The sequence below is a fragment of the Synchiropus splendidus genome, chromosome 4 (genome assembly GCF_027744825.2).
Source record: "Synchiropus splendidus isolate RoL2022-P1 chromosome 4, RoL_Sspl_1.0, whole genome shotgun sequence".
Lineage (NCBI taxonomy): Eukaryota > Metazoa > Chordata > Actinopteri > Syngnathiformes > Callionymidae > Synchiropus > Synchiropus splendidus.
Window position 1 is genome coordinate 1,507,324 of NC_071337.1, and position 70,078 is coordinate 1,577,401.

At 50.2% G+C, this 70,078-nt stretch overlaps 3 protein-coding genes across 11 annotated transcripts; 1 reads left to right on the forward strand and 2 right to left on the reverse strand.

Moving 5' to 3' along the window:
* Positions 1–7,398: 7,398 nt before the first annotated feature.
* LOC128758234 (uncharacterized) lies at positions 7,399–16,878 on the reverse strand. 2 transcript variants are annotated; one of them, XM_053864185.1, is made up of 4 exons: positions 11,433–16,878; positions 11,174–11,281; positions 10,128–10,603; positions 7,399–8,366 (listed from the first exon to the last, which is right to left on the reverse strand). In XM_053864185.1, exons 2-4 carry the CDS (start codon positions 11,179–11,181, stop codon positions 7,984–7,986), a joined length of 867 nt encoding a protein of 288 aa, XP_053720160.1. In that variant the 5' UTR covers positions 11,182–11,281; positions 11,433–16,878; the 3' UTR covers positions 7,399–7,983. The 2 variants fall into 2 exon arrangements, with proteins under 2 accessions (XP_053720160.1, XP_053720159.1); XM_053864184.1 differs by lacking the exons at positions 11,174–11,281; positions 11,433–16,878 and adding an exon at positions 10,731–11,139 and having other exon boundaries at positions 7,400–8,366.
* A 33-nt stretch (positions 16,879–16,911) lies between these two features.
* On the forward strand, positions 16,912–34,993 carry prrt4b (proline rich transmembrane protein 4b). 2 transcript variants are annotated; one of them, XM_053864175.1, is made up of 4 exons: positions 16,913–17,098; positions 22,228–23,116; positions 27,081–27,179; positions 32,661–34,993. In XM_053864175.1, exons 2-4 carry the CDS (start codon positions 22,273–22,275, stop codon positions 34,625–34,627), a joined length of 2,910 nt encoding a protein of 969 aa, XP_053720150.1. In that variant the 5' UTR covers positions 16,913–17,098; positions 22,228–22,272; the 3' UTR covers positions 34,628–34,993. The 2 variants fall into 2 exon arrangements, with proteins under 2 accessions (XP_053720151.1, XP_053720150.1); XM_053864176.1 differs by lacking the exon at positions 27,081–27,179 and having other exon boundaries at positions 16,912–17,098.
* Positions 32,828–56,785, reverse strand: impdh1b (IMP (inosine 5'-monophosphate) dehydrogenase 1b). 7 transcript variants are annotated; one of them, XM_053864177.1, is made up of 16 exons: positions 56,194–56,785; positions 49,120–49,218; positions 47,610–47,690; positions 43,841–43,889; positions 41,095–41,196; positions 40,951–41,025; positions 40,659–40,865; positions 40,506–40,593; positions 40,109–40,308; positions 38,704–38,794; positions 38,534–38,629; positions 38,094–38,237; positions 37,883–38,027; positions 37,680–37,823; positions 37,527–37,610; positions 32,828–36,201 (listed from the first exon to the last, which is right to left on the reverse strand). In XM_053864177.1, exons 1-16 carry the CDS (start codon positions 56,391–56,393, stop codon positions 36,180–36,182), a joined length of 1,827 nt encoding a protein of 608 aa, XP_053720152.1. In that variant the 5' UTR covers positions 56,394–56,785; the 3' UTR covers positions 32,828–36,179. The 7 variants fall into 7 exon arrangements, with proteins under 7 accessions (XP_053720152.1, XP_053720153.1, XP_053720156.1 ...); XM_053864178.1 differs by having other exon boundaries at positions 32,829–36,201; positions 47,610–47,687; XM_053864181.1 differs by lacking the exon at positions 56,194–56,785 and adding an exon at positions 50,602–50,769 and having other exon boundaries at positions 32,829–36,201; positions 47,610–47,687.
* Between the last annotated feature and the right edge of the window lie 13,293 nt (positions 56,786–70,078).

The window sequence follows — 70,078 nt, forward strand, 5'->3', positions numbered from 1 at the left end:
AAGCCAGTGTCAGTGAAGCCAGTGTCAGGGGAGTCAGTGTCAGTGAAGCAAGTGTCAGTGAAGCAAGTGTTGAGTCAGTAGGAGCCCAGTACCTGCAGTACATTAGGCGTTTACGACCTGCTGTGGTTGGTTGTTGTGTTTGTTTCTGGATAAATAATGTGTTCGTTATTAATGAGTTTTTCTTGCCAAACAAGTTAACAAACAATAAACTCATAAACACACACTAAAGTACTGAAAATGCGTACTGTTGGGTACCGATTACCTCGTACAGAGGGGGGCAATTAAACTTCCTAAAGGGCCACATTAGAAACAGACAGCAATGACTCCAAAACGTCATGGATAAATATGCAGAATATGTACTTAAGTAACAAGAACAAAATGAAATGTAATTAAGGATATTAAGAAGTGTAAATATGCCAGGAAAACTATTGAAATATTTGACTTTATGTGCACTTCAATATTTTATCTATTCCATGTTGATATATGGAATAGACTTTCAAGATAAAAAAACGAAATTTATTTCCAAATGTATTTTCAGTTTTCCTTCGATGTATTTGGAGGAACAAGAAAAACACTAAAAATGGCCAATGAAAAGAAGAAAATTTTAGTCATAAGACAAAAAACATGCCATGTTTATTTCTGAGGTGGTGGTGGTGACTAAAAGAGAAAGAACAAAAAAAAGGCGAAAAAATTAGGACATATTATTTATGATTTATTTATTGACGTCAAACGTGCCACGAAAATACAGGCATCGGGCCGCATATGGCCCCCGGGCAGCACTTTGCCCAGGTCTGACCGCGTACTAGCAAACATCAAAAGACCCCCTCGCCCCTGACTCTCCTGGTCGGCCAGCAGACCAGCAGACCACCTCCGCAGGAGAGACCTCAGGAGCGCCCCCTACCATCCACACTGGATCCAGGAGTAACTTCATCGATAATGTGGCGAATATTAGAGTTCCAAGACCACCAACCCAAGACCACGCCCCCCACCCTGCTCCGCAGGACACAGGACCCATGATACTGCTTTCTGGTAAAGTCCACATGTAAACACACTCTCAGTCCCTGGTGGAGGTCCGTCATGACTTCATGTCTCAGCTGACTTCAGGCTGACCCCTCGTGTTAGAGTCAGTCCAACGTGAACCCGTCGCTGCTGCCATTTTGATGTTGCTTCCTGCATTGCTTCCAAGCAACTGTGTGCACATGCGCCGCTCACCGCGTCGCTGTTCCAGGGCAGCGTGTTGTGCTCAGTGGTGGCTCGCCTGAGGTCACACTGGCAGCAGAATCGTTTCCCTCACGCACGTTGGACCTCCTGCAGGGGTGTCCGAACCGGTCCAGTCCACAGCTTCACCAGTCTGAACCCTGGGGCGCCCTGTCTCAGCTGACACCTGACTGGCTAACCTCTGTGCACTTGCCACCTGCACCTGCACCGCCCCGGCCCTCTGAGGACCAGCCTGGTCCTGTCTGACCCTGCCCGGAGAGGGAGGCGGAACCGAGCCGCGAGATGTGAAAAATCTCAGACAGAAGTCCAGAGTCCTGCATGGCCGACACTGAGACAAGACCTCAGAAGTGTGGTGCTGAATCTGGTCCTGAGATCCAGTGCCAGTCTCCGGGACTAGCAAGACCGGGTCGCAGCAGAAGAGCACAGACTAGTGACCCGCCAGACACAAACCACTGCGCGGACTCGATACCTCACTGTCTCAGCCCGACCAGTCCTGCTCTGGGTCCCACCTGGCCCAGATCATGGGTGCGGGGATTGAACCGCCAACCTCCCGGCAGCCCCTCATGCTGATATCCACGGTCACCAGTCCGCTGAGACCGGGTTTTCAGTTGCAGCAGGAAGGCGTCCCAGAACCGAGCTCTTACCGAGGCTAGCAACATCTCCTCGGTCTCCACCTCACTGGGAGGAAGAACCAGGACCACGTACGGCTCAGAGGCTCAGACCTCTCAGCAGCAGGTGAGGAACATGTTCCAGCATTGGGGAGTCCCCGGGTCAAACCCGGCCGTGTTTGGCTGAGGGACCACAGCAAAGCCACCTTCAGACCAAGGCGTGTGGAGGACTGTCTCGCGGCATCAATTATGGGGCCACGTGACGCTGGGTTCCCGAGCTGCGGAGCGAAGGATGTCCCCGACTGGCTTCCCTGCTGTGGGCACCCTGCACCTGCCGCCCTCTTTCATCCGAGGAGGAGAGGAGGTCTGTGGAGCCATCAGCCGCCTGGGCTCCACGCTGCAGATCATCCGTGGTGATAGAGCTCAACTCTGGCTCCGGCGGAGGAGTGGAAACGTCAAGTGGAAATCAAAGTGTTGCTGGTATTATAGCGGGCTTTAAAGATGATGGACTAATAGTGGAAGAAAATAAAATCAGCCCCAGCTCCCCTCTCCCCCCCCCCCCCCCCACCCTTACCCCACCCCCACGCCTGGGGTTTGAATTAATGCGTTTCTATTTTTGGCTCTCCCGTGTTTCCAGGGGAAACCTAATGACGCAATGACGTCAATGCAGGTCACCAGCGATAGAAGAAGCAGACTGGAGGAATTGGAGGAGCTTCCATCTCGGCGTCTTGACTCCCTGCTTTTTGCTTTCCTGTCCAGCCCGCGCTGACTGGGTTTTTCCCGCGATGAAGATTTAGCCTTTTACTTGTTTGTTTGTTTGTTTTTTTCGTAGAGAATGGAGTGTCGCTGCGCCTGACGTCTGGGAAGAGAGGGAGAAAAGGAGGAGGGGGGTGGAGGAGAGGAGGGAGCCTCGCTCGCTCGCTGCTGCTGCATATCAATGGGAGCCGGTGAAATTCCCAGGGATTATTGGAGGGAAAAATCAGGACCGGGAAAGCGACGCTCGCGACGGGTGAGTCTTGTCTCTTCACTTGTGTTCTCCTGCTCCGGTCGAGTCCGGCAGCGGTGTCACAGAACCATTGAGAAATCCGGCGGCGGCGGCGGCGGCTCTGACGCGGCGGCTGCGGGATCCCGCCGCAGAACCCGCGGCGCCTCGGAGCGCAGCGAGCGGCGCCGGACTCGCGGCAAATGTGCAACAGATCCTTCCGAGTTTGACGAGGACGGATCTGCTGCAGGTGTGTGCGTGCGTGCCTGCGATCGCGCGCGCGAAAAGTAGCGTTCTCCCAGCCCGAGCGCGCGCCGACACTCGACGGGCTTTCGATGCGATATTGCAACAAGTGCGATATCGCATCGTGGCTCCCGGAACCCCCCTCGCCCCCCCTCGGGCTCCTCCACAGATGCTGGGACTCAGTGTCGCGTGTCAGTTTCGGGAGCCCGCGCGGTACAGGGCGTTCACCGTCAGCACCGCGGACAGCTCCCTCAGGCCGGTGGCCCCCTCCCCGGTCCCTCCACTGACTGGAGCCCCAGTCCGCCATAAGATGGTTCCAGCACAGTCTAATTACGGGCCCCACATCGATGGGACACCCCTCCGACCCCCCTCCAGCTCTCCCCCACCACCACCACCACGACGCCTCACATGACGCATGAACGATGGTCCAGTCCAGATGCCTGTTGCAGCGGGGCCCTTCAGTCCCCACCTGACCCGAGCCGTGCACAGGCCCCTCTGGCTGGAACATTATGACCGGCCTTGTTTTGCGGCTGACGCCACCCGACTTCAGGTGTCGGAGCGTGAAGCAGGTGGTGAGTCCGGTGTGGGACAGATCATTCCAGGAGGTGGAGGGTCCTTCATGAGAGCCTCAGTCACATACGTCACCCAGAACCAGCCGCCTCTTCAGAGGCGCCTCTAGATGTTTACGCTTCTCCTTCATGGACGTCTGTGTGTGTACCTGGTTCAGCTAAACTTGTGGGGACTGATTGTTGGAAACACACCTCCTTGTGAGGACATTTTGCTTCATTCGGACATTTAACCGGACCCTGGCAGGTTGAGCCTCAAATGGAGGGTTAAAACTTCAGTTTCAGTTCGGTTCAGTGGGTGAGTTGTGTTGGCGGCTCAGGTTTAGGGAAAGGGTCACTGAGAGGTCCCCACAAGGATAGCAGGACAAACGGGTGTCCATTCCTTGACAGTGAACACAACTGCATTTTCTTCCTGTCAAACATATGAAAATGAGAGTTTCTTTTATTGACACACGACAGCAAAAATATCCATCTCAATGATCAATATCTTCCTTTCCCTCTTTCCCCCCAACAATATTACGAAGAAATCACGTCAATAACATTGCAATAAAAAATAAATGGATCAATTAAGATAAGGAAAAAACAGTCAGAAACAGTCTCACACACACACAAAATTCTTGAGTGTTTACTTTTTATTGAATACTCAATAGAGCGACAGCCGTGTGAGCGTCACTCATGACATTTGAGGACGATATAAATATGAGGTTGCAATAACAAGGACTTCGTCCCTGCGCTGCCTTGTTTCAAGACACTGCACGCTCAGTTCCACCTGGTGTAGATGCTTCCGTGCAGCGTGTGTGAAGCCTACACTGATCTGCTCTCATGGATGTGGCTTTGACATACAATCACTGAATCTCTGGGACCGTTCTCACTCGTGTCTCATGTTCAAACACAACTTTACCATGTTTCGTGGCACCACTCTGACTTGAAACGCAGGGCTGCAGAGGCTCCGCCCCTCCTGCCGTCCTCCTCGCTGCAGCCTGGACTCGGGCTGGATCCTTCCTTCACGTCCTTCCTTCCTCTAACACGCTTGTTGTCGTCCCACCACAGGCCCCAGGACGCGGCCCCCGCCGAGCCTCCTCCACATCTGTCCCTCACGGGTCTTTTTGCGGTCTGGGCTTGCTGTTCCTTAGACAGTAGCCAGGAAGCCCTTACCCCAAAAAGTATCTGCGCTGGACTCTGGCGCCAGAATTGGACCTGCAGCAGCCGAACCTGGAGTCAGGTCAGAGAGCGGCCGCTGAGGCGAGCGACTCCAGGTGGAACCCGAGTCACAGTTCACCTCTTTTATTAGCTGGTCAAGTCAGAACGCAGAGTTTTTTTTATCATTTTCATGCTATGGATTTTCATATATGTCATCTGTCCTTTTTTTTCTGGACCAAAACATGTAATAAAACATACTTTCATGCAGATTTCATTTTTTTAAAAAGGGTTTTTGAATCCATGATCAACAAATAGATAATTTGAAACTTGTAGGGAGGAGCAACAGTCTCATTTCTCTCTGGGTTTCTAGTGTTAAAAGTCATTTTAGTATGACATTAAGTGACGAAATGAAAATGTGGGCAGTTAACCATTGTTAAATTCCAGCAGTATTCATTTCAGTTTTGGGCTTTTTGAGCGAATCATTTGAAACGATGTGTAAGAAACAAGCGGAGGACGGAGCAACAGTCACATTTCTCTCTGGGTTTCTAGTGTTAAAAGTCGTTTAAGTGTTAAATTGAGTGACTGAATGTGAAGTGTTGCTAAACTGTTGAATTGCAGCAGAGTCGCTTCATTTTTGGGCTTTTGAATTGAATAAATTGAAACATTTCGAAGGTGAAATGTCTGTGGCGCGTGACGGAAGCTGGCGAGTCAGTCATGTGACCATGACTCACCAGCCTGGCGAGTCTGACTCCAGCGGCGCTCAGGTGAGAGGCTCTGGGACCTGTGTGGACCCTCAGGTTGACCAGGGCGTGTTGCGTTCCTGGGCTCGTGCGCCGAGTTGCTGCAGGCGGGTTGATACCGCCGGCAGGTGAAACCGTAACGGTCCCGGCAAATATTAGCACGAAGCTCCAGATGCTCCGCGCCGCTCTTCTCCCTCCAGTCGTGGAATAAACTGTGGAGAACAGCTGCCTTCCTCTTGTGTTCCTTTGATGCCAGAACCTTCCGTTCCAGCCCCCAGTCTGAAGCTAGCGCTGGGCTAGCATTAGCATCTGCTAACCACGCTGAAGTGCTAAATGAAGCTTCATAAATGAAACATTTCAAATGTAATTCTTCATCTTGTGAGTCTTTAGTTTTCAACCATTCATCAGTTCACATCATAAATCAGCACATATTGATCCCCACCTGTTGTGTCACTGTGATAAAGTCGGGTCAGGTCGCGGAGGCAGCGTTCGGAGCAAAGAAGCCCAAACTTCCTGATCCGCACAAACCTCCTCCAGCTCTTCCCGGGGGATCCCGAGGCATTCCCAGGCCAGAGCGGAGACATAATCACACATAACTGAATCCTTTGAGGACCACTCCTGGCCATCACCCTTTCCCCAGCCTAAACCTCAACCTCCAAAACACATGGCTCACCTGAACCAGGACTCTGGACCAGACTGGAACCCAGTTATTTGCAAGTTTGAACCCTCAGATTGAGGCTTGTGGGGACCAGTTGAAACCCTCACTACGCATAATGTCCTCACAAGGAGGTGTGTTTCCAAGAATCGGTCCCCACAAGTACAGCTACACCAGGGCACACACACACAGGGCTGAGGTCCACTTCCCTCCGGCCAAACGCCACTTGCAACAACATTAACAAGAGCGCTGGAAAGTTTCCGGTCCTTCCTCCTATTCACATCGTATTTATATTGGGTTTCTACAGGCACGTGAAATGTCCAGGAGAAATCAGAAATATTGTGAATTATTGTCTCTTATTGACCGGAGGTGGAAACCTATCACGAGGTCAAAGGTCATCGAAGATGCTTCAAGAAATCCAAGTGATAAAACGAGACGTTCGGCAGCCGTTCTTCGGGTGAACAGCGCCCTCAAGAGGGTCCACGGTGAGTAACACAGCCCCGTCACACGCGCCTCTCCGGTCCAAACCAAACAGACAGAACACGTGACGGTGTTGAACGGAGAGAGCACGAGTGGGACCATGTTGAATTCCTTGCTCGCATGTTTCGCTCAGAGCCGGACCTGAAGTGGGATCTGAACCGGAGCCTGCGACAGAGACTGCAACTCAACACTGACGTGTATTTGCGTTAGAAGTCACCTGGGGCTGTGTAGGGTTCGGGAGGTCGCACCTCTTCTTGATCCAGAAAGAGAACATCAGAAAGATGGACGGATCCCAGGGTTCAGTTCTGCCTCTGTCTGATGGTTTCACACGGGGTCTGAACCCAACATGCCTTCATGCCAGGCAGACGGCTCCCAGCAGCTGGTCTGAACCAGGCCATGACTCCCGACTGAGACTCTGAAGTGAGGAGCCTCTGTGGAGATGTTCTCCACTCCTCAGTTCCCATGATGGTCCTCATTTCTCCAAGAGGAGTTAGCTGGTGCTTCAGTGCTTCAGGTCTTCACCTGAGCGACAGCAGCTCCAGAGGAAGATGATGGACATCAACGTTCAGATCCAGGGCCAGAGGTTGGAGAAGCTCCTTGATGGAGATGTTTCCTGTCACAGGAGAGAGGAAGCCATGAGCCTCTCCCTCACAGTCACCAACACACTTGCTCCTCTCTCAGGAACATGGAGAGCCGCAGGGAAGAGGTGGCTCCATCAGGTCTGTCAGTGCAGTGACAGAGGTGTTTCATCCATCCCATGATCCCGTGTGGCTTCAGGGGTCCTGCTGAGGTCATGAAGTGTTGTGTGACTAAACCTCGAACATGGCAGCTACAGCAACACAAGAAAGCAGATCTAAAATCTTCTGCCTGTTTCGGGTCTGTGGGAGGAAACTGGAGTTCCCACGCCTCACCACACCGTGGATCAAAACGATCACAGGATGATGGTGGATCACATCCTTTTCATTTCCAAGGTGCTGATCAGGATCGGAATGAAAGAGCGAAACACATCAAAGGAAACATTTCAATAGCGTCTGGTCGCGTCGTATGAGGGACAAAAGAAAAGGATCATTTCATACAATAAAAGTCACTGAATAAATGCTGAACATCCGAGTCATCCCCCCGTGGTTTTCTGTGTATTCACACATTTAATTCCTCTTTCATGCCTGTATTTTTACATTTATTCATTCACCGTTTCAATATTTTTCTTGTTTTTTTATGTTAATCATGATTTGCTCTTTGTCCCTCAGAGAGTCGGACCTTCACCTCCTCTCACTCTTGTGCAACACGTGCGTCAGAAGACTGAATTGTAACCCAGCAGGAGCCAGAGACGGGCGCGAGCGTCCCGCTCCTCTCAGGCTCGGCTGGCGGCGGCGGCGGCGGCGGCGGGGGGCGGGGGCAGCGGCAGCGAGTCCAGGAAGGCGTCCAGGGTGCAGCGGTACTCCTCTGGGTGGCTCCTCATGTGCGCGGCGTGGACCGACTCCTTCCACTTGTGCGTCCTGACGCTGACGCCGCGCGCTCGCCAGCGGTCGGCGATGCGCTCCACCACCGCCGCGTCACACAGCGCGTCGTCCTCGCTGAGGAGGAAGAGCGCCGGCGCCGTGATGGGGTTGTTGTTGAACACCTGGATGCTGCGCTGGTACAGGTCCGCCGTGCGGCTGCGGAAGAGCCGGAAGTAGAGCAGCGCCGTGTTCTTCACCAGGCGCTCCAGGCGCGGCACCAGCGTCTTCCCCAGGCCTGGGACACAGCGGCGGGAGGGAGGGAGAATCACTACTGTGCACAGTCTACACATGCTCCCCAAAACACCATGTACGGACGACAGAGGAAGTGGGGGGAAAGCTTTAATCTAATCAAATAAATAAAACTAAAATAAACTAATGAATAACACTGAAATAAACTAATGAATACAATTAAAATAAACGACTAAAAGTAAAATGAACAAGTGAATAAAACTAAAATAAACAAATGAATAAAAGTAAAATGAACAAATGAATAAAAGAAAAAAGTAATGAATAAATAAAAAAGAATTGAATAAAACTAAAATAAACAGATGTATAAATAAACAAGTGAATAAACAAATGAATAAAACTAAAATAAACAGATGCATAAATAAACAAGTGAATAAAATTAAAATAAACAAATAAATGAATAAATAAACTAATTAATAAAACGAAAATAAACAGATTAATTAATTAATTAATTAAAAATAAACAAGTGAATAAAACAAAAATAAAAAGAATAAAACTAAAATAAACAAATGAATAAAAGTAAAATGAACAAATGAATAAAAGTAAAAAACTAATGAATAAATAAAAAGAAATGAATAAACAAAAAACAAGTGAATAAACAAATGAATAAAACGAAAATAAACAGATTAAAAATTAACACGTGCATACAATTAAAATAAACAAATGAATAAAACTAAAATAAACAAATGAATAAAACTAAAATAAACAAATGAATAAAACTAAAATAAACAAATGAATAAATTAATTAATTAATTAAAAATAAACAAGTGAATAAAACAAAAATAAAAAATTAATAAAACTAAAATAAACAAATGAATAAATAAATAAACAAATAAAAATAAACAAGTGAAAAAACAAAAATTAACAAATGAATAAAACTAAAATAAAAAATGAATAAAACTAAAATAAACAAATGAATAAATTAAAAAAAAAACAAATAAACAGGGAAAAAAGGCAGAAGTTGAGGTTGGCCATCAGGTGGCGCTGTGTGCACCACGATGTGTCACTTTAAAGCGCCGCAGTGTGCGTTTCAGTGACGGTGGAGGAGCTGAGCCACAAGAGGTGGCAGGGATGGCAGTCGGTATCAGCATGGACCAGAGCCAGTGCTGTAACAACAGGATGAGACACGTCCGATCCGATCTAAAGGCCCAAACATCCTCCAGTTGTCTGCGTGACGTGCAGTCGTGTCTCCCTGATTTTACACACCAGGTGTTTGTTTACTTGCACTTTAGTTGATGCCGTTTTCCTGAAGCCAAAGCAGCAGAGCACAGCTTCAGTGCTGCGGTGTCTACAGGTGGTGCAGTTATGAAGCAGTTCCTCCACCCACGGGAAGGAAACGTTTGGCCCTCAGACACACCCAAACGTCAGCATGGCAGGGATCAGGAGACAGGTAGGTCACAGAGGTCACAGCACCTGGACGTCACAAGGTGCCGAGGGCTCCTTCCTTCCCTGGGTCACATGACCAACCCTCCAGCCAACTGCCAGGGCAGGTCCCTGAGCCTGGACCTGAGAGTGGAGCGCCTCGTGAGCCCAGCAGGGTCGGACCTCCTGCCGCTCTTCAGGCCGCTGCTAATAATAGCAGACTTTCCCACCACCTCAGTTGTTCCTTCTCTCCTTCTATTTCTGTTGCACAGTTGTTGGAAATCAAAAGACGTGAAGCGGTGCCAGGGTCATGTGACTGGACACCAGGAACCCGATCTACCAGCAGCTCACCTTCAGCCATCAAGTATTTACGGGGGGCGGAGCTCACCTGTGGCCATGTGCTCCAGCGTGCCGGCCACCAGGCTGTCGTAGATGTGACCCACCACCGTGTGGGGCAGCTGGGACTGGGGCCGCCGCGCCGCCTGGCTCAGGACCTGCGTGAAGGTGTAGCCCCCGATGGAGGAGGCGTAGACCAGGAGCGGCCTGCCCGAGAACTGGGGCTCCTCCAGCACCTGCAGCACCTGGGAGCCGTACTCCAGGCCCCAGAGGGGCCACAGGAAGTGCAGGGCGCTGCTCTGGACCAGCAGGACGTCCATGCCGCGCTGCAGGTAGCGCTCCGTGTACTTGGACACGGCGGAGGGCTGCGCCCCCAGCCAGGCCAGGAACAGGAGCAGGGGCCGGGGAGGGTCCGGGGAGGGGCTGCAGGGGGGCCCCGGGGGGGCATAGTAGCAGGTGATGCCCTTGCGGATCCTGCGGCTCCGGTACCGGCTCTGCTGCGCGGGAGCCCCGTCAGAGGTGAAGAACCTGCACGCACCAAAGATCAGGTTAGACGACCCGCAGGCTCCTGACGTCACGGCGCCAGCACGCGCGAGCCCGCACCGCGCCGCATCCCTCTGACCCACTTTCTTCCGCTCGAGAGAGTCGCTCTCACCCGGCGCACAGCGGCAGGTTCCCCATGGCGCGGGTCCAGCTCCGGGAGAGGCGGCTCCAGAACCGGGTCCAGGATCGGGCGCAGGACGAATTCCGCCGGCTCGAGGTTTCTATGGAGGGCTCGTGACGTCACGGAGCTGCGCGCGCAGCCTCTCCTGCGTGCGTGTGACGTGGTACCGACCAACGCGCTTCAGGTTTGATGCGTATGAAAAATGCTTTCTAACACGTGTATTCATTTCATCCGTGCTTAAAATTAAAAAGGAACCATTGAAACGTATTTCTTTTTTATTAAATGTCGCTAAATTTAGCTCGATTTTTAATGATAAAAAAATTGCATTTTCCAGACTCAGAATCCGCTTCACGTCCGTGAGGATCGCACCAACTGGGAAAGAGCTTTGGAACACGGCGCCATGTTGAATATATACATTGTGTAAACCGGCTCACCTCAGCATGTTCAGCCGTCCTTCCCCAGGCAAGTGGTCACGTGTCACGCACCGTCGCCTCGCGCAGCTCCGGCCGGTGACTTTGATGCTTGGTTCTCCCTCAAACACACTGTCGATCAAAGGTCAAAGGTTAGATCAAAGTCCAGCGCTGCTTTTCACCTGTATTACATGGATATATTTCTGAGTCATGAATAACAGTGATCGAAACTACTGCGGCAAACATTTGCGTCCAGAGTCGCGCAGGACTGTAGGTGTAATACCGTGAGCGTCCATCAGATGGCGGCAGATCCACGGAAGACAGCGCCTGGACTGGATCCTGTCATGGTCAATGGGAGCAGAAATCAGGTCACGATTCATGGCAGTGTATCGCACCGGCGGAAAGCAAAGAGGGGACGGAGGAGCTGTGACTCTCCTGAAGTCTATGACCATCTCCACTGTCTTCTGGGCGTTGAGCTCCAGGTTGTTGTGACTGCACCAGGACACCAGCCGCTCCACCTCCCTCCTGTAAGATGAGCCCCATGATGGTGGTGTCGTCCGCAAACTTGATCAGCTTCACGGACTCGTGGCTGGAGGTGCACAGCCCTGAGGAGACCCGATGTTGAGGGTCCGAGACAGTCGTCCCCAGCCGCACACGCTGACTCCGGCTGGTCAGGAAGTCTGTCAGCCACCTGCAGAGGGAGTCAGGCACGTCCAGCTGGCCAAGCTTGTCTAGTTTATTGTCGGTGTTTATTCCATTTTAACGACAGATAATAAGGCAGTAATTACACTGCAGGCCTCGGAGCTCCACCCAGCCACCCTCGTTATTACGCTCTGAATTTGTTATGACAAACGTTCTATTCATGTCATTGCGTGAGACCCAGTGACGTAGTGTGTTTGAACCATTCCAAAGCTAACGTCCACTGATATCCAGGATCCATCATCTCCTCCTCACGGGTGACCTGACTGACTCTTGGACCCCCTCCACCCCGCCCTGGAGAAGAGACAAACTCTGAGAAGAGGACAGACCTCATGCTTGGACGCAGCCTTTTGTCCGGCAGGGGGCGCCGCTCTGCTCTTCCTGAGCATCTTTCTGCTTCTCTTTCTTTTCTTTTGTTCCTTGACTTCCATTTATGTCTTTCTTTGGACCGACATTTTCCCCAGGAGCCACCCGGCCTTCCGCCCCACGTTGTTTCCCTGAGGCCTCTGTTGTCGGAGAGAAGGATGGTGGGAGGGTGAGGAGGAGCTGGTGAAGGGCAGGGGGCAGAGAGGGGGCCCTTCCAGCCTCCTCCGACAGACGTCACGGAACAGCCACTGATGGTGTCGCCAAGCGAGGTCCTGTGACTCCACAGGTCCGACTCCATGTGATGAGGAACTCCTTCTGCTCTCTCACTCTGGATCTCTTAATCTGCCCTCATTTCCATAATCCCGCCAGATTACCTGGCCACCACTGTTATTGACCCCTGCTCCTCACCTTGACCTTGTCTGGACCCACAGCCATGAGACATTTCTCACCCGGGGGTGGAACCTCTGGAGCCTCCTGGAGCCCTGGTTTCTACCCTGCTCTTCAGGTCTGTCCTGCCCCAGACACTGGCTTCTCCTCACGGAGCATCGGACTCCACAGCCGCGGGACGTTCCTCCCCGGTTTCTACTGAGTCCCACCTGGTCTGAACGCTCAACAAGGTTGAAACATCAGGTGTGTGACATGACGCGTCAGCGTGAACTGTTTCATTTGCTGGTGTCAGTGTTGCAGGCAGCAGAGGCGTAGTCCTCACTGGTATAGTGGAGAAGACAAAGGTCATGCCGGGACGCTGGCGTTTGCCCAGCAGGGGGCGCCGCTCTGCTCTTCCTGAGCGTGTCTCTACCTTTCCTTCTTTTCTTTTGTCCCTAGACTTCCATTTATATCTTTCTTTGGACCGACATTTTCTCCAGAAGCCGTATGAAGACAATGTTTCTGTTTTTGTCCGACAGCACTTCAAACGCACTTGAATGACGGAATGATTGTCCATTGATGGACTCTATTGTTTGAGTTTCCAGCCACAGTTTGACTTTCTCTGACCTCCACAATCCACCATTGTCCCTGACAACGCACACACACGGTTGTCTTCCTGGCTTAGTGAGGACCTCCCCTGGCCGTCACCCTTTCCCCGGCCTCTCCCCCTGAACCTAACCCACCAAAACACATGGCTCAACTTCACCTTTAGTCTGAACCAGACTGGAACCCAGTGAGAATCACCCAGCTATTTTGTAGTTTTCACCCTCAAACTGAGGCTTGAGAAAGTGAGGACCTCTCCCCACTCTGCTGTTTAAAAACTTGCACAGGCTCTCTGAAAGATAAAAGTACAAGAACACACACGTGCATGTTTGTCTCTCCATCCTTGTGAGGACCTCCCCTGTCCATCACCCTTTCCCCCTAAACCTGACCCTCCAAAACACATGGCTCACCTGAACCAGCACTCTGAACCAGACTGGAACCCTGAAGTTCGAACCCTCAAATTAAGGCTTAAACCTTGTGGGGTTCAGCCAAATGTTCCCCACAAGGAACATATGGTCCTCACAAGGAAGGTGTTTTGTCAAGAATTGGTCCCCCATAAAGTAGGTTAAACAAGCCTTAAACCCTGCGCAAACACACACTTGAATCTCTATCCTTGTGGGGACCTCCCCTGGCCATCACCCTTTCCCCAGCCTCTGCCCCTGAACCTGACCCTCCAAAGCTCATCTGAACCAGGACTCTGAACCAAACCCAGTCATTTTTTGTGTAATGTGTGTCAGTTATTTTGTGGGTTTGATCCTCAAATTGAGGCTTAACCTTGTGGGGTCCAGCCAAATGTCCTTACAAGAATTGGTCCCCACAAGTATAGTGAAGCGAGGTCACACCCACTGGCGAACATTTGTGCTTTATTCCGGCTATTTTCTGACATGAGGTCACAGGTGAGCCTCAGGGAATATTCCAGCACGAAGGTGGTGTGAGAACTCTGACTGAGGAGAGCTCGCCCGACAATGGCGCGACTCTCTTGTGGGGACACTTGGAGAGCCAAGTCGGACGCGAGAGCCGCCGACTCTCCAGAGAGGAGGAGGGCGGAGCTCGTGTGTGAGAACGGTGTGAGGGAGGTCACATCTGGGAAAGTGCTCAGGGAGGCGCCAGCGCTTCACAGGACCAGACGCGCACGCTGATCCAAGACGCCCTGCAGGCCACACGCCGCCCGGCCTCCAGCAGGTGAAGGGCAGTCAAGGTCAGAGTTGTTATTCCTGCTGGGGAAGGGGCTTCATCATTCTCTCCTCAGGAAATGAGGTTTCCTTGGGCGCGGAGCGACGCCATGATTCCTGTGTTCAGGGAAGTACCTGGGGATGGGGATGACGGGGGTCGGCTGGATGTTCTGCCAAGCTGAGCTCCAGAGAACTGGACCTGCGTGACTGACAGTGTGGACTGTGTCAGAGGTGAGTTCAGCTCGGAGCATGCTGACTGTTGTCGTTGCTCTAGTCCAGCAGTTTCCAACCTTTTTCAAGCCACGACACCTTGGTTCATTGGAGAAACCCCGGGTCACACCACCACAGGAACCTGGGCCAACGTGCACTTGTGCTTCAAGTCCTGTAGAAAATCCCTACTCATGGGTGAAACACTATTTTTTATGTTGCCAGGCAGAAACACATTGCATTTGTTTCACATGTGTCCAGAAAGGGGCGGCAATATGGCAAAATATATCATGATTTATTGATGTATTGACTGACTTTAAATAGCTGTTTGGCTTGGATCACTTCTCTTTTGCATGATGTGACTAGTTTCCAGACAAATCCTTGGCTTCTTTGCCTGAACTTGCTTCATAACAACAATGATTCTTTCTCTCTTTCTCCTCATTCCTTTAAAAGTCATCTTTCCTGGACCAGACACAACATGACGCCACATTTAAGGAAGAGAAAGGGATGTGGGACTGGAGTCGACAGAAGCCTCAGCAGAAAAGCATCGGGTCAGCAGGACGGCATGAAGGTTCTGAGCCTCGGGCACCGGGTCGTTCAGGTCCAAGCAGCAGAGGAGGACATAAACCACACAGCTGCTCTGGGAAACAGACCTCATTCCTGGCTGTAACAGTGGACAGATCTGCAGCTCGGCTGAGCTGGAGGCCCATAGTGTACTGCAGCAATCTCATTACAGTTCCAATGGGCTTCACTGTCGCTTCATCCCTGGAGGCTCCACCTGAAAACCTTCATCTGTCCAACTGTCCCCAGCACGAGTCCTCCCTCCGTCCACCCCTGAAACCTTGGTCTGAAAACCTTCACTGTCTCGTGTCGCAGTGGAGCCCTAGGAAGGAAGACCTTGGCCCTCACGCTCTCTCTCTCTCTGTCTGTCTGTTCTGGATACTGAAACGCAACATCCTCTTCTGCAAATGTAAAAAACATTTTTATTCCCTGACCTTTGTGTCCACATCTCAGCAAAGCTATGGATACGATTCTCCGGACCACGAGTCGTCCTCCATGACACCAGTGATGGGCAGTAGGTGGCGCTCCTGGTGTAAAACTGATGCAAACGGAGCAGGTGTTTGGTGAGGCTTCGTGATGGACAGGTCAGGTTAGAGATGTGTCGCAGGAGCAGGAACTGGAGAGCAGCCAGGTGGTCACTTTTCCCGCAGGAGATCACTCAGCCCCCACGGATATTTGAGCCAAACAAACTTTGTCCTGAGACAAACTCTGCATCGTGAAAAGCCCCTGGGTCACCACAACTCTGTGTTTGGAAGAAGACCGCAGCATCATTTAGCACTCTGAAAACAGTGTTAGAAAGAGCTGAGCCAAAGGACAAAGCTCTGATGAAGCTCTGGTTACTGAGCCGGAGAACAGGGTCCCTGGCGCGAGTGGGTGGAACTGGTTTGGAGTCTAAACTCAGACTCTTCTCCATTCATAGCATCTTCTGAGAGTAACCAGTCTGGACTCGGTGGCTGGCGAGCTGGTCCACAAGCCGGATGTTTGTTCTCGGTGTTGTGTAGAAACCAGGACAGTGGATGGTCTTTTTGGAACTTCTTTATATGCGTATCAAAAACAGCGACGCATGGTCAGGAGCAGGAGTGCTGTGCACCATCAGTCACAATCTCAATAACACAATGCAAATATTTAATCAATTCCGTGCCTAATGTCACACTTTGCGGGTAGACAACCTTACCTCTGGTGACCTCGTGTCGGCGAATGACAGGGGGTCGACCAACACTTGTGTAGTCCTTGCTAGAGGGCGCTAACTCCCGACCGACACCGACCATGTGCAGCGTGATGTGGTGCAAGTGGAATATACCACGTAGTATCTGTTACATGAGGACACCTCCTGGGTGCAGTATGGGTGGGAGGAGGCCCTGGGTCGGACCCAGAACATGCTCTCTTGGTTGGCCTGGAAACACCTCAGGATCTGGGGAGGGAAGTCTGGGCCTCTTGGCTCTGGCTGCTGCCCCCGCGACTGGGACGCACCGTGATCAGGAGTGACTCTGGTGAACATGGAAGAAGGTGCTGAGGAACTCAGTGGGAGAGTCGAAGGTCAGATGGAGCTGAGCTCATCTGCGGGGGAATGGTCAGCACCAGGGACCCGGGCAGCTGTTGACTTTTCCTCAGACGCACATGTTTGCGGGATGTTTTCAGTCGAGAGCGCGCGCGTCATCTGCGCAGTTCCGCTGCGGCGCGGCGCGGCGCTATTCAACAATTCGCTCATGGTGGTGTGACTACATGTGTGTGCGTGAGTGTGAGAGAGAGCGAGGGAGGTGGAGGGGAGGAGCGAGCGAGGGAGGGAGGGAGGGAGGAGAGGACTCCGCTGGAATCAGCCCCGGCCGCGCGCCTCACTCGCGCAGCGGCTGCTGGACGCGGAGCCTCCGTCACCTGTCGGTGAGCCTGACGTCTTGGTTCCTCTGCCAGAGCGGGTCGCTGCTCTGGAGTCCGACTGCCATCAGAAGGACGTGTCTTCATCTGCGACAACTTCCCGGTAAGTGTGCGGGATCGCGCCTTTCCACCGCGTGTTGCGTGACGCCGCGAGTGGAAGGACGCTCGGCTCCTCCGCGCGGCGCAAAACGGTGGCGTCCAGAAGGTGCGCAGATCCCGGGGAGTAGCTCGACATGTTGGGCGGGGAGTGTTGCGAGGTCCGGAGGCGGGGGTGAGACTCGAGTGTCCAGGGAGATGGCCCGAGTCAAGCCTCAGATTAGAAGCACAGGGACGTAATCTGCTCTCTGTGTGGCGCACGGCAGGTTCCTGCTGCCCGCTCACACTGGACCGAGGAGCCAGTGGTGGTCAGCGACGACCTGACCCAGTCAAGGATTTGGATGATGTTGTGGACTCCGTCCTGAGCTGTTGTGCTGGACCTTCTCTGGTTGTTTGTCTCACTCACTCATCTGTGCGTCGTCCAGTACCAGATCCATCCTGGGACCGGCAGTGACACGGTCAGGAAGTCCTTACAATCTGACCAGGACACGACACGGAACATGAGGATCAAGCTCTAGAAGCATCTGAGGGACGTTGAGCCCAGTCCAGGTCTTGTGCAGGACAGCACGGCCTTCTGCTGAACATCTGAGGTCCGCGCCCTCTTGACTAACTGGAGGATCATTTTAGCGTGAAGAAAGTCAAATCCATACATCTGGGAACAGAAGCCTGGTCTTTGCTCCATACAACTGTTTTCCCATCAGCTTCCAGACCAGAACCCTGTGGTGCTCCATGCTCCTGATCTAGACATGTTATTGAGGCAGCTTTCTCTTTGTCTGTCTCTCCATCACTCCGTCTGTCTGTCCATCTATCTATGTCTCTCTGTCTGTCTGTCGATCATCCATCCACCCATCCGTCCATCGCACTGAAACAGTGTGTGGTCGGTCTGTGTATGGCAGCAGTGAAGCTCCTTTAACAGCTTCACAGTGGCTCTGGCCATTAAGCTCCTCTCGATCTCCCATAAAGCCCCTCAAATGTGCAGCTTTCTGCAGAGCTCATCTGCCTTGGCTTGGTGTTGGCGGTCGGATGGCAGCGGCCCAGTATTGACATCTCTGTTGTTGCATTAGAGTCAGCCGAGGTGAGCTGAAAATCGAAGCCACCAGCCGACACGTTGGTGCCGCGGCACGCGGGAAAAGCCACTGCCGAGCAGGTCTGGAGGGATGGATGGATGTGAGGGGAGGCCCCGGAGCTTCTCTGGTTCGTGTTGTGTGGAGTGGAAGAGCCTTTAAATCTCTCTGCCAGGAAGTGGCGCGGCCACTGGAAAGAGAGTGACTCAGCCTCGCCGTCAGTCCTCTCCACTCACTCTCAGCTCTCAACAGACTCTGGATGAGAACATTAAAGTCCATGTCTCAGGGAGGAGGTTCGGCTCAGACCAGTGGGTTTGGATCCGATGAAGCTCCTGAGCCTCTGGATCCCTCCTGGATGGAGGTCCTGCCTCACTTCAGTGGAGAAGATAGGGACGTGTGACGTGAACAGATTTGTCCGGCTGCAAACAAAAGCTGGTCCGTCTGACGTGCAATGATTGTCAGATGTTGTCCATGTTGGGGGTTCACAGTTCCCGGGGTTCTTCTGTCTTCATCCTCCAGTGTGCCCCAGTAATCCCCTCTCTAAGTGGCAGCTCTGAAAACTCCCCTGAAGGCCGACACTAGTCCGAGACTCTTCCTCTGGTGGGACTGGTTCTGTCTCCTGAGGAGTCCACCATCTCTCCTCCATCACAGGAGATTACGACCATGTGACAATACGTGACGCCTTCGGCGCAACCATGGAGCGTTGTCACTCTCGTGGCTTCAGTGGTACTGGGCTCGACAGAGTGGAAAAACCCCAATGCATCATGGGCTCTCTGCCATGTCCGATTGTTCCGTCGACTTCGTTGGAAAAACAGTGGTTTGCAATTAGTCCCGTGATAAAAGTGGGCAAAAAGCCACCGAAGCTGGGACGTGGTGAACAGCCTGGATAGCCGCCGCCCCAGCGTCATCTCTCGACACGGTCGGTGGGTTCACGTCACTTTAGACTGGAACGTTTGAATGAACTGGCTTCATGAGCAGCGCTCAGGAATGGCGCTGGCGTTAGCTAAGCTAGCTGGGCAGACAAGCTAACGTAAAGTCGCTCCTCAGAAAGTCATTTGGAGTTTATTGAATGTTTATTGACATCCCAAATCATGTGTCTTCAGGGTGTGTGCAGGGTTCCCGCCACACGTAAACTCACACGACTAGCGGCTTAAACCAGAGCCGCAACACTTCAGAACAATAGTCTCCTTGTAAAGATGAAATCTCACGTGAGCAAATGTAGTGAAACAAACGGGAAACAACGTAAACGCATCAGGGAGGTGGAGATGAATATGGTGGTTTTCACCGTGTAAAAATCCCAAAAGAAACTTGGTAATGAGTGAAGTCTGCTGCTCGCGGAACTCGCTCACGGTGGCTGGACATGTGAAGAGTCGGAGAAGAGCGTGAGAACCTCCTTGCTTCTCTGTGGAATCGCTTCTCGCTTGGCTGCGTTGCGCTCCTCTTCCCGTCTAAAACAGACCTGTTGAGGCTCAGGCCGCTAGGCAGAGGCTGAGGTGCATCACCTCCCCTCGATCACAGGAGATTTATTTTGACTCTATGGAGTGTTTGAATCCCAAATTCCATCAAAGTACACGTGCTATTCCACATCCAAGACAAAGGCGACCTTCTTCGCTCTGAGCTGACGTCATACGGATCAGTCCATCAATTCCTCCGTGTTTCCCGAGGCAGCGAGACTCTGGACGTGGGTCCACTTTGTCCCGGTGTGGTTCATCGACGCGACTCCTTCTTTGGTCACTTCTGATAGCGCAGCGTTCAGCAGCGAATGTCAAGTCTGGTGGCTGTAAACTGACTGTGAAGTCATGTGACCTTTGCTGCGTTGGCTATTACAGTGGCATTCCTCAGCTGCCAGTCACCTGGGGGCCCTTGGATGCCCTCACCGGGGCCCTAGTGACTGGCTGCTCTGAAGTCGGAGGCTGAAAAAGCGCTTCACTTTTAAACCTGTGGGAGCCGTGAGACTTCACACAACAGTCAGTGACGCGGAGGCCTGTCAGGAGAGGGTCAAACTGACGGATCACAAGTGAAATAGAGGCATTTTGTGTTCATGTTTTGCATCAACAAGTTGTGCGTTTGCCCTGAGTGGTGTGTTAACACCTGTGAAATGTGAGCTGCTCTGAGGGAGTCAATAATAAATGCCTCCTCTGGTCTAAATATTTGATCAGCTCCGTGTCCGAGCCGCCGCTGAGACACGAAGAACACGAGCGTCCAGACTGAACCGAAGACGCTGAAACACGTCATGAAGTGGACTGAGAACACTCCTGCGGCACAAGTGTGTGTAGGTGTGTGTGTGTTGGTGGGCGAGTGGGTTCTTCTCGCTCAGAGGAGTCAGGTTGGGAGTCATCTACCATCTTATCTCAGCAGCAGAAGCGCGTCCCTGTGTGGGATGGTGCGAGCTCAAACACCAGCTGGGAAACATGGCCGCCGCCGTGGCCTCAACGTGATGAGGAAGGAGTGTGTGGGAGGCCGGGCCCCTTCAGCGGTCAGTCTTCAGCTCGTGCAGGAGAGGAAAGATTAGCTCCTGGTTTGGTCCCCGGATCGGCCCGGGAATGCTGATGAAGCGATGGAGGCGGCGGGAGGAAGATGTCCTTGACCACGGGAAACTTGACTCGTGTCTCACACAAACACAACATGGGCTCTGGGGAACCAACACATTTGGGAGTGAGGGGAGGGGAGGGGAGGGGAGGGGAGGGAGGAGCCCCACCCCAGGTTGTTGTTCTCGCTGGGGAAATTCTTTCAGAGCCCCAGTCTCTTCACTGAGGCAACTGGGCCTCTCAGCCCTCACACCACACCCATGGAGACGTGGGGAGGACCCTATTATTCGCCCTGTCACAGAAGCTCACCCTCCCCTCGGCTGCTCTCTGCTGGGTCGGCCAGTGGAGCGACCCAGCGTGGGCAGTGACCACCGGGTCGGACAGGACGCGCCACAAATGACTGGGCGTCTGTAATGGCTGGAGCGGCTGATGTGAGCTGTGGTCAGTGACGTAGCGCCACCTTCAGCAACACAGGCCGCAGACTCCAAACCACAAACAGTGGGATAGACAGAACATCGCCCCCTGGAGGAGGAACGTCTGTCACAGGTGGAGAACAAGTTGCTTCAAAGAAGACAGCAGGGGGCGGGGCTAAAGTGAGTGGAGCGCGGCGGATCAGAGCACCATAATAGCGGCTCTTTATCTCCTGTGGAATTATACGGAAGCAAGAAGAGACTTGCCGTCACTGGGTCGGAGGCAGCGTTGTAGGAGGCGCTGGTCGCTGAGGCCCTGAGATATCTGGCCACTGGAGGACGGAGAGTTGCCACCGTTCTTCTGTCTTCTTCCTGTCTCACTATCGGGGAGCAACACTGCCCCCCCCCCATGGTCTCCACTGGTACTGCACCGTTTGGCCCGTATCTGTAAGGTTTGTGGAAACATGTCGAAATACGGAGGAAATGAAGAAACATGGACAAGAGTTTCCGTCCAGATCTGGATGGAACGTTGAGCATAAATGGGCCTGCGATGTAAAGCTCCGCCCCAATATGTCGCAGGCTATTGTACATGTAAATTGCCTTTATCGCACTGATGCGAAGGCACCGTTGCGACAGCTGCAGCAGGGAGAACTGTTGTGTCACATCTCATATTTCAGTGAAACATTCAGCGAATGTGGATCTGGAGTTGAGGAGCAGGTGACTGGGACTCATCTGGATCACCATCCATGTGAAGGACTCGTTTGTGATGATGGGAATTTGCGACACATTTCTTGCAGCATGTTTTGCCGCGCGGCTAAAGCTAACTAGTGCTTGTAGCTACAAGATGCTGCGGGACGTTTTAGCACTTGGACCTTGTCCGGATCCATGTGTTGTGGATCCATGCCTCAGCAGATGAGTGTTGTGGGGGCGAGACAGTAGCTGTTTCTACAGTCTCTTTTGAGACGGCTCAAAAGAGCTGAGCCGTCTCTTTTGGCTCAGCTCACCTTGAAGAGCCAAAATGACTTCTCAGATTTTTGGGAGTGAGTGAATGTTGTTGTTCACATGGCTGACGTCACGTGATCAGGTCCGGGTGCTGTGTTTCTGGACGTGACTCTGATCTTCCTTGTCTCTCAGGGTGTTTTGTGGGACGTCACCTCAGAGAAGCACAGACAACATGTGATGGACTGGCTGGACAGGCACCTCAGCATGCTCCCCCCTCAGCGCCTCCTGCTTCTCTGCCTCTGGTGCCTGCTGGTGGCCGACCGGCCGGCTGTCGGGGACGAGGAGGCGCTGTGGGGACCCACCTCGACCCCCAGACCCAGCGACAGCAAGGCTGGCTCCTACTGGTGGACCAAGCTCCCCTCCCTGCCCTCGCTGCCCTCGCTGCCGTTCCGGGTGCCGTTCCTCGGGTCCGGAGGAAAGACTGTGAGCAAAGAGGAGGCTGCTGTGACGGAAGCCACCGATCACCTGCTGGAGGACTCGGGCTCAGGGGACATTTTGGACTCCACACAACCCTCCACAGCTTCTTCTCCGGAGAGTCCAGCCAGCGTGACAGCGATGAGAAGAGAATCTACAGCGACGTCGTGGGATTCTCTGCACGGCAGCGAGGCAGACACACACAATGCCACTCTTGTTTCCAGCGTCCCCACGAGAAGCTTTGTCACAACCCGTTTGTTGAGCCCAGACTCCGCCAGGGTGGGACCTCTGGAAGCCAGTTCTGCACACAGCAACACAGCGGTGGGCGCGACGCAGGCCGCCAGGCAGAGAAGTGTGGCCACCACAGCCGCCGCTCTGACCCCAGGGACCTCGACACCAACTGACCCGGGAGCACCCGCCCCCGCCGACCCGTCCTCAACAACCGTCCACACAACCCCCCCTGTCCGGGAGATCCATGGCGACCCCTCAACTTCGGAGCGTGGGTTTTCCGAGGCCGGGTCAGAACCAGCGGAGGAACGATGGATGACCACGACCATCGATCTGAGGATGGGATCGACTGGGAGTCAGGGCGTCCCCATTGTTGGAGGTAAGCAAAGCTCAGCCGCTGAGCCGCTGGTGTCAATAGATGAGATCAATCACTGGCTGACAGGCGCAGAATAGGCCGTCCAACACTGCGGCTGTGATCGATGACCAGTGGCCGAGAGTCGTGCCGCCCCGACTCACCAGCGCGGTACAGCTAGCGATGATACCCACACAATGATGGCGCCGCCCATCTAACAGGTTCGGTCAGGAAGACCGTTCATCCACATCAGGGGGGTCTCCAGTCCGTTCTGGGGCCCTGGAGCACCCAACATGAGCCAGTAAAGTCACCTCACTGTCGTATAAACACATGACACGACTGAACAACAGAGCTGCAGCACCCCGTTAATGCCTCGACCCCCCCCTTCCTCCTCCTCTCTCCATTGAAATCACCGGCTGAATCTGATGGTTTGGAAAAGCCATCTACTCAATAAGAACTGGGCTTTTCTTCCATGATACTGGTCCACTAGACCAGTGATTCTTAACCTTAGGGCGGGGCCCATGCTTAGGCTGCGAGCGCCCCCTAGAGGACCGCTAGAGGTTTTTTGGTTTCACACCTCTGAGACGCTCAGTTGAACCCATGAGCCACGTATGGTGGCAGCTGCTCATCTGTGAGAGTGACCAACTATGGAGAAGTTCTTGGAAAGAAACAATGATGAAGAAAGTGGTGGCGCCCCCTACAGGAAACACTGTTCACCTGTTGGAGCAGTTTCGAAAATACATTAGAACATTTTATGGTGATACTTTCATTTAGAATGTACTTATATCTTCTTTGGAGTTTAAATAAAATATATTGTTTTTATTTTGTGATATTTAGACATGGTTATTATTATTATTATTTTATTCGGAATTTTATTCCGTTTTTCCAATTTTCTCAACAGTTTACATCAAGTGTATTTTTTTCTTTTTTTTCTTTCATAAATGTGATGAACTTGACTTGCACCTGCTTCAGCTGCTGGTTGGACTTTTCCATGACAAATATCTTTGCGATGGTCACATGGTTTCATGTCATTTCACAAGGTTCTGGTTTGTTTACGTGTCAGTAGATTAAATATGGCAATTGATCACAAATGAAATCAAGAGCCATGAATTAGTGCTGTTCCTTGAATGGGCCCCGGGGCCACTTGTTCTGGGAAATGTGAGCCCTGAGATCAGAAAGGTTCAGAGCCCCTGCTCGAGTTGTCACAGGAACTCGAGCAGCAGCGAGGGATGAGAAACCCCTGATCCTCCCGCCACACGGAGCTGCAGTGGCAGCCCAGATCGACAGGCAACGTTTGCAATACAAGCCGCTCAGACCACATTCAGGGAAGTAAACTGTCACGTTTCGAAAGCACCAGACGAGTCAGACGTGTGCGTCGACCCGTTCAGGCCACACGTCGACTGGTCGCCAGCCGCAGCCCCACGTTACACAGTAACATCGGGAATTCTAACTAAACTAAACAAGTGACGGAGACCTCGGGCTCGGACTGGGAGCCACGTGCTGTTGGCCCGAGAAGCAGAACCAGAACAGGAAGTAGCCAATGGAACCGAAAGCCACCAGAAGGTGCAAGCACTGCAGCGCCACACACAGACCTGGGCTGTGTACTACACTGAACTACACAAATACATGTGTGTGTGATGAGTCTAGCGACCGGATCCACAATACCAGCGTGTCCACGGCGACGACGTCAGCGTTTCACCAGCAAGATAATGGTGGCGCCGCAGTAGCGACGGCCCTCCTCCACCCCCCGCTCCGTCCGCGTGCTAGCAACGCTAGAGAGGAGCCTCCTCCTCCAGGTACACACTCACTCATCACGTGAGGTCAAAGGTCCTCTGAGGAAACGATGCGGCGATGACTCATCTCAGGGACGTGTTTCCCCACAGTGATGTGTCTGGCAACTTTATCCGAGCCTATAAATAATTCCTACCACGGTCTCTCTCTGGCAAAGTGCCCTTGAGCAAGTCAATGACGGCGGCAGCTACGAAGCAGAAAATGCTAATGTGAATGAGTCCAGGTCACATAAGAATGTAGAGTGAAGTGCAGCAGGGAGAGCAGGCCTAGTGAAGCTGCTCACCAGGGCTAGTGTTGGCTGTGCTCTGCCCTCAGACCTCACTTTCTTGGGCCAACCTGGATCGCGGCTTGTTCTTGTCCGACATCAGTCACACTGCAGCGGCTGTTGTGTCTCGGCTGCTCTTCAAATGAAGGGTCTCCGGCTGTGTGTGGGGGGATGGACGGGGGGCTCCGTATCAGTATTCCGAGCGCACACTCAGCAGAACCAGCGGCGCTCCTCCGGGACCGTCCGCTCACCAGTCGCACTCTTCACGGACCCTGAACACATCGTCTCAATCCCCGCCTCCCGCCGACACCGCCATCCTCGCACACGAGCCAGAGTGATGGCATCATGGAGGAGGAGACAGCCTCCCTGCTGAAGAACGCTCGGGAGCTCTGTCACTCCTCCCTGCTGAAGAACAAAGGCGACTTGATACCACAGTAGAAACACCCGTTATTCCAGACTCAGCTGTGTTGGGGTCGAACAAGGTGAGCCACTTCACGGCCGGCGCTGTGTCCTTGGAGCGCCAGCCTCACGTGTCCCTGGATGCCCTTCTGAGGTCCAGGAGGCAGGAAAAGCTGTGCCACATGAACATGCAGAATCACTCGTGTCAGACTCTGAAGTGCAAACAGGAAGACACTGGCTGTTTTGGAGCTGCTGACAAGGCTCACTTACGCTCACGTTACATAGGAAACAGTAGCGCTTTGATGTTGCCCTCACTTCCGCGCCTTCTGTACGTTGCTGTCCCCCTATATATCCAGCAGGGGGAGCAGCCCAGAGTCAGAGCTCCAAAGCCACATGGCTTTGACTGTGGAGTCAGTGTTGATCCTGTAGCTCTGGCACAACAGAGGAAACGGAGGCAGCGTTGTAGGAGGCGCTGGTCGCTGAGGCCCTGAGATATCTGGCCACTGGAGGACGGAGAGTTGCCACCATTCTTCTGTCTTCTTCCTGTCTCACTAGAGCGAGGTGTCGGGGAGCTACACTGCCCCCCATGGTCTCCACTGGTACTGCTCCGTTTGGTCTGTATCTGTCAGCTAAGTGTAGAAACATGAAGGAAATAAACGCAGAAGTTTCCGTCCGGATCCTTGTGGAGTGTTGAGGATACGTGAGCCTTCAGAGGTGTAGACTGGGCCTGTGCTTGGATTTTGCAGCTGTTCTCTTATATTTCTCTTCCAGTAATAAAGAAACTTCATTTGTAGCAACAGATGAAACATTGTAGGATGAGGCCACAAACAGAAAAACTAAAACTCTCCGCTCAACTACAACTTGTTAAAGCTCTTCATTCTTTTCATATGTGAGGGCTACGTCTTGTCACTGAAAATATATTGAAAGAAAATGGATTTTGATTTATTATTTTACATTATATTTCCATGTTTTTTAACTGTGAATGTCTTTATTTCTTTTGTTTTTCTCGGCTGCTTCAGATATTTCTGATTTATTTTTCATTCGTTCTTTGGGCTGGGCAGCCCTCACACAAGTCACAGTGTCATGGGGCCCCTGAGGAAACGTAGTGGCCCTCACCAGCAGAGACACCCCCTCCCACCAGAGGGTGTATTTTGGAGAGCTTTCACTCTAGCTGCGGCCCTGTTGTCACCGATCCTCCTGGCCACCCTGCCTGCACTCTCCTCCTCACCTCCCTCCGTCTCTGCTCAACACACAGCTTTTATGAGCCAGGGTTTTCCCTCCGGAGCGTCTCTGAGGAGCGAGGACCTGTATTGTGAGCGATGTGCCGGGGCAGAGCGAACCGTCACGCACCCAAGCGTCGCTCTATTTGGAGCACGCCGGACGCGGCCGGGGCGACGCGCATGACTGGCTCCAGGAAGTGGGTGATGTGTCTGACAGAAGTGGGCGAGGCTTCTCGCAGAGACGACGCGGTTTTCCATCCGCTTCGGAACCCAGTGTGTCTGATGAGACGACTCAGAGGTGAAATTGTCTTCGCAGAGTTGCCACAGGATGAGGACGAGGAGGAGGAGGAGGAGGAGGAGGGGGTTGCCATAGCAGCAGACTCCAGGACGACAGCTGCACCAGGACACAGCTCAGGTGAGGCCACGGTTCTAGCTGCTGATCCTCCACTCTCTGCGGCACGTCGGGCCCCCGGGTGGCGCAGGCGCTCAGATCAATACAGGATGTGTTCGAGGCTAATGGCTGCTCCACATTACGGCAGACACGAGCAGCTGTAACCCACATTACGCCGCCCGGAATAGAGGCCGTCATTTTCATAAATAGACGTGTGAATCGTGTGGCCCCCGGAGGAGCGCTGCAGAGGGCGTGTGCCACTCCTGCTCTGCGGTGCGTTCAAGTGCCCTCGCTGTGGTGGAAACGTGCTTTCATGAAGGTGTCGCCAGGGGACTGTTTTCAGTTTGTATTGGGGGGTGAGGACCTTCTTCTTCTTTTTCTTCTTCTTCTTCTTTCTCTGTGGGCTTCTCTCTTCAGAGGTGGATCATCTTCCTCCATCTCCCCCTGTCCTCTGCTTCCTCTTCTCTCAAACCTACAAACCTCATGTCCTCCTTCACCAGCTCCATCCATCTCCTCTGTGGCCTTCCTCTCCACCTTCTGCCTGCCAGTTCCAACCTGCTCCTGCTCCTGCTCCTCCTTCCGACCGATCAGATCACTCTGCATGATTACGTCCAACCTCCTGAAGCGGCGAGCGACGTTCCCAACCGACACATGCTACAGTGTGGCGGCCTCTCACTGCCACCCGGAAACATTTTTTTTTAATACAAGACAAAAACAAATATGTTCAGATTCAAAAAATAAATAATAATATAATTTATAATGAAAAAACATCCCCTCATTTTTTTTCATTTCTAAAATGTATTTACACATTCTAAACATTATTTCCTTTCAGAGTCATTTTTCCTTTCATATTCAACTTTTAAAATATGATTTGATGTTTTTTCATAACTGCGTGGCAGAGATTTACCTCCCTACATCAGACAGTTGGAACCCACAGCTCTAAATACAGGAGGACGGAGGGCAGAGAGAACTCATGCTCTTCCCATGATGCACTGCAGCATGTGACGCAGCCATTACTGATCAAACGTTAATCCCGGTTTAACCCTGAAGCACTGAGGTGGTGAGGAGCGCTGGCCAGAAATGACCTGTTGCCGCGTCATCGACACGGCGGTGTCATGGACTCCTCCGTGACCATAAGTGGGTCACTCAGAGGGAGAGAGCTGTGTGGGGGAGGAGGGGTGGGGCGGGTGGTGCGATGGAGGGTTTGTTGTCGGCTCACCCTCACTTGAAAGGTCGCCACCTCCAGGCGACCTTGAGTCACACTTTGATCCGGCCAGTCCGTGTGGCCCCGGCGCGTCCGATCCGGCGTTTATCGACGGGCAGCCAAAACGTGGCGCTAAATCCACACTTAGTCACGTTTTCTGCTCGACCTGCTTCACTGCAGGGAGCACAGCGCCACTGGCCCAGAAAGTGCCTCTGGTGTGGCGCCGCGCTGGAGCCCCAGTTTCTGCCGCGGCCTCCGCTCCGCTTCTAATGCGCCACGTTTCACTTCGGAACACCAGTCAACTACAGCAGGGGCTCTGAACCCTGCTGATCTCAGGGGCCGTTTCAAGCAGTGGAACTGATGCATTATTGCGAGTACTGATTCCATTTCACAAACCTTGTGAAATGACATGAAACCATGAGATCAGCACAAAGATATTTGTCATGCAAAAGTCCAACCTGCAGCAGAAGCAGCTGCGAGTCATCGTCATCAAATTTACTGAAGAAAAAAATACAAAAAAATTGGAAAAACTGAAGGTCATGAATAAAATTCTGAATAAAATAAATATAATAAAATGTCTAAATATCGTAAAATATTTTCTTTTCCATAAATAAACCCAAAAGAAGGTATAAGTCCAGTGTAAATAAAAGTATCACCATAAAACGTCCTAATTCATTTTCAAAACTGCTCCAACAGGTGAACAGTAGGGGGCGCCACCACTTTCTTCATCATTGTTTCTTTCCAAGAACTTCTCCATAGTTGGTCACTGTCACAGACGTGCAGCTGTCAGGTCAGTTCACTGACTCCCTACTGCCACCATACGTGGCTCAGGGGTTCAAACTGAGCGTTTCAGAGGTGTGAAACAAAAAACTTCTGGCTGCCCTCTAGGGGGCGCTCGCGGGTTCAGATTCACTGAAGTCGGGGCAGAAACGTGCTGCGGCTGCCAGTGGAGCTGCCTGGAAGAAAGTCAGTGGGATCATCATTGGAAGCCCAGACCTCAACGTGCTCCTTGTTCTGGGGGCTTCACCGAGTCTCTCACGGACGACCTGGCTCTTGACCTTCACCCGCAGTTCATGGTGTTAGTTGACCTTTCAAATCAACATGTCATTTTCAAGATTCCGTATGAGAAGATTTGTTATTATTATGTTATTATGATTATCAAGGATGAAACAACTCTGGACGTTGACGGTCCGATGAACGCTTCATAACTTCAGGATTCACAGACAGAATGGGGCCAAACATCTCCTTGAAAGCAGCGTGTACAACCATACAAGACGTCCTCTCCTCATGCCACGTATGTCAGAGCCTGAAAGTACTTCACGTGCTGTACGCAACACGGTACATTTACACAGTTTGAGCTTTAAAGGAATGAGATAGAATCTGCCAGAGTCATGGCTGCAGCCCCGGACAGTCATGTGATGACATCATCCACGATCCCGCCCCTCGTATGTGAGGGGCCCGAGCCCATCTGCTGCTTCCCCCGGGAGGAACACGGCGCTCCAGCGATCGTAGACCAACACAGTCTGATGCTGCAGCCTCTGGAGTTCGTGCTGGAGTCCGACTGATTCCTGAGGATTGTCCTGAAGGTGGCTCTGAAGAGCCCTTCTCAACTCTCCAGGATCTCGCTCTCACTCCTGAGGCGTCACACGGCGCCGCAGCAGTCGGTCGTCTGTGGCGATGCCTTCAAGTGAAGCGCAGCATGGAAGACAAAGAGCTCCAGACCTTCTCTTTGACCTGCCGGGTCCCATCATTGACTTGTCTGAAGGTTTGGTTGGTGCTACTTGGAGCTTCTTCTGGGCCCTCACTGCTGAACCAGACTCCTCCCACACGACCCTCTTGAACCGGAGAGGCGCGGCGATTTAAGGGGCGTGTCCCCAGTCACACGGCGGGTGCTGAAGGGAAATCATAAACAAAGAGTCCGTTTGGGCTCCAGAACTGGGTGTGATGGGAAATTCTGCTCCGGAAATCAAGGTCTTTTGGACGCCCAGGGAACCGTGGTCCCACCCTGGAGAGCGGTCACGTGACTCCTGCTGTCCCCCCAGCCGTCAAGACGTGTGTTTGCTCTGTTGGAGCTGAGGTGTCCGGCTCCTGTGGAGCTGAAGCATCGGCCTGGTTCTCGCCTGCCATCAAACCAGTGGGCTCCCATATGAGGCTCTGAACTCCGACAGGTACGGAGGCTCCAGATCACACCATCGCACCAGCCAGCAGAAACGCTGAGGCTCCAGCACCGACAGGTCCAGTCGTCTGACGCCATCACTATTAACTGGTTTGGAAACTGGTGGCGCAATACAGAAGGAACTAGCTCTGAGGTCGGAGCTGAGCACACACACACACACCCATGTTTGTCTTCCTATGTTAGTGAGGACTGTCACTGACATACATTAGCACCCCTCTTTCCCCAGCCTCTCCCCCTCAACCTAACCATCCAAAACACATGGCTCACCTGAGCCAGGTCTCTGGACCAGACTCGAACCCAGTTACTTGGAAGTTCGAACCCTCAAATTGAGGCTTAACCTTGTGGGGTCCAGCAAAACGGTCTGCACACAAGGTTTATGTTCCCCACAAGTGAGGATCAACCAGACACACACGGGGAGCGCAGCAGTCACAAAATAATTTGGGACTTGGCGAGGCGGGCGGAAACCATGAGACACTTTCCTCCTATATTTTCTCTCATGTTCTGCAGCTGAGAACCACTGCAGCATTCACTCTTGTTTTAACTCCCATGTTTCGTGGAGTCCAAGTCAAGTGTCGCAGGAGAGGCCAAGGTTTGGGGCAGATTTGCTGAAGGGTGTGTGCCGTGCCCATCACATGACCACGTCAGTGAAACCACCAAAACAAGCTCCCGATGGTTTGCCAGCTGGCCGCATGTGTCCGGGCTGTCACCTTCTGATGATGTCACGAGGTGGAGGGGATTTTTTACATACATTTTCACTGTTAAATGCATGTTTTCTGATACTAGAAACATTTCTATCTTCCAAAAGATGAACCTTGTGAGTGAATCTGACCTGGAAACTGACTGGGCAGGCGCCTGTTGATGACATCACACACGTGCTGTATTTCCTTTAGGCTTGTTAAACTTGAATTAACGTTTTGAAAACAGCTTGAATCCTAAATGAAACCTGTCCATCCACAAAGAGGCGATGCTCCGGCACCCTGTGTGCAGGCTGGCGCGTGTTGATGACATCACACAGTTCAGTGTGTTTGTGTTTACATGCCGCCTCCCAGATCCCTCGGACGTTGGAAGTCGGAGCTGGGAATGGCGTCCCAAGCGCGTGGCTCGTGTGGATGGAAGACACTTCCTCTTGCAACTAGAAAATACCTATTCACTCTGTGTGGTTCTTTCATTGACTCACAACCTCCTGCATACTTTCAGGGAAGCCATCTTGGATTGCCTACTCTGTGTGTGGTGACAATTCTCTGACTCTCTAACTTGGTTAGGTATTTCATCCTGAATCAACAACCTCAAAATGCAGTGAGAACCCCAGACGCTAGTATGTAAAGACCAGTTCAGTCATTCTTCCTGGAGCAACATCATCTTAGCGCACGGTGTGATGTCATCAATAGGCGACATATTTCATCAGGCGTTGCAAAGGTTGCTGTCAAAACCCTCATTTAATAATCCGCCCTGAAGCGGCTTCATCGGGAGGTGGCGGCGCAGACACTTCACCGACCCTTGAATGCACCACTGCTCCTGCTGAGGGGAGTCACATGACTTCAGCATCATCTGTGACGGACTTGTAAGGACCTGGCGATGTGGAATTGGCAGGTGGCACCTGTGAACGGTTTTGATCAACTGTGTTGCTCATGGGCGACTAACGGAGGTCAGGAGTCAGAAAAAAAGAAGCATTAAATCCGAACGTTCTGACCCCTGTTGTCATGAGAGAGGCCTGTAGGTGTCGTGTTTGTGTGGGGACACACAGAAATGTGGCGCCGAGGGCAGTTTCTGACGCTAACATTGCACACAGTTCCCTTCAGAAGACGCTCAAGACGCCGTGTAAAAACGCTGAGGAGGAGACTGCAGACTGCTCATCTCCAAATCCCACGTATCCAGTGCTGTTAGTCAAGATCAGATTAGGACATTTGGCTGGAGCTTAAGTGTCCAGTCGCCTGCTGTCGTCCAACAGTTTAAGGTACTTAGCTCCAGCAACCCCTGCTTTGACTCCGCACACGTGACGGGCGGATACCGCGGAGCTGGTCCCAGTCGAACAGAGGCTTCTGTTTTCCTCGAACGACCTTTTGTGGCTCCACAGTGAACCTGCGCCTGTTTCCTGATTGAGTTTGACAGAGTCTGTCTCTTTCAGGATCCAGCGAGGAGGACCTGGACCCGTCCACGGACGACTGGGAGTCGACCACGCGAGACAGCGCTGCCACCTTCCTCCCGGACTGCAACCAGGAGCGCTCCGGCGTCTGCAACATCTCCGAGGCGTGGGGCTCGACCGCCACCCCCCGGGAGCCCAGGCCCACGCAGAACTCCAGCGTCGCCAACCAGTCCAGCAGCCCGTTTCTGATCCCGGCGCCGCTCATGCTGGTGCCGCTGCACGCCGACTGGAACCGCGCCATGGCGGCCTGGGGTCTGGCCTGGCAGGCGCACGTCTACGGCGCCGGCTGCCTCTTCGTGCTGCTGACCCTCGCCTCGGCGCTCAACCTGCTCTGCCTGCCGCTGCGCTGCCCCTCTGGCTGCGGATACTTTGCGCTGGTGAGCCTCTTCCTGCTCGCCGCGGGCTTCACCAGGTCCTTCTCCCTGCTGTACGACGCCTACGGCCACCAGGAGCGGCTGGCCTCCACGGAGGCCTCCCTCATGCTCCACGAGGCTCCGTTCCCTTGCCTGACGGCGGCCTTCGGCCTGGTCTTCCTCCTGCTCTCCATGCGCTCCAGGATGCAGCTGTCCTACTCTGCTTTCCAGAGGCCCTGCTTCCTGGCCTGCCTGGTGCTCCTGCACTTCGCCGCCGCCTTCGGTCCGGCCACCTTGCTCAAGTTCTACCAGCAGAGGCCTCCTCTGTGCCTCTTCCTGTCGCTGGTGGCGCGCGGCGCCTTCGTAACCCTGGCCACCTTCCTATCCCTGGCGTACTTTGTGTTCTACATCTACGTCCGAGCAGACTCCAAGCACATCTACCACCTGAACAACACTTCGCCGACGCCCACCGAGAGGTACAACCGCTGCCCCTTCGCAGAGAGCCGGCACTGGGAGCGAGCGGCGGCGACCGTCTGTCTGTCGGCGCTGTTCTGCCTGGCCTGCGCCGGGCTGCAGATGTACGCCATGCTCAACGCCATGGGTGTGGCCGGCGGAGAGGAGGTCTTCCACCCGTGGCCCTGGTGGGCCTTCCAGCTCAGCTGCAGACTGGGCGAGCTGGGTCTGAGCGTCACCTTGGCGCTGGTGGTGGCGCAGCCCGTCTACTGCTCCGACCACCTGCCCTCAGCTGGCAGCTGTTGGAGCGAACTCTTGGCGTCCAAGTCCCCCATTCTGCCCGGGAGCTACCAGTGGAGCCTCAGCAACCAGGAGAAGCTGGCTATCGTGGACACGGCGGGGCTGGGAGAGAGTGAGAGCCTGCCTCTCTACACCCTCATGGACGAGCGTCTGGCCGGCAGCATGAACGGGCTGGAGCTGCTCTATCACAGCAACCGCGCTCTGGCCTACAGAGACCTGGACCCGGACCTCCAGGGCTCAGACAAGCACAGCAATGGAAGGCTGGAGATGCCGTCGGGCGGGTCTTCCTTCACCAGCGACTCCACCACCGACCTGCGGCCGCCGTCGCCCATCAACCTGCGGCGCAGCATCGACGAGGCGCTCTTCGGCGAAGCCCTTTTCCCCATGAGCCTCTTCAGCCCTCCGAGTCTCTACGACGGCATGTCCAACTACGATTCGCTTCCCATCAAAGGCCATTGTGATCCCGCTGACCCCGGGCTCTTTCGGACCGCCTCCTGCATCCAGTTCAACAGTGAGGTCCAGGCTAAGCCACAGGGCGGCGGAGCCACGACATCGCCGTCCTCGTCCAGCAGCTCGTCTCCGGAGCGATGGCGGAGCAGCTCGTCCACCTGCTCCCTCTACAGGACCTCCATCGGAGGCTCCTCGCTGGCGCTGGGCCACAGCCCCGAGAGGGCAGCGGGGGACCCTGGCGGCCCCCAGAGGCAGTACCAGACGCTGGGCGCGGCCTCGCAGGAAAGCCTGGACCTGTCGTCCCAGGCCGACCGGTCGGTGCACGAGGAGTTCATCAGCGTGTGCCGACAGATCGACGCCGTGAGCGTCAGCAGCGAGACCATTGACCTCTGACACTTTGATGCTAGTTGGGCAGGAAGCTACAGAAAAGCTCCTCGCGTCACGGCAGCACCTGCGTCCGCGGTTGTTCACTAGTCCTCCACTCTCTCACATGAACACACGGACGCCATGTTGAGCAGCGACTGTGAAGCTGAATGTTTAAAAAGTGCCAAGATTGTATTTTTTACCTGTGAGAGACAAAGCGTGTACAAATGTTTCTATGACAGACTGTTGCACTTCAACTACTACTGACGTCACACGCCATGACCAAGCTTTCTGTGATGACGCAACAGCGCCCTCTGCTGGCCCTATCAACCCGGAAATATTTATTTCTTCACGCTCACGCTGCACCACGCCGTTTTAAAACTCAATAAATGGAATTGAAGGAATCCAGTCTTTATTTCTGGTATTTATTTTAACAGCAAAAGCAGTTTTCCTGTAAACATAATTTGACGTCTGAAAAAAGCAAGATTGACTTTTTAAAAGAACAAAGAGGTTGATAAACGATGCACCAAAAACTGATGTTGACGTAACAAAAGACGAGATGCTGGACTCGAGCGTTGACATGTGTATTCTCTCCAAATCACTGGTCCATCATCCCAAACGCTCCGTGCATTCAAACCAAATTCACCTGTCCAACCGCACCTGTGCTGGTTTGAATGTTTTAGAAGATGAGATTCACTTAACAGAGCAAAAAAAAAGAAGCACAGAAATGTGCTTTGTAATTTAGTGTTTTTGGGGAGTGAAACTTGGATTTCACGCGTCTAGAGGGAGGTTTCCGATGGGGTGGAGGTGGAGTCATGGCACTTTAGTTCTCAGTGGTTTTCTAATTCAACATTCAGCCAGAACGGCTGGCCGCCTCCCACATGGCCTCTGGCAACATGACACGGATGAGACGGCTGGCTGGAGGTGACACCCGCCGACGACGGGCCGCTTGCGTTTACAAAAAGTACTTCTGGGAGAAGGTATAAATACACTTGGCAGTACGCGGTCACAATAAAGCAGGATATAAATACAAGTCTCCTCTCGGTGAAAAAAGGACATGCATATCAAAAAGCCTTCACGCTCCGGTCAAAGCTGCCCCTACAAACCAGATTGAACAAAGTGTGGGGATTCAAGTGTTTCCATGGTGGACAGAAAGAGTGGCGCCAATCACGGAGGGGAGGGGGGGAAGCTCGAGCGCTGTTAAGAGGAAGCTGGTATCAAAAGTGGAATCTGAACCGAAGCCAGTCTGCGGTCTGTGCAGCAACTTAAAAAACATTCCAACAAAATAGATTTATATATAGAACGTTGTCCTTTGAGAATATCAGGACTGAGCTCTCGCACGCGTTTCATCCACCGACACACAGAAATAACGGCCGTACACTCGAGATACACTGATCGTTTCGGGAAAAGACCCTGACGTCCCGCCTCATGAGTTCAAAGCCTCGGCTGGAAGGAGAGGTACGTGGAACGGGCTCCGCTCAGACGAGGAGCAACGGAGGACGACGGGGGGCAGAGGGGTCTGGGAGGTGACGTGAGGTCGTGTTCAGCACATTTGGTCACTGGTACCGAGGACGTGTCGGGTTCAGTAGAGCCGCTTCTCGTAGCTGCACAGGTGGAGAGAACAAGGGCTTGTTACCAGGACGCCAGAGGGAACCTACTGGGTTTTGTCATCAATCTCAGTTATACTTAGCTGAAGCTATCAAACATGGCTGTCTGGCTGGAAAAAGGTTAGAGCGGGCAGAGGCCTCAAAGGACTACAAAAATGGAGGCTGCAGGTTCACAACAATCCCACAATCCTCTGGAAGTCTGTAGCAGCTTGAGTCACCAAAATGTGATTCACAGAAGCTTTAACCAAGTTGAGAATGAGACTGAAGCGGAAACCAACTCAGTCTTTGCAGCACAGCGCGATGCAAACAAAGCAGCAGCACAGTGAAGAAGTCCATCTGGGGTCTGTGGGCTCAGAGGTGGAGATGCTCCACATCAGTGATGAGCAACCCTCTAAAGCCATGGCAAACTTTGTTAGAGGAGAAAAATCCAGAAGCCCCACATTAAATGCAGCTGCTGACGCTCAGCTGGATTTGCAAAAACGAGTTGCAGAAAATGTATTTGTTTGAAAGGGGTGGAGGATTGAGGCTCAATATATCAGCATTTATTTACATTAAATAAGTGTTTTGGTTTGATCATGTCTCTTCCACATGATTCTATTCTGGTTTGGAGAGTTTCCAGACAACATTCTTTGCTTCAGCTTCATCACAACGATTCTTCCTCCCTTCACTTATATTTGGTTCTGCATTTAGTTTTTAGCCAACTTTTAAAGAACGGAGCAAACTGTGCCAGTCTACCAGTGTCAAAGTTTTGAAATGTCACGTTAGCCGTTAGCTCTGCGGTGCAGACAGTCTTTGGCGTCACAAGCAACACTCCCTGTGACGCCTGTGGTGAAGGTGTGTGGTCACGTGAGAGGAGCGTCAGCTTTAGAAACAGCTGGAGGCTGAGCATTTGACCAGTTTCTTCACTGCAAGTGTGAAGGAGAGGAGCAGTGCACGCACCACTGCGAGTGATGAATGAATCATCATCAAGCGCATCAGCATAGATCTATAGTGTATACAAAAAAGAATGTGACCAGATCGACGTGATCTGCTCACGGCACGATCTAATTGTTCATGATGGTCTCTGGACCAATGGGGTAAAACTGGATCACTTCACACGGCACATCTGTCCGTCTCACTAGAGTGCGGCGCCACACAGTTGAACATGCTCGGTGCGAGTGACGTCCAGAGGTTCTGAACTGGGCAAGTGTAAAACCACCCCTCCTTCACTTCCATGTCTCATCATGATAGTAGAGAACTCAAAACCTCGAGGGCTGGCGCTACATCAAGAGCAGCCTGAAGGAAGCCCTGAGTTACAGAGGAGGAGCGAGCCGGTTACTCACGAGTGGAGTCCGTGAACCCCTCCCTCCACCTGCGCGGACATGGTGCGCTTCTCGAACTTCAGCTCTCCAGAGTACATCATCGACCTGTGGCAGAAGAGCGGGTGGGTCACACCAGCCTTAAAAACAGGTCCAAGTAAGGAGCGTCCCACTCACCGCAGCACAGACAGACTCCTGGCTCCGATGTCTTGGCAGCCATGTTGGATCCCGGCGATCAGATAGGGTACGAACTTCTGGATGGAGCCCTTGTCCTGCACGGAGCCTGACACGCCCTGAGCCACCTTCACCTTGTCGCCCTCGCTGTGGGAGACTCGGTGTGACTCTCTGAGCAGGCGACACCACGTGGGGCGACCACTCACCTGAAGTAGCGTTTCTGGCTGCTGGTGCTCTTCTCCATGGCGTCCAGGGAACCCATGCCGCGGTACTTCTTCAGCCGCACGCCGTCCGAGAAGAAGTACTCTCCGGGAGCCTCTGTGGTGGCGGCGAGCAGGGAGCCCATCATGACTGTGGAAGGACACAAGCTCAGCCTCTCACTTGCTCACTGGGACCTGCCAATCACGGCCCGCTCACCGGTCGACGCCCCCAAGGACAGCGCCTTCACCACGTGGCCGACGGTCTGGATGCCGCCGTCGGCGATCACCGGCACCCCGAAGCGGCGGGCGTACTCGGCCACCTTGTACACAGACGTCCCCTGGGGCCTCCCACACGCCATGACTGAAAGTGATGCCGCAGATCAAAGCCGTGACCCGCTGGGGTGGAAAGCAAACACTCCACTCCAGTCCAGTCCTTCTCACATCTTCTGGCTCATGCTCATGACCTTGTCGGTGCATGAGAGAACCCTCACCATGGCAACAGACCTAGGCTAAGATCTCCATGACAACAAGCACTGGACTGGAGCGACGATCTTTCTTCACGAACAGATCAGGTCAGACGCCTCTCTTCACTAACAAACAACTGGCTGAAACGTTATTAATATTGACAGACTGAACAACAGACACTCATCCTCTCACCTTCTTGCGTGATACAGATGGAGCCACAGCCCATACCGACTCTCAACGCATCAACCCCAGCATCGATGAGATTCTTGGCCTGCGCCGCCGTGACCACTGCAGAGAGAAACGAGTCACAGGTCAGGCGACAAGTCGCTTCCCACGAAGGTGGAGTCTGGAGAGAAACGCACCGTTGCCTCCAGCCACCTGCAGGTCGGGATACTTCTGCTTGATATAGTTGATCATGTTGATCTGATAAACAGAGTTTCCCTGCGAGGAGTCCTGCAAGCACAGAAGACCAGGTTCAAAAACTAGGTGGCGCCACACAGTTCCAGTCAAATCCAGGGGCCATTGAATGAACCACCCATTTCAAGTCTATATCTAGTACAATAATAGTAGTAATATGAGAGAAGAAGAAGTGAGTTGGCAAAAAAAGACAGCAGTTCCCAGCAGGGATTTGAACTCACGCCCCTTGTGTGACTGTCCATCGCTCCACACCTCCACATCTCATTCCTCCTTTTGACGTCAAGCTTAAACCACACCCCTTTTCCATCATCGATTCATTTGTCGGAGTCAACACATAAAGCCAAGTTTCACCTATCCTCTTACTCCTCCTTTTTGTTCATGAGAAACATCATATTCACCCAAAAATCACAATATAAATAAAAAAACCATACAATACAAAAAACATATTATAACATTATATGTACATACATACACACACATATGTACATACACATATATATTTCCATATAAGTAGTAATATGTTACAACATATTAGTAAATGGATGACAGCCTTTATGAAACAGCGGCCACCAGGTGGCGCTCTCCGCTTAAAGCTCCACTCGCAGTGAAAGGGTTGTTCAAATCCACACATTATAGAGCAGACAGTGCCATCTAGTGGCCTCTGAGACGAGTAGCCTTATCAGCCCGTCACAGTGTGTCGACCTCAACCAGGCCCTGAAACATGCTGTCCAACAATCGACAAGTACAACGACAACGCATCTTCTCACCTGTGACGTGAATGCCAGCGTTAAAATAAACTCAGGCCACTCCTTCTTTATACTCATCAGTTACTATTTCCTCTGCTACAACAATGTTACCGACAGTTCAACTGGACTGTTACCAACTCAAGCTTTCCCAGCCGACCAGTTACTTCTACAGTGAAGTCATTCCGCTATTACTCTGTTGCCAAAGGATTTATTTGAGCAACTCCATTCCATATGCTGGGTTCCGTGAGGTCGAGTTTTCCGTTCTTCAGCTATTTCTGAACGCAGCTGGGCGTGTGAGAATAGCGATGAAAATCTACCTCTGACTGATGCTCCTGACTATCACACCAGCCCACTGTAGCAAAATGTACCCAGCTGAAGCTTAAAAATCAAACGCACTACTGGTGTATTTCAAACCTGGGCTCAGTGTTTTCAGGCCGCAGGAGTGAACCCTGACCTGATTTGACCAACTGTGATTGAGAAAACAGTAAACAGTCCGACCTGGTTGGACATGAACTTTTGCAGCGTCGGCTAAATAAAACGCAGCGGTCTCCAACCTCTGGTGTGTTCGGTTTGTTTAGAGCTGAAAATAAGACAACACACTCACCAGAACCACAACATCCACCCCCGCCTGCACCAGCAGGTCCAGCCTGTACTTGTCGTCCTCCCTGGTCCCGATGGCGGCGCCGCACAGCAGCTGTTTGCGGGAGTCTTTGGAGGCCAGGGGGTAGTCCCTGTTCTTCTTCAGGTCCGTCCTGGCGATGATGGCCACCAGCTCGTCGTTGTCGTTCACGATGGGGAGCTTACCTGCCAATGAACAGAGCGGGTCAGGGAGGCACCTCCACCAGGATGCTAACTCCTACCCTTCCACCTCCATCGCTGAAGTCAAATTATAAAGAGCCCAATAGGACAGCAGGAGGCAGTAGTGTTTTTCTAGTTTCTTCCTCACAGACTGATGAAGTCTTGGGGAGAAACAAAGAGTGCGTGGTCCCTGCTTGACTCACCTTTTTTGCTGCGCTGCAGAATGTCATTGGCCTCCTTGAGAGTAACACCAGCAGGGGCCACCACCAACTCCTCCCGTTTGGTCATGACCTGCAGCAAGCAAGGGTGTTGTATAAAAACAGGGCTAAGCCAAAGGGGAGCCCTCTGAGGCGCACCTCCTCCAGAGCTTTCTTGTGGTCCTTCTCAGACAGGAAGTCGATGTCTCTGGAGGTCACGATTCCCACCAGCTTGCTGCCCATCTTGCCCGTCTCGGTGACTGGAATGCCGGAGAAGCCGTGTCGGACTTTGGCCTCGAACACGTCGCCTACCGTGTGTTTGGGACTCATCACGACGGGATCTGTGATGAAGCCTTGTTCGAACCTCTAGATGGGGAACAAGGGAGTCGCTGAGCTACAGAACCATCAGCTGAGTGAGTTCATCTGGGGGTGGGGGACCAAAGCAACTCACCTTAACCTTGCGGACCTCATTGGCTTGGAATTCTGGTGTGCAGTTGTGATGAATGATGCCGATGCCGCCCATTAACTGCCAGAACAAATAAAAAACATTAGGCAGGCCAATGGGAAATCAGAGAGGGCTCGTTGACAGTCGTACCGCCATCGCGATGGCCATGGCTGACTCTGTGACGGTGTCCATCGGAGATGAGATGAGCGGAGTTTTCAACGTGATCTTCTTGGTCAACGCTGACGTCAAGTCCTTCCAAAGAGAAAGAGGCGCATTAAGCAACTGATCCACTAGGGGGCAGAAAAGCATTTGAACGTTTCTCATCAGCCAGCAACATCCATTCATTGATCCTCAGCCACTAAGGGGTCAGACTACGAACATTTCCATCTCATCTTAAAACACTTCCTAGCAGTTCTTGGACACTGATCTCGTTCTGCTCGGAGCACTCCACTGCAGCTGCTCTCCAAGCAAACGTGAAGACGGTAAAGCCGAGTCCCAGAAGTGACCTCCACAGAGTTCCCAGGACGGGTTTCCCATCCTGTGCTTTGTTTAAATGAACGACAACCTTCCTCACGCGTGGGAATTGAATGATAGTCTTTTATCTCACGACGGCTCTGCTGCTGTTCTCAGGGTTTCAAGGTGAAGCGGGAGAGATCTCCAAAAGCTACTGGCTGATCTTGGCAGGGAACAGGTTTAAAACAAGCCTAAAGAAAGCGGCTCCACTCCACTCCACTAGAGTGAGGCCAGTTGTGTTAGTCACGCATGAGCGTGCTCACTGTTGAGAGAAAACTAGGCCGTGTGCTCCTGCACCAAGTATAGAGACAAATGATTCTACCACCCTAATGAGAGCAGAGACAAGGCTCTTCATCCAGAGATGAAGTCGTCCGCTGCGTGGGCGAGAGGGCAAGCAGGCAGAGCCAAACGTAAACACGAAGGTGAGGCGGCAGACAGTGGGTGACCAGGGGCAGACCAAAATAGCTGCGAGACATTTGGATGGGGGGAAAAAAACAGACTATTTTTTAGAAAATGTGGTGAAGGCTTGGAGCAGAGGGATCTGTTTACACGACGGACGGCAATTCAGGAAGAGACTTTCTGCTGACATGGCAGCCTCAAAGTTCACCATCATTTTTGTCGATGTGCTTGACGGTCTCATGTTAGTATGCACGGCTTCCAGAAGGTCGATGATGTCACAGCACGTAGAGCGCAGTCTCCTGATCTCATATTCAATAACATCTTGCAGACAGACTGACTCACTTCATGTCGACTTTATATCTGTAAAATAACCTATTCCTAAATGAAAAGTAACAAGAGCAACTTCTGAAACTACCACACCCAATAAAATACTTCTAAAATGTGCTGAGCAAGCACTTTTTTTCCAAAGTATTTTTTTTATATCTGACAGCAGCAAGAGAAGAGATGAGTGGATGAGTTTTTGACTTTTGGCTGAAAGAACTTTACATAAGAATTAAAGGAATAAGAGGTGAAGAATGAGGATGCTGAATTTGATATCACTGCTCCTCGATTTTTATCTGACAGCGACAAGCAGGTGTTTATAGCTGCAGCGGTTGGACAAGAAACAGTTGAAAATATTGTTTACGCAAGGTTTTGGGCGAAACTGACACGCCATTGCCATTCTTACTAAAACAAACTCTCTCAGACTCACTTGCCAACTGTCAACACGGCTCGCCTCCTCTCTTCAGCTGAAACTGTGCGTCTTTACGGGGTTCTGCAAGGATTTCTTAAACCCCAGAAGAGGGGGAAAAAGGAATGCAGCCAACCAAGATCTGACAATCGTGAAGCGAATATCTCTCCAAACTGCCGCTGTCCTAACCTGGCCCACCTGGACGCACGTGTTCAAGTCATTTAGTTATTTAGCCATTATTTCTTTCAGGAATTTTCTGTTAAAAACACACCAAAACCTATCCTCATCATGTCCACCTCAGTGATGCTTTCTGCCTTTCCTGTTTGTTTCAATGTTTCCACTTCATTTGACCATGTGACATTTCATCTTATAAGAAGAGATTGAGGCACGGCGCCTCTCGTTGTTGGGGCGGTGTGCGACGATCGTAAAAACCCAAGCATCTGTCTGCATCTATCGGCCATACATGGGAAGGTCTGACACATCAGAGGGTAAAGATCCGGTCTGTTTAGGCAGCGCTTTGCTGCAGAGGTACTGGGGCTCCTGACTAATGACTGTGACATGAGCGCCAAGCTCCGCCTCCACACTTTCAGGTGGGAGTTCTCAATAGGATGAACCTCCGAGGCGTTTGGGATTTGGAATATCAAATCCTGTCGTTGGCGACAGACTTTTTGGTTAAGAGGTTCGCCTAGGATGGTGACCTTCGTTGAACTACTTACTACTACTACCACATACAACCTATTCTCTATGGATAACAAGAGTTGGAGCAAAAAAATCCAAACACTACCAGACAGCAGAAACTAAAAGTCAATCGCAGCAATCAACAAAAACAAGTGCCCGGCGGAACACTGGCCCACTTCTGCTGCCAGTGGTTCCATGGTCCAGTTCTGATAGTTAGAGGTCAGCAAGGGCAGCTTTCAGTGCACTGACTGTTGCAGTGAGAGCGGTTCATCTCAAACACACAGATACAGGACGCTGCTGCGGCCACTTGGCTGCGCAGAGCTGCAGTTCGGCCACATTCACCCCTGTGTGACCCCACCTCTGCTCTGTTCATCCGATAAGCCTGCTTTGTCAGAGAGTTCCAATGGACCCATCGGAAAAATAAACAGACAAGTAGGTCAGGAGCGTAGGTGAGAGATAAAAAGTCATTTATGACTGAAATGACTACTAATAGAGCGACGCAAGACTGTAGATTACCAGGGAACTCGGAGTGCAATTCAGCAACTCATGCCAAAGACAACCTCGAGAATTACTCACCACTTCATCGGATGTGAAGTCGATGAAGCCAGGCAGAATCAGGAAGTCACTGTAAGACAGAGGCAATAAAAACAGATGAGATTCTGAGCACAGATACAAAAAAAAGGCAACGTAAATCATCACTTAAAGCAGCGTGACGAACTCATCTGAGTGGCATGGGATGAAAACGAACACCATGTTTGCGTGTCAATGACATGATAACAAGCTGCTTCCATCTCCGCCAATTGTGATTGATAAAAATGATAAATAAGCAATAAATGTTCAGGCCACCGGCGAAACAACACAGAGCATAACGGCACAGACGAGTTAGGAAAACTCTCTAAACACAAAATCTCAAGTCAGCGTAAAATCAAGTATCTGAACTGTCATGTGATGCGACTCCTCTAACCGAACCACACTGTTGTATCCTCAATAACAAGACCAAAATATCAGACCCAAATATCAATTTCACGGCACGTTGAAACCTTAAGGCAGTGCAGATTAACTTGTTGGAGAACAGCATGAATAATTCATTATTCATAAATCAGCTAAGCTGCTAATTGCTGAGCGTGCAAATGTTCAACAGCTGTCATGCTGAAAATGTTTCATATACACTTCACTAAAACAAAAAGGACCATAATGGTCTGTTTATATGCCTATTTATGACAGTAAAGTCAAATTATTTAAAAGGTTATTTGGCCTTCAGCATTTGGAAGTGAACAAATGTGCCTCAAACCTCATGGTTAAAATGCACTGTTGGGGAATGAAGTGCCTTCACAGTGGAATCACTTTTGATAAGAAAAGACATGTTCAATAAATCCACATTTGGACCTGAAATGCAGCCTCATCGCATCACATTGCATCATCTCCTAATACTTGGGAGGAGTGTTGACTCCGCTGTTGACAAGGATGGTGTCAAACTGACTTCTCAAGCCCATCTGCAGCAAAGGAGAAACACCGAGACGGGACCGGCACATCTGGCAGCATTTAGCAGCAGCCTCCCACCACAGAGGGAACAGCTGCGGCCACTTCACTAACCAACCAGCTCCAAGCTACTGTGGACAACACACCTCTCACGGCTTTAAATAGCAAACTCTGCATAGTTTGGTTTGAGAGTAAACGTGGGCTGAAAAAGAGATGTTTGCTGATCGACTTGTTTTTGAAGATCATCATCTGACAGAACAAACTCAAGTCAGACCGTGTCTATCATCCCGGCCGCTGGTGTCTGGCAGGTAAGAAGACTGCTGCTGTTGTTGATGTAAAAAGGCAATGTAAATCAATGAGACGATCGATGCATCGTCACAGATATAGATTGATATCTCCCAGACAACGTCTTGACAAAGCACACTACATAGTTGGCAGGCCACTCTGGGGCAGGCTTTTTCCGCAGACGGGCAACTCTATTCATTTGCTGCCTGGTGATAAAGAAAGCTGCTGACTAAAAACATTTGTTGGTCTCAGATCAGCTGCTTGGAGGAAGGAAGAGCACATTCACGCTCAAGACACAAGTCCCATATTTCCATGGCTTTCAAAATAGTTACCGCACGATAGTTTGGGCAAAGGAAAATATCAAAACGCTCAAGCATCGCGATACTTGATTCTGCAATATTGTAGCGATACTCTGGCTGAAATATCACAATATTCATACGTAATTTGCAGATACTTGGAGAGGCAGCTGCATTTGTGACGTGTTTCACAATAACGTTTTCTTTTTGCAACGGTCTTCCAACTGAGCTAATACGGCACTCTCACACGCCATCATGCCCAAGGAGTTAAATATAGGGCACGTACACGCAGTTTAGAAAGTACAATGATGTTTCCTCATGCAAACATTTGTTTACTGCAACAAGCCAACAGAACAGACACTGTCAAGAACATCGTGTAGAATAACCTCAGACGAACTGAAGAGGCTCAACCACATGCTAACAGCAGAACATCGGAAACATTACTGGCCACTCTGGGGGTGAGAACAGCTTCCTTCAGAACAGATGCATAGATAGAGGATTTATTTGCCATTAATCGCCAGTTAGCTCAGCTTCAGTGCGATTGAGATTTCTAATCTATCAACAGCCTTAATAATTTGAAAGCCAAGTGATGTATGTGGTAAAATGTAAGGTACATCCTCGACGATTCTGTCTTTTTTCCTGACAGCCCCTCGCAACAGCCACAGTCAATAATGTGGGCCCCAAGGGAATTTATGAGCCCACCCTGCTCTTGATGCAACAATAATGAATTTAATATTTGGCCTTATTTATCCTCCCGCTGTGTGTCTTCAAACATTTATTCACATGTTAAATAAAAACATTTCCCTCTTCATGGCCCCAAACGGGAGTCACGGTGCCTCACCACTCATGAGTCACTCTGAAAATGAATGACACGGCTGTATTGCAGGCCAGTTGACCTCACCAACAGTGACCGATCCATACATGCTTCAATGTGACACATAGTCTGGGTGTTCTATATTCAGGCGGATCTCATCCCTCCTCCATCTTTGACTCAGTCTCGGGTTACTACAACACAAGTAATCATTCCATTAAGTCAGCGGTAACCTGTTACATTTCCAGAGAAGCCTCATCATAAACAAGCACTGTCAGGAGGGGTCGTGACATAATGATAGAAAACGAAATTATGGGAAAAATGTTGGGGAAAAACAAGTAAAAAAGGTGTCTTTCTGTAGATAATTTTGTGATTATTACACAATAATACAATAAATGAGATTCGTAGGGGAAATACACTTCATAATATTTCGTGTACTACTCAACGGTTGTTAGTATAAATCGATGAATATACGAATGCAAAAAATATATACAAGTCAAAGGAAGCTTTCAAAAGATTCCATAAATACAATCACAAAATCAAGTTCATACAATTACCGTAAATATGAATAAATAAAAATGAGAGGAAATGAATTGTATAAATATAACACAATAACTATACTTGATTTAATAAACCACAAAAGAGAAAGAAAAAGGACAATACCTTTCTCTATTGAGGGCAGAATAACAAGGCTACTGAAGTTGTTGAATATCTACTGAAATGGCTTTTAATTGCTTCAGTACTGGGATTAATCCAGACAGAGGGGTCACGCACCAGGTCCTGTACCAGTCCGGACACAGCAGCACAACAGTAGTGCCCGTCCTACTCTGTGTCTCCACACTGAGCCTGGACGCCAACTCATCAGAGCCCACCCTGAAAGCCTCCACAGCGGACTAGGACACCCAGAGCTGACCTCGCTCTCCTCGCTTGCTCTCACATGATGCCAATTGGGACCGTCATGTGAGGAGCCTTCACTCCCGCCACGCCGCACTTCATTATTGGATCAGAGCCACACAACTTTGTTAACCACTCAGCTTCACACACACGAAAGCCGCCATCGAACGGATATTTGACTGGAAACGCAGCTCAAGAGAAGATTGTGTTTTGATCGGCTGCATCAAAATGAAAGGCATAAAAGTCATGCAGGTCAGGTGGAATCATCCAGGCATCTTGTGTATGTTCGGTGAACTGACACATGCTCGACACACACAGGTAAAGGTCAAAGGTTCATCAGCCCCTTTCCTTCACTGAACCACGTCGTGTCATGTGCCCTACATACACGAGATGGATCATGTGGCTCGGTGATAATTGCAAGTCAATTATCCATTCATTGGAAGCAGATTTCATTCAACAAAGATTAGCTTCATCAAGTCTTAAATCAACTGCACGCATCATTGCATGAAAGTGTCATCGTCATAAAGTATCTGAAGAACAAGACTGAAGAGAATCGTTTAAAAATGACTGTGTTACTCACTTGTAAGTCAACCCATCTCCTTTAGAGCATAGCTCTTCAGCCGTATGACCGTCGGAGAGAACGCACTCTTGGTCTGATCTGCTGGTTCAAAATGCGTTGGCCATTACAAAGCACTTGTGCGGACACTTCACCCACCAATGTGAACCGGCGGGGACTTGACAAAGAAACCCATCTTGGAGTGAGAATGAAATGGTCATTGTGACTACGGGTCGTTCGAAACGGGCCAATTGCTGTCTCGCTACACGATCTGAGAGGTGGACACCAGTTATCTGTGCAGCCACAGGATGATGGAGGTGTGAAGACAGACGGTAGCGGCATGGCAGTCACATGTCATCATCACAGCTTTAGCAGCTGCCGCATTAGGAGGTTTCAGTACCAGATCGAGGTCAGAAATGTTCATTGAAACTCCCAGATCAGTGAAAACAATTGAAGGTACTAGAAGGTTCCAGCTCAACACTAGTAAACATGCAGTGCTTTCCCAACTTTCAACTCACACTAAAGTGTTACGCAATTCTTCTTTGGAGGGGGGGATTTAGAACAGCAAACTTCCTTCACAACATCTGTGAAAAGCTTCCGTCTCGTCTGATATAAAAACTAACGTGTTGTCTCGCATGTTCACATACTGGAACATTGATTTGCGTGGGAAGGCTGATTCTACATTTGCCCCTCAGGACAAAACTTCCTGGGCAGCAGCCAAAATGACAAAGAAGGGAGTCAACTGTTTTTTTTTTTTTAATAATCGTCAGTTGATGCATTTACAGGCTGGAGCGTCACAAGGAGGCCACAGCGGTTGCAGAGCACTGCGCTGGGAAGGTTCTGTCACTCGATTGAAAACGGACCTTCTGGGTTTTCAGATCACAAACATCGTTCTGGATTCCACGCGACAAATGAAATCATGGCCACAGCATGAGACACTAACTCTCAGGAGGGTGGTGGAGGGGGAGGGGACAAACACCGCTCTGTTGAGATACAGGTTTATGACTAAGTTATTCAGACACACTCAGAGAGGCAGCGCAGAAAACTGGCTCATGGTACTGGTATGGAATCAGCAGGTACCTGAGCAACACACGTCGAGGTCCAGGAGGTGTGGCATTGATTGAGTTCTCCAACCACCTAACTCACAGAACCTGCAAGTGTCCACCAACACAAATATAGAGCGTTTGGAACCAGCTTAATCCTGGATTCAATCTGGACACCAAAGGATGCAACGTTTCCCCAGCGTCTCCCTCAGCTGAGCAAGAGTCTCTAAACCATCTTCGATTAAGCAGTTCAAATGTCGGCTGCTGGATTCACATTATGTAGCAGTTTCAAGCAAGAAACCTTACTCATCAAGTCGTTTTCAAAGCGACTGGCATCAACCGATTTCAGAAACATCTCCTGGAGGTTTGCAATGAACGCAGAAATAAACCCTAATTTAAGTGGTATCTGAGTGAAGTAGATGAGGCAGCAACCTTGCGTTTCGAACGGACCCTGGGTGAAGAAAATGGAGAGGCAGGAAAGTGACACTCACTTGTAGGTAAGGCCGTCGCCGATGGAGAAGAGCTGCTGAGCTGAGAGTCCGTCATCAGGGACGTAGCCTGTGCCGCCGCTGATCAAGTAATCCGCCATGCTGTCCAAAACAAAACAAACACAACATCAGAACAGCTAAGAAACTTTCAGACATCAGGGAAGTGAGCTCAACTTTCCCGGACAACAGGACTGTGACAGGAAAACACTGCACTTTCTCAGCTGCAGCATCCACATTACACGTCTTCCCTGGATCACATAACCATAGCAACGTCAACAACCTGCTGCCAACATCCGGCCAGAGCGCATGCGTGGCAGGCAACGGACGCAGCAAAGTAAATAAATAATACACTCGATGGGAACTAAGGCAGGTTGTCAGGGTAGAAAGGTCACTGCTTGATGCAAGCATGACGTCTTTGTGGTCATTTTCCCTGCCGATAAAAACATACAGGAGGAAAAACTCCAGCCAGAAAACGGTCGGGACGTGAGCAAAAGCTGCCCGACTGACCCACTAACACGGCAGCGAACCGCTGTTGTGTTGTGATTTCCAGGCATTTATGAGAAAGCACCGGCGATAAACGATCAAAAACAGCACATGGAACATGGAAACAAACGAGTTGTTGTCGAGTGCTGACAATGATTTTACTGCCCCGGTGACCTACATTGTCTGACGGTTAGCAAACAATAGCAGTTTAGCAACATCCGTCTCTTCAAACGAGTTGAGATGGAAACATCTTCCACCTTTTTCGACATAAAAATAGAGCCGAATGGTTGTTCGCGTGTGTTCCATTTAAACCAGATCGATTTTCGTGTTATAAACAAGAAAGAATTTCAGTAATTATGGGAGAGACATTATTTAGGCTGATTTCTAAACGAAGTTTGGTTTATTTAAGCGCAGAGTAATACACCCTTAGCTCAAACATTTTGTCAATTATTACTTAAAAATCACACAAACTAACGCAAGTCAGCACAGGGACGCCAAATACGGGTTGACTTCATGACTCCGTTTAAAACAGCGTGACAGGTTCGATACACACGATAAAATGAGAGGCGTTCAAAAGGTAAAACTCCAAGGTAAAACCACCGACCTACACGTCTGCTGTCGCCCCGAATCACAGCAAAAACACGTCGCGTTTTAAAACCGTGCCAGTGTCGTTAATAATCCACCAACTTTTGGCAGAAAACATGCCACGACACATGTGGAAGGATCGTTAGCATTTAGCCTCAGCCGCCTCGACTGCACAAAGATGGAGGTGAAGAAGTGCTCGTCGATGTTTCAGCTCCACAGCCGAGGTTGAGCACGGATTCATACGCACGTTCTCCCTGTTCCTGCCGTGAAAACATCAACATTTGGATGGACTGGAAGCTAGCTAGCTCGCCGAGGTGCGGGGCTGATGCCCACGTTGACAGAACGGAGGCAACTTTCCGGCAGAAGATCGCGTCAAAGTTCCGCCAACGGCGTCGCTCGCTCGTGTTTCCGCGTTACCTGAAGAGTGAAAACAGGACGAGACGGCCGGTTTAGTCGTGTCCGCAGGATGTGGAAGCGCGTGAAGGAGTGCTCGCCTGTCGCCGAGCTGCAGACAGAGGCGCTGCCGTTATGTAGCAGCGGCCGCGTCACGTCCCCTTCCCTCACAGAGAGGCGGGTTCAGTGGCGGCTCAGCGCCGCACGCGCTCATGCATATTCATGCCGCCAAACGATCGCAGTCAGGTCGAGAAACTTTCGTTTAAGAGACGGACTTTAGAGTTAAGCTGCTGATGGTGGAGACGCACATCTGACCCAGGAACACGTGTGAAGCCAGATGAAGGAGAACACACCTAGAGGCAGCGGCTCTACCCGAGTCTCTGACAGATGACACACCCAGAGCCCCTTCATCACAAAGGCAGGATGGATGAATGGGTCTCTAATGACCAGTGAGTTCACTCCTGCAACCACGACTCAGTAGCAGTCAGCAGGCTCAGTCAAAGTCACTGCGCATAGATTCCAAAATATATTGACACTCAGATACATGTCGATTTCAGTTTCAAATCAGGACTGAAAATTTGATTTAAAAACTTTGACAGGGTCATTTAGGAATGTTCGGTTCGGAGTATTACAGTAGTATTATTTAAACTCTCCAAGTGGTGGAGTTTAAGTATCTCGAGGTCTTGTTCTCGAGTGAAGGAAAAGGGGAGCGTGAGATTGATAAACAGGTTGGTGCAGCGGCAGCAGTGATGCGGTCGCTGTATCGGACCGTCATGGTGAAGAGGGAGCTGAGTCACAAGACCCATCGATCTACGTTCCCACCCTCACCTATGGTCACTAGCTTTGGGTCATGACCGAAAGGATGAGATCGCGGATACAAGCGGCTGAGATGAGTTTCCTCCGCAGGGTGGCTGGGCGTCACCCTTAGAGAGTTGGGTCATCTGGGAGGAGCTCGGGGTGGAGCCGCTGCTCCTCCACATGGAGAGGAACCAGCTGAGGTGGCTCGGGCATCTGATCCGGATGCCCCCTGGACGCCTCCCTGGGGAGGTGTTCCGGGCATGTCCTACCGGGAGGAGACCCCGGGGAAGACCCAGGACTGGCTGGAGAGATGATGTCTCCGCTCTGGCCTGGGAACACCTCGGGATCCCCCGGGAGGAGCTGGAGGAGGTTTGTGTGGACCGGGAAGTTTGGGCTTCCCTGCTCTGAATGCTGCCTCCGCGACCCGACCCCGGATAAGCGGCGGTGAAGGTGAAGGTGTTTAAACTCTGATCACGCTCATGAACGCTGAATATATATATATACAAGGACAAAGTAGTGTTTGTAACTTCAATTACAAGTCTTGATTATTTCATATCTTTGTTCTTGTTATGTTATGTATATTGACCATTATTTTTGGAAATGTGTTGTACTTATGGATGCAATAAATTGACATTTTTGTCGTTTACTGACCTTTTTTTTTTACATTACTGTATTATTAGAAACATTTTATATCTTTATTGACCACTGTTTTCTAAAATGTGTCCTGTCAATGTAAAACATGTTTGTTCCCTTGCTTGTTGACATTATTTTTGTTACATTTATTGTGTTATTGTAATCATTTTTGTAATGTTTGTTGACCATCATTTTTTGAAATTATATTTATTAATTGCGTGATTACAATCATTTCTGTCATGCCGTTTATTCACATTCTTATGCTCATTCTGTTATCCTGTTAACCTTTTCTTACGCTGTTAATTGACCATCATTTTTTTATATCTACGTTTTATTCTAACATTTATGTTTTTTTGGTATTAGTCTTGGTTCCTCTGGGGTTGCATCTATCATCGTCCTTTTTTTCTTTTTTTTTAACAGCTGCTGCTTTCAAAACAAACTTTCCTAATCTCACGTATTGTTTTGTCTCGGAAGGTTGTGTGAAAACTCACAAGGTCGCAACAAGGAAAAAAGCCTATTTCATTTATAAAGAACATGAATGTAAACCTCTTCATTCCTGAGGGACCACGAAGTAAAGAGTGTGGAATCGGAGTGATTATATCAGAGGCTGGGCTCCTGTTAAACTCAGCCACAGCAGCGACAGCGCGACATCTGACACGTCGTCCGTCAGGCAGCGCGACTCCAAACCTGCGCTTGCTAATCCACCTCTCCGACGTCACCATCACATTTCACAGGCTTTATCAGCGAGACAGGCTCCTCTGTGTGTGCAGGGGTCAGGTGATGGCACGTACAAGAAAGATGAGCTTTGTCTCCCAGATGTGGCCTTTCACACCACGCGGCACACGTGCAGGGAGCATCTCTTCATTTCATGCCTCCACTCTTCCTCAACGTCTGAAGGGCGCAGGTCACAACAAGCCCAGCCACAGCGTTCACATGAGGCGAGGGACGCTCACTTTTAGCTACATCATCGACCTTTTACAATCGCCACTTCCTTATTTTAAAATGGTAGCTGAATAAAAAGCAGAAAAATGTGACAATAAGCCGTGTATTCAGCAAAGAAGCAAAGCATGATGGATGATGAAGGGAACAAGTGGACTGAAGGGGCCAGCGGACACATTTGAAGGTGTATTTATGATCCAACCAAAGAACTTCAACTATAAGTTGCTATATTATGATGATTATTATGATATTGTGTATCAGATCTCACACATTTTTTTTTCAGTTTTATCAAGCTAAGGTTCCTCAGTCGGGAGTTTGTGTGGCGTCACGTGGTTTACACCACAGACGTGTTGAAACGCAGCAGAAAGCTCTCTCACCAAGGTCACACGTGAGACAGTTTTGTTTTCATGAAAACAGCCCTGGGTTTTTGCTTCGGACCCTTGATCCTCTTCTGGTTTCAACTGATCAAAATTTCTATCATTATTTAGAGCAGCTTAAACGAATGTGGCTAATGAAACAAGCGTGACTCAGTCAGGCGGCACTCCAACCACATGAGCCACGGAAAAAGAGCGTAGCGCTAACGTGCTGACCATCCAGGTCTGATCAGCACAGCGAGGACACGAGTGACTGGAATCTCTGGGGACTAGTGATGTGGTCCAGACTGAGTCCAGTCCAAGAGCAAGACTCTGAGCTCCTGTGAGTGAGTCAAGACCAAGACCAAGACAGAGACCAATAGCCGCATACAAAGAAATGGAACTGAAACGCCTCAGACTGGACTTAGAAGTTGGTCAATTTTTAAAAAAAAGAAAGTGATGACACCTTCCATCTTGCTTCCCAGATGTGTCATTGTTGTGCAAGGTGGCGCTGCAGTACAAGTTGGGGTCCAATCGAATGTGGGTCAAGGCAAATATGGGTCAGTAGCTCCTTCATGCGAGGGTCTATTCTGAGCGGTGCCTGCTCTCTCCTCCCTGGCTGACCCTCACTCCGTCCTGCGTGGTGCGCGGGACGTTAGCTGGGCCGCTCACATTAGAATAGCACCTGGCCACTTCACACTTTGGCCTCAACGTGGAAGCCATTATCTCAATGGAATGCAAATATGCGGGAAGTGTAATTGAACACGAGGGATTCAGCGTCCGCTGAAGTGCCTCTCTATGTAAAGTGACACGATGCCAATGAGTGGATTTCCATGTTACGTGTGCGGCAGAGCGGGAACCCTGGTCTGGTCCAGGAGCAGGGGACCTGCGCGGCTCTTCGATGCTGAGTCATCCGTGTTAGCAAGATGAGGGGTCAACGTGACAAAGAAGCATGTTCATCTGTTTCTTTCTGACTTGTTTCCTTCCACCTGATCTATTCACCACATGACCTCAGCTCGCTCACATGCCGCGTTCCAGTTACCACAGGAAGACGCTCCAGAGCTAGCGTTAGTCACTGTTAGCGCGGTCTGCATTGTAGCTACAGCATCAACAGCCAGAATTACACAACAGAAGCATTTCTATATGTGTAGTAAATGTACTTTAAGAGAAGGAAAAAACAGAAGACAGATATGCGCATCGTTACAGGAGGTCTCTCGCTGTTGACGCTTGGATTGTGAAATGGGTGGTGAGAATTCTCCCACCTTCCAACAGGGAGATCTGGGGCCGAGGGGGGTCATCTGAGGAAGCGCAGCTGGGAATTTCCGGCGTCCGAGGACAAACGCAACGCATTACAGTATAGGTCACGAAGAATCATGGGACGGAAGCCAAGGTCCATAACCAACTCACGGAGCTAACTGTTACCTAGAAAGACGACGTTTTCTTCTGTGAGGGGGAAGAGCTTTTTCAAAGACCTAAACAAACTTTCGGCGTCTCAGTCGGGAGTTTGTGTGGCGACACGTGGTTTACACCAGTGATTCTTAACCATAGGGCCACGAGCGCCCCCTAGAGGGCCTCAAAACGTTTTTTGTTTTACACCTGTGGGATGTCAGTTGAACCCATGAGCCACGTATGGTGGCAGTAGTGAGTCACTGAGTTGACTTAACAGCTGCACATTTATGATTGTTACTAAGTATGGAGGAAAAATGATGAAGAAAGTGATGGTGCCCCCAACAGTAAAACCTGTTCATGAAAGCACCTGTTGAAGCAGTATTTAAAATACTTTCATTGGCACTTACAACTTACATCTTCTTTAGTTTATATTTTGAAAATAATCTTATTTAATGATATTTAGACATTGTTTTAGTATATCTATACTCAGAATTTTATTCATGATGTACAGTTTTTCCAATTTTCTCAACATTTTGGATCAACTGTATTTTCATTTTTTTCTTCAGTAAATATGATGGACTTGACTTGCACCTGCTTCTGCTGCTGGTTGGACTTTTCCATGACAAATATCTTTGCAATGGTCACATGGTTTCATGTCATTTCACAAGGTTTTGGTTAGTTTACTTGTCAGTAGATTAAATATGGTTATTGATCACAAATGAAATCAAGAGTTATGAGTCAGTTTTATGACTTGAATGGGTTCCGAGCCCATTGTGGAAAGGTTGGCCCCGAGATCAAAAAGGTTAAGAGCCCCTGGTTTACACAACATACGTGCTGAAATGCAGCTAGAACATCTCACCAGGTTTTGCTTCTACTAACAAACGGGTCCGTTTTAGCTGCTTCAAGTGCTTCGGGACGGCTCGTCCGCCATATTTGTAGTCCTGGCCGAGCACTTGGGCGGCCATTTTGCTAACTTTAACTTGATATAACTTAGACATGACAAACATTTCGAGCTTTATTTTGATGCGAAGCTACTTTACATGTAAGTGAGAGATTAGTGATGAAAAATAAACAGAAAGAAACCCAGCCAGACTGCGAGAAAAGCAATCACATTCATGAGCTTTAAATCCATTGAAATGCTGGGTAAACACCCCGCCAGCTAGTTGATCGCAATTAACATGGCGAGGATGCCACAAAACGTGTTCCCTCTGAATTACAGCTTGCTCTTCCTATGAGAGAATGAATCTCTTCTGCGGGCGAGTGCAGCAACCGGAGGGAAAGGTGGAATAACAGCTCCACACTTGTTGGACGAAGACGTCGACCTCAAGCCTGGACTGTCTTTGAATGACGGATGAGGAGCTTCCACTAGTGTTTGGTAAAAATGGGAGGCATTTTTCCTCTCAAACACAGATGATAAGGGTTTTACACGTCCACATTCAAGGCAGTGGATGCTTGTTATTGGCGACCTGGCCGTGAGAGAGAGAGAGTGAGAGAAGCACCTCACCTCTCGGGACCCAAGCCGGCCTGAATCCTGGTGGCGCTGTACCGTTGAGCGGCGGTCTCGTGTCCATGTGGGCTCTGGCGAACAAAGTTGTCTCTCTCCCGGCCGGCGTGTGGCGGCTGAAGGTTTCCCACGCCGCTCCCATCGTCCTCCCGTCGGCTTCTCCGAGCGCCGTCCGTCCCACAGTCCTCACACCCCTCCATCTCTACTCCAAGGTCAGAGTGTCCAGCGGATCTGAGATAAAGAGCTGCTCTGCGGCGGAGTCTCGTTGGAAGCTCGAATTCAAATGGCCCAAGTTAAAAACAAGACTCAAGAATTTGCAAACCAAATGTTGTTGACTCCTGCGGCGGGTCCAGGTCCCTCCTTCCACACAGGTACTCTCCCATTAACCGGAGACGAGGCACCTGCTGGGAGAGGAAGACAGCAGCCAGCTCTCCAGGCCAGGACGGCGCCTTGGAGACTTCCCCTCTGAGAGAGGGTCACCGTGGATATGGCGCAGCGCAGCGCTGTGGTGCTTAAATCCTGAAGGAGTTGCTTGTGCTTCGGAGGAGCTCTAATGGCAGCAGCATCAGGGAGAAAGACTCATCCCCGCCGGCTGTGGTCTGAGTGCTGCGCTCCTGCTGAGTGCTGTGTGCAGGGCCTAATCCTGCTCTCCAGCACAGGCCACGTCACAAAGAGGATTTCACAATGAAGCCGACTTGGCAGCACTTGTTATGTCACCGCTCTCGTGTTGATGAACGCAAACAAGGCTGGACGCTCTTTTATTCTGCGGCGACTGGCACGACGGCCGGCACGTCACCGGCTGACTGAACAAGGTCGGCCTCAGGAAGAGTTTTAACGTGACGTACCGCGGATGCCGTCGGCCCTGGGCCGGTTTCAGAGCCACATGAGTTCATTTCTGGCTATCCATGCTCATGTCCGGGGCCACCTGCGGCCCCTTCTCAGCGTTGGTCCGGCCCCCGTGAGGTCAGAGTCAGAGAGTGAGCGTCAAGTTATTTGAATGGCTATATTATTTCTATTCAAATGCTCACTGTGAAAACCGCTAAAATCCATTTCACGTTACATTTTTTTTCAATTGTTATGTCATATTCTTCTTTTGTATTGTTATTTTATTCATTTTTTTTCCAGCTGGTTCTGTGATTAATGGCCCATTGATAGTCTGGCACAAAAGCGCGGGTGGTATTTATTCACTAATCTATCTTTGGATCGGTAGATAAACTTTTTTTGATTTTCTAAAAATGACATAAAAACAGCAACATCTGGTTGCGAATCGTCTCCACATGCACCCAATTGATAGTGTCACCACTTTTACCGTCTGTATTATTCAGTTTCTTGTAAATATTCACTTTTAATCGATCTTTTTTCATTTCATGTTATTGTCTATAGCTTTGATAATTTGTATTATTTTGTTCGATTCACATATTTAATGAAGACTGACTTTCTTGCCCATCGTCTCTATCAACCTTTCTTAAATATTCAAACACAATTTGATCACATAGCGTCAGATATCTTCTTCATTTAAAAAAAAAAATTAAATATTAACTTTTTTTGGAAGTTGTTTATTCCTACACATTTTCCCTCCATGTTTAATGATTTCAACTATCTAAACTACTATAAATGACTTTATTCTTTATGATTCAATTTGTTTTATTATTTTCATAACAAATATAAATACTAACAATAAAAAACAATATCTGACAGTTTCCTGGCCAAATGTCTTGTAGTGATGTGACAACCTTCATGAATTTTATTTTCCACTCCGGGTCCATCAGCTGAGTTAAAGTCCAATGACGGATATTAGATCATCTTTCCGAGCCGAGTCACAAGACAGCAGAGATGGTGGGTGCGAGTCACCGAGTTTCCTCCTCTGCTCTTCAGAATGTGGAGGGCTTCCCTCAAACGACCAGGAGGACCTTTTATGTTCCGGATGAAAGTCGTCACCTCCAGGTGACGCGCTGTCTGTGACAGTTGGCGGGGGATCAAGATGGAAAATCCACTTCAGCCTCTCTTGAGGAAAGTTCCCTGATCCCTGTCACAGTCATCCTCATCATGCCGGGAACACCCTCCGTCACCCGCCCCCCGACCCCAAACCAGCGTAACTTGAGTGACGCTGCTCCGCTGGTCCATGTGAGGTGTCACATGGGTCGTCCCTAATCTTTCATTTTACACGTGCATGCCATCTCCACTCCGTTCAGCAGAATTGAAGTCATGTGCGCAGCGTGGATGCTGACTGATGACTGAGACAGATGAGAGTCACAAGACTGAACTCAAGTCAAACTGAAGCGTGTGCGTCAGTGCCTGCGCTTGTTTGCCTTTGTGAAAGCTGAAAGAGGAAACAGACAATTGGCAGCAAACTGCTTCCACCACTTTACCAGCCAAGGTGGCAGAGCTGCTCGCACTACGGCCGTGTCAGCACATTCAGCAGACTCTGGAAGGTCACGACCCGCGCACGACCAGCTGCGTTTGTTCACAGGCTCATCAAATACAGCGAAACACAGGGGTGACGCTGGTCACCTGAAATGCGCTCTCACAGAAAGAACACGCTCTGAGACATGTTTGAGCCAGAGCCTTGAAGGACAGGTCCGAGATGTTTCCCACACTGACTGCAGCTCCATGCAGAGCAGCCCGACCCAGGCAGTAGCTCGATTAAGCCGCCCAGTCCGATCCCCTCATGTTCTCCTGGTTTACATGCAGTGCAATGAGTAGTTCCCCTCCAAGACAAGAGGTGGCACTGTGAGCTCTTCAGTCCTTCCTCTGAGCATAGAGGAAGAGCAGTGGCAGCTGACAGGTAGCGAGGAGCCGCTTCACACTGTTCTACTGAATTGGACAGCGATGGTGCTGACTGGTGCACTAGTTTCACTGCAGAGCTCCAGAATCATCAAGGGATGGTTCAACCCCATCGCCGTCATCTTCAACACACTTCTTTCGACAGGTTTTGGGATTAAACTCCCAAGTTTTTGAGAAAAATTAAATGTGTTTGTATTGTATCACAAGGACGATATTTGTGGAGTATCTGAAGTAAAGAAGAGTCGCACTTTTGATCTCCGTCGTGAGCCTCGATTAGCTTAGCAGCCATGCTAACGGTTGCTAACGTGGCGCTGATGTCGTCTCCTTCAACCAACAAATCTCGTCTCCTTGTGAGAACCAAGGATCCGAACCACCTGAGTGAAGGAAGATGGAGACACATCTGCAGATCATGGTCAATAATTTGGTTTTGGCAGTCTGAGTTATTAATCCCAGTCACATCCTGCTGCCGTATTCTTCAGACTCTAAGTCACATTTTCAGGGGAAATTTACTTTACAAAGTCTGTTGCATGAAGTAGTAGCACCAGACAGGTCCTTCGTCGCTCCAGACGTTACGTAACGTAACATAATGGAACGTAAAGTGGACGTGAGCTGACTGAGAGACAAGGTAGCAAAGGGGAGAAATGTTGACATTTACACACATCACAATCCACCACAATCCTGTCCATTTCACTGACACGTGTTGTCTTTTCCTGGTGAGGCTTTATCACGAGAGGTTTCTGGAGTGGAGCACGACCGCGCGTGGCGGTGGGACAGAACAAGATTATCGCAGCGCATTACAGATGTATGTAAATTATAGATTTTAATAGATATAAGTGGCAGGACCCAGGAAACATTGAAAAAAAAGTGTGACTTCTGGTCTGGAAAGCAGAGGAATCTGAATTAAAAAACAACAAAAATCACTGGTGGAACACATAATACTATTTAAAAAAGTACCCACTCGAAATGATCAGCTGGTGACAGGTCGATCACGCGTAACTGCCATTTGCCCCTCTGTCTGTCTCTCCACAAGCTTGATAAAGGTGTGGCTTCAGGAAGAGTCTGGAGACAGGAGGGTGGACTGTAAAGTGCAACTCACTTTGTCAATGAGAGGAGATGATGGGCCCCAGAGCCTCGAGGGACAAAAAAAAAAATCAGGTGACAAGGGGTTGATGACTGATGGATGAACTCAGTCCTAAGACCTTTTCAGCACGGTGTGACAGTGGTCACAGCAGATCTTTGGCTTGATCTGGAGCCTCGTGCCTCTCTCTGACGTTCACCTTTCCCTGGAGAGCATGTGACAGACCCCCCCCCCCATTCAGGCTCAAAATGTTGTTGCTCACATACTTCATGGATGGTTAACGGAGAACGTTAAGGCAGTGTTTTTTTCACAAAATCTTTTTTTTTTTTTGCTGGCTATTAACTTAGATTTAAAATCTCAATCTCCACAATATTGTGTTTTTCAATCAATAAATACTTGAATGATATTTATTTTTTATATTGTAGGAGGATTTTTCTTTTTTTCTTAAAAGCGCCACTTAAGTGTTGATTTATTTCTCTAAACAACATGGAAAAAAATCACAAATAATTAGATCCAAAAGAACAAGTTCCCGACCCTTTTTTGCCCTTAACAACTCTTGGGGCCCCAGTATCTGGATATGTCAGTGTAAGCTTTGTTGAGAATAAAAACCACGAGTCGTTAGAACCAGAAGAGAAACTCAAGGGCCCTCATTCGAGGGGCCTGTCACGGGGGTACCAGGGACTGTCACTGCCCTATTTGCTTCTTCATCCCGTTTTGCTTCCAGGGCTCAGTTTTATGACGTCATTTCCTGGCCGCATGCGCACATTGGAATTTCAAGACGTAAATTCCTGTCCACATGCGCACATGGGTGTAGCTGCTTGACACATAAATTAGAATAAAATTTGCAACGTCATTGCGCCACGCCTCACTACACACTCGTATTTCATCAAGAGAAGCAGACTTTGAATTACTAAAGTACGACGCCGACGTATTAACTGTATTTTAACCTATTTTATATATATATCACTACATTTGACTTGTATTCAACAATTCGGATATTTTAACAAGATTTCAGATAAAATAATTGGATCTTTCTGTGCAATTTGCACGCAGTTTTCTATCTTGCCTACGATGTTTTGTATATAAAATAAGTTTAGTCATTTATAAATAATGTTGGTGTGTTTTCATGTTTTGTTAATAAAATGTAATCCTCAGAAAAGTTGTGATTCAATGAAAAAGACGTTTGTCCTGTTGTTTATTTGGTTGCAATAAACCAAATGAACCACTGAGACCTCGTAGGCAAGATAGAAAACTGCATGCAAATTGCACAGAAAGATCCAATTATTTTATCTGAAATCTGTGACAATCAGTGATGTTTGTAAAATGACCACTAGGTGTCGATAGAGAAAAAGAAATAAACAAGAAGAAGGACTAACAGGCTATAAGATGAACAAATAAACAAGGGGACCATCACAAAAGTTTCCTTTGGACGATTCATCAAACAAAACAAAATCTTGTTAAAATATCCGAATTGTTGAATACAAGTCAAATGTAGTGAAATATATAAAATAAGGTTAAAGTACAGTTAATGCGTCGGCGTAGTACTTTAGTAATTCAAATTCTGCTTCTCTTGATGAAATACGAGTGTGTAGTGAGGCGTGGCGTAATGACGTTGCTAATTTTATTCTAATTTATGTGTCAAGCAGCTGCACCCATGTGCGCATGTGGACAGGAAATGACGTCATAAAACTGAGCCCTGGAAGCAAAACGGGATGAAGAAGCAAATAGGGCAGTGACACCCCCAACACCATACCCGAGACACCACAGCAAGACAAAACAAAACTAGATCAAAAGAAAATACTTCAAATCTCCAGGTCGCTACAATAGCTGACAGAAATGTGACTCCATGTTCATGTGCAGCAGGTCTTCTCCTCCATGTCTGCACAGTTTCATGTCACGTCAGCAGCGCAGCTTGCAGTGAAGCTCTGAGTGTGTGTCAGTGTCATGAGGGCTGTTTTTGCAATGTGATGTTACAATTCAGACATAGACTGAGATCCAAAATGGGTACAAGCAACACAAACCGCCTCAGTGTTAGTGGCACCAAAAAATAAAAACAATGCGCAGCACTTCTTGTTTGGCCAAAGAAAGAGTGAAAATGAATCCAAAGTGCGTCACTGACCTTCAGCTCAAACAAGGTCAACAGTGTGCGCCTCTTACTCTCAGCTCAAAGTGACAACAGAAACAGTGTGTGAGAGTCGTAGTGCACAGGTGAGAAGAATGCAAAACATGCACTAACATGGAGCTCTGACAAACAACTCAAACCACTGAATAAAAGAAAGATTAAAATGTGATTCATTCATTGCAAAAGCCGTCATTATTTTGGTTAAAATCTTGGAGTCTGCAAATGTGTCGTTTGATGCACAGATGTGCGACTGGACTTGCAAGTCAGCAGCTTCACCTCCATGAATGTGAGACATGTGAATAAAGAGTCCGTGTGTTGGTCTGATGCTGCGGTGCTGCCTCCGCTCTTCACACATGATCAAGCGAACAGGAAGTGTTCCTCTCGTCACGTCCTGCTGATGGTGTTGAGATAGAGAGGATGAAGCAGCCGTCGCAGCAGAGTGTCTCACAGACGACACCATGGCTGCACTGCTGCTGCTGCTGCTGCTCTGCTCCAACATCCAGGCTCAGGTCATCACAGACAGAGTCTGGAGCTGAACTGTTCTGACGGCAGCAGGGACCAAACACACAGCTGGATGATGTGGAATTCACTGAGGTCTGAGAAAGAGAGTCTCAACTCCACTCTGATGTTTCCATCTCTGACACTGGGCCACTCAGGTGCATACACCTGTTACCTCAGTGATGCTGGTCGTGAGAGTTATTTCCTGTGGGTGTGTCCTGAGCCTGAGCCTCCTGCTGTGCAGCTCTTCACTGAGGGGGAGGAGCTCACTCTCCACTGTGGGAACTGGAGTCAGACTGATGGGGTTCAATGGTTCATGAGGTCCAACAGAACCGGAGGACAGGTCTCTTATGTTCATGAGGATCATCGACCAGACAACGTGCATCTCTCCGGCAGCAGCCTGGTGATGAGGAACGTCTCTCTGCAGGACAGTGGACAGGTCTGGTGTGTGGTTAGGAGAGACTCTCTCTGTGTGTTCAGCTCTGAGACCCTGGTGAAGCTGAGAGAGCCAGAGGAGGATCACCTCCTGCTGAGGTCCGTGCTGCTCAGTGCTGTGGTGCTGGTGCTGATGCTGTGTGTGGGGGGGGTGGTGGGGGGGCTGGTGTGGAGGGGCAGGAGGAGAGAGCAGCTCCCAGCAGCTGTGGAGGAGATGGAGATGTCCCAGCTGTCTCCAGAGTCAGACGCGCAGGAGGAGACTCCGGTCTGAGCCGCCGCGATGCTTGTACATAACCGCTGACCTTTGACCTCTCTGATGAGGAAAGTGTGCTCTTGATCAGCTTCAATAAACGTGACATGCTTCTGACACACTCTCTGTCTGTGTGACTCACTCACTCACACTCACACACGCGCACGAGCTCCAGGAAACTCTCCGTCCAGTCGACGTGGGACGTGATCAACCCCAAACTACACCGAGAGAATGACTTCATGAAAACAAGATCCGTGGGTTGGGCCGGATCCAGAACCGTCTCTGGTTCCGGTCCGGATTTCGAGGGAAAGGTCAGGCGTTTTGAAGGAGTCACGTGACTTCTGGGACGCGCTCAGAGGTCCGCCGGATCTGAGAAGGTCCGGGACCCAAACTTCACGCTTCCATGGCCTCAGCTGGGACTCGCGCAGGTCCTCTCTAAACCGACAACAAGCGGTCGGTGTGTTTTGTTTTTGTTTGTGGAGGTGACGTGCAGTGGCGCTCGTGCACTGAAGGACTCCCGGGGCGAACATTTCACCAAATCATCATCAAAGTCTTAAAAACGTGGAAAGACTCTGTCGCTGAACATGATTGTCCAGCATCGACATGAAGTGCGGAAGGTCACAACAGGCCACAAAAGATCAGGTTGTTTCTCTGGTGGCTTTGAGGGTCAAAGGTGAGGGGTGCGACTCAGGTGACACGGGTGACCAGGAGCGTTTCCGTGGTGTCGGACACTCCTTCACCGCAGCGGTGACTTTCATCCAGCCCCGTGTTTAGCCAGGAATGCCTCCAACACGGCCGCTCCTCGGTTTGTTATGATTGAGTCCAAACAATGTGACACGGAGAACATGGCGTCGTTACTTGAAGTAACTCCGGCCAGTCTTGTCCTGAACAGGGAGAGTTTCATACTGGGGGGGGGGGGGCGTGGTTAAGGTGCGCACTGAGGAGTGGAACGGGAGTTGGTTTTTCCTGTTCTGGAAGAAAAGGACTGCAAAAACATGACAATCAAAACTGCTGAAGCCGAAATATCAGGCCTCACATGGCGACAACAGCTCGTCTGGTCTCCTCACTGCGACTGTAGCTTGATCCCAGCGGGTTACAGCAGTGTGAGTCCACAGTGTGTCTCTGTCTCCACCTTGTTACGGCCTGTTCATGAAAGGCACCGTGACTCTACACGCTTGCTGCTGTCATGTGTAGCCTTGGCTGGTCAGGCGGGGCGGAGGAGAAGCCACGACCGACTTGGTGGAGACGCTCTCCATGACATTACGGCTCCATCCTCTGAAGACAGGTGCTGCTCCCTCAGGTGAATGGGCGTCCGTGTTTGATTCTGAGCGAGGTCACGTGACTCTGGGACTTGGTTTGGATTTGTTTCCGAAGCTTTGAATGGTCTGGCTTTCACCGGTGGTACACTTAAGGTCAGCTGACCCGCTGAGAAGACGGGGCTGACTCAGCCTGTGGAAGCCTCCTCCCCAATAAAAAACACTTCTGAAAACACTTCTTCTTCTTCTTTGGCTTGTATCCTGGCTCGCAGCTGATCTTGTTAGTCATTTGATCTGGGCGGCTTTCAAGTCGCTGCAGCCGAGTGTGAAGCGGCCGGGATGAGGATCAGCACCTCCAAGTCTGAGGCCATGGTTCTCGACCGGAACAAGGTGGTTTGCTCTCTCTGGGTCGGTGGAGAGTTTTTGCCCCAAGTGGTGGAGTTTAAGTATCTCGGGGTCTTGTTCTCGAGTGAGGGAAAAGGGCAGCGTGACATTGATAAACGGGTTGGTGCAGCAGCACCAGTGATGCGGTCGCTGTATCGGAGCTCTGGATTTACCGATGGGTCTACGTTCCCACTCTCACCTATGGTCACCAGCTTTGGGTCATGACCGACAGGATGAGATCGGCTGAGATGAGTTTCCTCCGCAGGGTGGCTGGGCGTCACCCTTAGAGAGTTGGGTCATCCGGGAGGAGCTCGGGGTGGAGCCGCTGCTCCTCCACATCCAGAGGAACCAGCTGAGGTGGCTCGGGCATCTGATCCGGATGCCCCCTGGACGCCTCCCTGGGGAGGTGTTCCGGGCATGTCCTACCGGGAGGAGACCCCGGGGAAGACCCAGGACTCCTGGAGAGATGATGTCTCCGCTCTGGCCTGGGACCACCTCGGGATCCCCCGGGAGGAGCTGGAGGAGGTTTGTGCGGACTGGGAAGTTTGGGCTTCCCTGCTCTGAATGCTGCCTCCACGACCCGACCCCGGATAAGTGGCAGAAGAAGGTGAAGGTGAGGGGAGGAGTCACCGTCCTCAATGTGCAGAAGAAAGTAAAAAAAATCACGACAACCGGCAGGACACACAATAATAAAGGTCTAATAAAGGTTCTTGACAGGGAACATTTATCAGCCTGATTCAGCTCCTTATGTCCGTTCGCAGCGTACTGACCTGTACATCATCATTACAGAGCATTGGCTAGTGTCCTGCGAAGACTGACTGGATTTGACCTTGGGAGAGTCAGCGAGAGGTCACTCGAAACAACACCATAATTACCCCGTAATAACAGTAAATAAGCGTGTTATTAGTTATTATTGGGTTATGTTTCCCCCAATCTGAATCTTGAACTGTTGAAGTGAAGTGGGTGAATAATTCACGTTTTTATGTTTTAAATGTCTTTGATGTCATGTTGTTTTAAAATGGCAAATGTTGGCGATACAGTTCTTCCATGTTTCAGCTGTGTTTTACGTCACCACAGTTATTCTTTTCTCAGCTCTCGAAAATCAGCTGTAGCAATAAAAGCAGTTGGCAGATGCCTGAACAGGTTCATTTGAATGTGTCCATCCCTGTCCCCCTCCCCTCTCGTGCATTGGTGAATTCTATTTGGTTTCACTTAATTCCATTTCAAGCTACGTGGCTGACTATGGATTTTGTACATTACACTAGAAAGTCTATTTGTGCTTTGTTTGTCGCTATAATAATAATAATAATAATAATAATCATCATCAATATTCCGGGTATTTTTGTTCATTCACACGGAGTGGTTGTTGAGCGCCCTCTTTTGGCTGGAACTGAATATTGTGACTTGACTCGACTCATCCGGCACAAAAATTTGGTTTGAATAAAAGCAATGAAGGAATAGACGAGCAATCAAAGGCGGGAGTGTCTCCTGTTGTTACGTCAAGAAAGTCAAATATACTGAAGACGTTCGGCTCACCGGCCTGATGGATGGAGGTACAACAGGGTCAAGAGTTCTGAGTCTGAAAAGGCTTTGAGTCCAAGTGGTTGAAATTGGAAATAAATACATAATAATAATGTTTTGAAAGCGGAAAAATGTGAAGTGGAATTGAATGAGTCATGGATTTTAGTTTTTAATCTAAAAAATATAGACAAAGGAAAACAGAAAAGAAGTTTCAAATGGAGAGAAAAAAATGTTTTTTTATTAAATAAGGTTTCCTGTATTTTTATGTCTAAATATAATCTTTTTTTTCAGTCATGATCAAACCAGCATTTGTCTTTTGTTGCAGTTATTTTATTGACATGGAAGAAACATTTGTGAGACAAAAGCTTTGACTTCAATCCTCTTCATACTCTCATGTGACAGTTGTAAACAAACAGCAGATACTGTGTCCAGACGTGTTTGAGTCACATGAAAATGCATAAATATGTGAAGGGCCACATCAATGTTTCAAGAAAAGCAGAGAAAGTCAGTCAAATCACATGTGAACCTGTCACAGGGACCTGGCAGAACTTCATTCTCAGAGCTCAGCAGGGGGCGCCCATCCCGGCTCTGTGGTCCAGAGTTCAGTAGAAGCGCAGGATCTGCGGGCCCCTCAAGCACCTGAAGGCCCGGGAGTCCAGCCGGCCCATGTGGCTGAGGTTGTGCTCCAGCCGGACCTGGAGCAGGCCGCTCAGAGCCACCTGGCCCCAGCAGAAGGCGTCGGGGGACACACTGTGGATCCGGTTGTGGGTGAGCGCCAGTGAGCGCAGGCCGGGAGGCAGCTGCCGAGGAACCTGCCGCAGGCGGTTGTGGCACAGCTCCAGCTGATGCAGGGCGGAGAGAGACCTGAAGGCGCCCGGCGCAACCTTCACCATCCTGTTCCTCGACAGACTCAAGTGCTCCAGCTGCGTCAGGTGGCTGAGAGACCTTCTGCTCACGGACCAGATGAGGTTTCCCTCCAGGTTCAAGGTCTTCAGGGACTGCGGGAGGTGTGGCGGGACCTGCTTGAGCCGGTTTCCCTCCAGGTTCAGGCTCTCCAGGTGGGTGGCGTTGAGGAGCGCCTCCCTTGGCAGACCTTTGTTGGTCAGCCTGTTGGAGCTCAGGCCCCCCTGAAGACGCCGTCCCGGAACTCCCGTATCAGGTTCCCCTTCAGGTACAGCTCCTTGAGGGAGAGCAGCAGACCCAGAGGCACGGAGGAGAGTCGGTTGTGGTCCAGGTTCAGAGTCCGCAGGTGGGTCAGAGGACGGAGGACGGCCTCGGGCAGGGAGCCTGAGCTGCCCCCCAGACTGTTGTTGCTGAGGCTCAGGACCAGCAGCCCGGGGCACCGTGTCCAGGCGGCTTCTGACACGGCCCTCAGCTGGTTACCCTCCAGATGCAGCTCCTCCAGACCGGGAGACCTGCCGGGACGCTGGCCAGGAAGTTCCCGTCCAGGAAGAGGCGCTTGAGAGCGGGGGCGCCGTCAAAGGCGCCTGCGATGGCGCCGTCGGTCAGGCGGTTGTTGCTGAGCAGCAGGAACTCCAGAGAGGAGAGGTGCTTCAGGAGGTCCAGCTGGATGCCCTGGATGTGGTTGTTCATCAGGAGGATGTAGCGGGAGTTGGACGGGATGCCTGCTCCACTCATCTGGACCACAGCACTGGACCACACTGGGAACAGGAACAGCAGAGGGAGGCATTGGGGTCCTGCTAGGACTGTGGAGCGGGATGTACAGAGCCACACCAGGGTCACAAAGCTTTGCCTCCGGAAACAGTCATGAATGAAATAAGATAAATAAAAAAACAAGTTTTTCAACTGAAAAAGAGTTTCTCATTAAAAAATAAAATAAAAGTTTGAAACTGGCAAAAATATGTTGAAGCCAGAAAAAAGAGTTTTGAATATTAAAACAGTTTTAAAATTGAAACTATATCATAGAAAGAGAAAGGAAGTTTGAATATGAAAAAAAAAAGATTATACTTTAGTTTTAATTGAAAATAAAAACATTTCAATCTGAAAAAAAGGTTTCAGTTTAATATGCGGAGAAAAAGTCTTCAATCCAATGGTTTTTTTTAATTGAAAATAAACAAATAAAACCTTTCCACTCACAAAAAAGTTTTGAAACTGAAGGACTTGAATTTTACAAAATAGTAAACAAAAAGAGAGCTACAGGTTTTAGTTTTATTTTAGTTTTATTTACAAGTTTTATTTTCAAAGAAACTTTAAATCTGAAAATAAATTAATATTTAAATGTAAATAAATATGTAAATGTAAAAAAGTTTAAAATCTGAAAAAACATTGAAAAAAGTATGTAAAAAAAAAAAAAAAATCAAAACTAAAACTAAGATTTAATGCTGTTGTAGATGTTTATCTACAACAGCATTGGGTTCATGTGAGCAGAGTGAGGTGCAGGAGCAACATCCCGTCTTACCGTCCGCAGCAGGAGCAGTCGGGGGGGCAGTCGTCGTCTGAGAAGAAGGGGAAAGGGGCCTCTGTGGTCCGCTGGATGCTGTGGTCCGTCTGGGGCCTGCTGACCTGGACCTTCTGCCTCTGACTCCCGTCTTCTGCTCCGGCTGAGGAAGGTCGACCGACCGAGTGGTTGGAGCGCTGGGCTGCCGTTGGCTCCTCAGCCTCAGGTTGAGCCACAGTTTCAGAGGTCTGAGGTGCTGCTGTGGTCCAGGGGGCGTGTCCCGTCCGCTTCTCCACTCCCGGGTCTTCCAGGTGCTCCGGCCTGAGGAGCAGCTCTGGAAGCAGATCTTCAATGGGCTTTAATTCGGTGACTGGTGGAGTGACCTTGGCAGAGCGAGAGGTCGAGCCTCCAGGGAGGGGCGTGGCCATCACTCTCCCGGGTGCTGACAGGTCCTGCAGGTGAAGTCCAGCCACCAGCCTCCTCTGCCTCTCCTCCTGCTCTGGAGCTGCCCTCCTCTTCCTCTCCTTCTCAGGATGGACCTCCAAGTAGCTTCTCGCCTCTGGATCCCAGCTGCCCACCTTCCTCTGGAGCGCCCTCTCTGCTCCAGCTGTGGACCATGGTGAGGTCCATCATCTGCTGCCCTCTGAAGCCAGTGGCCTCCACTGCAGCGAAGTCGCTCTCCTTCCGTCCTGGAGGCTGAAGAACAGAGTTACTGACCCACGTCCCTCACAGCTTCACGTCCTGCTGCGGCACCTTTCTCTGCTCAGTTGGAGACCAAGGCTGCCATCGGACCAGAACACTGAGGGTCCAGACCCGGGCCGACTCCAGAGGGTTTCATCAAGAGAAGCTCATTTTTGTTCCCCGCAGGAGCAAAAACAGTCCTGAGTATGGAACATCTTCCTGTGTTCCCACAGCTCTAGTGACAGACCGGGTCAGAACCAGGTTGAAGCCGTGTCTAGGTGATGCATCATGGAGGTCAGTGAGGCCAAAACCATCTCACCTGCTGCACCTTCAGTGTCGAACCTACACTGTCTGGCCAAACATGTGGAACATAAAACTGATGCTCTGATCTCAGTCTTGAGCTTTATTTTCACTTACCACAACTCCTGAATAAAAAAAAAAAACCTTGAAAATACAACAACAAAAAAAGGATAAATCT

Excerpts from the sequence above, each read along its gene's own strand:
- LOC128758234 (XM_053864184.1), bottom strand. The coding sequence starts at position 10,756 with ATGGGGAACCTGCCGCTGTGCGCCGG. Across the intron at positions 10,604-10,730 it reads AACCTGCCGCTGTGCGCCGG|GTTCTTCACCTCTGACGGGG; the intron begins GTGAGAGCGACT and ends TGGTGCGTGCAG. Across the intron at positions 8,367-10,127 it reads GCTGGAGCACATGGCCACAG|GCCTGGGGAAGACGCTGGTG; the intron begins GTGAGCTCCGCC and ends GCTGTGTCCCAG.
- prrt4b (XM_053864175.1), top strand. The coding sequence starts at position 22,273 with ATGGACTGGCTGGACAGGCACCTCAGCATGCTCCCCCCTCAGCGCCTC. Across the intron at positions 23,117-27,080 it reads GGGCGTCCCCATTGTTGGAG|AGTTGCCACAGGATGAGGAC; the intron begins GTAAGCAAAGCT and ends TTGTCTTCGCAG. Across the intron at positions 27,180-32,660 it reads TGCACCAGGACACAGCTCAG|GATCCAGCGAGGAGGACCTG; the intron begins GTGAGGCCACGG and ends TGTCTCTTTCAG.
- impdh1b (XM_053864177.1), bottom strand. The coding sequence starts at position 56,393 with ATGGAGGGGTGTGAGGACTGTGGGACGGACGGCGCTCGGAGAAGCCGA. Across the intron at positions 40,866-40,950 it reads ATGAGGTCCGCAAGGTTAAG|AGGTTCGAACAAGGCTTCAT; the intron begins GTGAGTTGCTTT and ends TTCCCCATCTAG. Across the intron at positions 37,611-37,679 it reads AGGAGTCTGTCTGTGCTGCG|GTCGATGATGTACTCTGGAG; the intron begins GTGAGTGGGACG and ends CTTCTGCCACAG.